At 38.9% G+C, this 72,089-nt stretch overlaps 2 non-coding genes across 2 annotated transcripts; both read left to right on the top strand.

The window, feature by feature from the left end:
- The first annotated feature begins 12,746 nt into the window (after window positions 1-12,746).
- LOC112773443 (small nucleolar RNA R71) lies at window positions 12,747-12,849 on the top strand. Its single transcript, XR_003187993.1, has one exon. It is a non-coding gene; the product is annotated as a small nucleolar RNA R71 (small nucleolar RNA).
- A 27,111-nt stretch (window positions 12,850-39,960) lies between these two features.
- LOC112774307 (small nucleolar RNA R71) lies at window positions 39,961-40,068 on the top strand. The gene has a single exon (XR_003188802.1). It is a non-coding gene; the product is annotated as a small nucleolar RNA R71 (small nucleolar RNA).
- Window positions 40,069-72,089: the final 32,021 nt, after the last annotated feature.

Genomic DNA, 72,089 nt, shown 5'->3' with positions numbered 1-72,089 from the left:
TGTTTTCCTTTTCTTTCTTTTTCTTTTAATTGGTGTTGGATGTTTATTAGGGTCATTATTATTCATTATGGTTTGCTTGTGGATTATTCAGGAATTGTTTGACAATTATATTTTACTTTTTAAAAGGGTTACTTACATGTTCAATTTAATATTTTCAATAGCTTATTTACCATGCATGCTATGTGTTTGTGAAAACGCCCGTATGGCATTGTGCACTATTTTTGGATTTCTTTTAATCTACCACTCTATATGCCTGTTTTTCACAAAACCCTTGTTAATATTTTATTATTTAAATATAATTGTCATTACAAACAAATTATCAGTTTGAAAGGTTTGGTAATCTAACTTGGACATTAAATGCTTGATCTATGCTACTCATGCCTTTACCTGCATGCCAATAAACACCTAGCATTTAATTGTCCCCATATGGACTTGCTATATTTCCATTGATGATTTTCCACATGTAGTCATGACCATGTGTTAACATCATTCATCTTTTAATGTGCATTGATTACCACTTTTTTCGCCCTCTTCCTTGCTCCAACCCTTGACATTTTAACATACTTTTCCTTTCTTTTTTTAGGATGGCCACCAAGAAAGGCAAAGAGAAAGCTGCTCCCAAATCAATAGCAAGGAGAGGAACAAAAAGAGCATTAGTGGCAGAGCCATATTCAACTGCAGTTAAACCCTCAACAAAAAGAATTAAGAAGATTATAAAGGTTGATGATAAAGAGAAAGCCATCCCAGCAAAGGACACTGCGCGATTTACCAATCGCTACTGTGAGCAGATGTTCTCCATCCTGGCAGAAAGGAGTTACAACAACGAATACCTTCTTATCCTCCCAAACCATATTTCTGAATATGTTGAGCCGCAAATTGCACAAAGACAATGGGGTTTCCTATAGAGACAGTCACGACAGGTTAATCTTTCCTGGGTAGTCGAGTTCTACTCCAACTTCCACCCGCCAACCCTGCAGTCAGTCTATGTCCACCAGAAGCAAGTTCCTATTACAGAAGACGCCATTCAACGAGCTTTAGATCTCCCCTCTACTCTAGAAGGACTGGACGCATTTCAAGAAGTCGCACTCAAGCGCCAGATGTACCAATTCGACTGGGACGCTGTTCTCAGAGTTATCGTACTACCTGGCAGCAGATGGATCTACGGGTACCGTCATTCCCGTCTTAAGGGAATATTGGCTTCCGCACTTACCTTGGAGGCTCGAGTATGGGCACAGATTATGCCCCATTACGTCTTTCTGAGCACCCATGAATCCTCCTTCACTGTAGACATGGCCGTTCTACTATGGTGCATCCTTGCAGACCAGCCTCTGAACCTACCAAGACACATCTGGAATGCCATGGGACACGTACAAAATGCAAACAACTTACCTTTTCCCGCCTTGGTCTCAGATCTTGTCTCAGCAGTCGGAGTCTCCTACAGAGCTGGGGACACCAAAGCCATGTGACACAAAAATTGTTGTGGGTAAGGAATTTCACAAAATATTTGCATTGCAAGTATAGCTCCAACCTAACAAACAACTCTCGTATCAAATTAAATTTTCAGGTTGTTACAAAGAACAATCCCCAGATAAGAAATAACCGGAGTATTTAGACTCCGGGTCGTCTCACGAGGAATTGCAATGAAGTGAATGATTATTGGCTATGAGGGGACAAGGGGGTTTTGATTTATAAAGGGGCAAGAATTTAAATGACAAGAAGAGTAAATCATTCAAGTATTTAAAGAAGACAAGTAAGGAAGAGAGACATTCTTGGCAAGTGTTGAGATCATAGGTTTTCTATCCTAGTCATGCAATGATTAATTCATCTTATTTAGTCAACTCCAACAAATAGGGAGAAAGTCAAACAAGATTAATCAATCATACCACAATAATAACAAGAATTTATCTTATTACATCATCCCCGAAGATAGAGGAAGGTATCATGTTATCCTCATACTCAGAGAAAGTCTAACAAGACTAGCTAATCTCAATCCAAAAGTCCTGATCAACTCACTAATTTAATTAGCAAAAGATTAGCGTCAATGGAAATAATATTAGCTAACAACTCTAGATCACCAACTTTGAGTTGGGTTTTCATGACTCAAGATTGCCTAATCACTCTCTCCAAGCCAAGAATGCTCAAAATCTACACTAAAATCCAACCAAGCATTTTATCAAACACTTGGAAGGAATAAAAGGAAAGCATAGTAAAATTACAAGGAATATAAATCTACACTACTCAAATGCAAGGATTTAAACAACAATAAAGCAAATCAATGATAAAAGAACATGAATCATAAATTGCATTAAAGGAAAATGGAAGAACAAAAGTGCATCAACAACAAAGTAAGCAATTACTAAAATGAAATACAAAATTAGAGAGAAGAAGAGTAGAGGAACAAGAAATTGTAGAGGAAAAGTAAATCAAAGTATGAATTAAACCTAAATCTAGAAGAGATTAACCCAACCTAATTCTAGAGAGAAGAGGGAGCTTCTCTCTCTAGAAACTAACCTACATGATGCTACCCTACCAAACAATTGCTCCCTCCTTGCCCAAGCTTGAATTCTGCATGAAATAGCTTCAGAAATGAGTTGGACTGGGCCAAAGTGCTTCAGAAATCGCTGGGGGCGATTTCACCTTAGTGGGCCACAGCAGAATCGGCGCGCACGCGTACATGGCGCATGCGCGCCCCTGAGCGTGAAGTAACATATAGTAAAATTTATATCATTTTGAAGCCCCGAATGTTAGCTTTCCAACGCAACTAGAACCGCCTCATTTGGATCTCTGTAGCTCAAGTTATGATCGATTGAGTGCGAAGAGGTCGGGCTTGACAGCTTTCCGGTTCCTTCATTTCTTCATGTGTTCTCCCGCTTTGCATGCTTTTCTCATCACTCCTTCCATCCGATACTTGCCTTATGAACCTGAAATCACTCAACAAACACATTAAGGCATCAAATGGAATTAAAGTGAATTAAAATCACCAATTTTAGGGCCTAAAAAACATGTTTTCACATTTAAGCACAATTCAAGGGAGAATTACAAAACCATGCTATTTCATTGAATAAATGTGGGAAAAGGTGATAAAATCCCCCAAATTAAGCACAAGATAAACCATAAAATTGTGGTTTATCAGCATGCTTCCATGGGATGATCAGTATGTCCCTAACGGGAAATATATCAGACCTCCAGCAGCCACTACAAGCCAGACTACTGAACCGGCTGAAGACATTCCTCCTTCAACACCACAAGCACCTACAACCAATCAACTGCTTCATCAGATACTTAAAAGGTTGGATCGGCAGGAACACAAAGCAAAGCTAAGAGAGCGCCATAACAAGTGCCGATTCACATACCTCAAGGAGCTACTTAAAGGAAAATACAAAGACTAAGACACCCCGGACTCCACTTCCTTTACTAGCACAGGGAGCCATGACGGTCCCGACTGTGGAGATACTGCTACCAGCCCACCTTTGTTCCTGACAGATGGCACCGAGGACGGTGCAAAGCCTTAAGTGTGGGGAGGTCGGTTAGTACCTGACTTTCGGAGGTAATTTCTCTTCCCTAACACCAACAAAATAGGTTATTTAGTTAGTTTCTTCTTTTGTAAAATAGGATAAATTGCATAGTAATAGATTAGTTGCATGCATGTTCTACTTGATTGAAAAGACAATAAGTTTCTTCTAAGACCCTATTTTTAGAACAAAATTTCACTAATTTTAATTAAAACTTTAATGTTAAATTTGCTTGAAGTTGTATTTGGAACATGGTTTTTGAGCTAAAGAACACACAACCTGTGAGATTTGAGCCTTTATACAAGGTTACATTATCTATCCATAATTATTTTATTCTTATGTGTTTACTTCTCTATGATTGTAATTTATATTTTGTTTCATCCTATATGTCCAATGTTTAATATATCTATATGCTTGCATATGATTGAAGCCATTATTTGTTTAGCTCACTTATCCAAATTAAGCCTACCCCTTAATTTACCTTTGTTAGCCATTTTGAGCTTTTAAATCCCATTTGTTCTTTATTTTACCACATTACTAGCCTGAAGCGGAAAAACAATTATATATCCAAATTGAATCTTTGGTTAGCTTAAGATAAGATTGTGAGTCAATTAAGTATGGGAAAATTGTGGGAACAAAAGATAATAAGGGAATATGTCATGATAATATAATGGAAATTTGGGTACCTACTCATGTAAAACTATAGGAATTAAAAATCTATGTGCATTGATAAGCTGCATTTAAAAAAATCCAAAAATATTCAATTATTAAATAAGGGGACAAAATTACCCCAATGTTAAGTTAAGAATTCAAAGATCAATGCATGTATGATAAAATTAAAATGAAAGTTGATACATGAGTATGGAATGTGAAAGAAAAATTTTGGGTAGCTAGGTATGAAATTTAAGTTATATAGAATTTATATATGTGTGTTAGGTGAAAGCTTGGGTTAATTAAAGTTTCAATTTATAAGCTTACTTAGCCATATATATACCTGTACCCTTACCTTGGCCCCATTACAACCTTGAAAAGACCTCATGATGTTTGCATTGGTATATTAAATGTTGTTGATTGGTTAGGTGAAAAACAAAAACTAGAAAGCATGATTAGAGAAGGATAGAGTGATTACCCTATACACCAGAGAGATTAGAGCGTACATACATCATCAGTAAGGGTTCAATACTTAAATTCTATGTTCCCTGCTTTCATGAGCTACCTTCTTGCATTTTTATCTGTTCTTACTGTATAAGAATTAAATTAGTGGAATTTGATCTGTAACTGTCTTGAAGAGCTTATTTACTTTTGACCAAGTAGACAAAAATCATGTAGTTGCATTCACATATATAGGTTGCATTGCATTGCATGAGTTTTACATGTTCCTACTCATTTATTTTATCTCCTTCAACTAAGCATGAGGACATGCTAATGACTAAGTATGGGGAGGTTGATAAACCACTATTTTATGGTTTATATTGTGCTTAATTGTGCGGTTTTATCAAATCTTTACCCACTTATTCATATGATAAGCATGCATTTATAATTCCTTCCTAAAAATACTTCATTGTTGAAAACTTGCTTCCTAGAGACTTTTAATTTTGTATTTTTAATTCTCCTTTATTCCATTCGATGCCGTGATCTGTGTGTTAAGTGTTTCAGGCTTTATAGGGCATGAATGACTTGTAGATTAGAAAGGAAGCTTGCAAAAATGGAAGGAACACAAGAAATTGAGGAGATGACCAGCGAGAAGTGACGCGGACGCATGGCTCACGCGACCGCGCGACATAGAGGAAATTGCAGTGACGCGGACGCATGGCTCACGCGACTGCGCGGATTGGAAACTGCATAAGTGACGCGAAGGCATGGACGACATGCACGTGTGGCAAGGCAAAACGCTGGATGACGCGATCGCGTGACGTGCGCGATCTGCAGAATCTGCAGAATTCGCTGGGGGCAATTTTGGGCCCTGTTTTGACCCAGTTTTCGGCCCAGAAAAGCAGATTAGAGCCAGGGAACATGCAGAGACCACAGACAACATTCATTCTATCTAGTTTTAGTTTTAGATCTGATTTTACTCATCCTCTAGGTTTTCTCTCTACACATCCATAGTTCTTAGGATTTTGATTTTATTGCTTTTTGGATTGGGATATTGAGAAGAGTTATTTCCTCCGTCAGAACTTCATCATTCTAGTTTGTTTCCTTACTTGTCTCTTACTCTTCCATGTCTTCAATTTATTCAAAATTACTATTGGATTATTTTTAGAATTTATTAATACAAGAACTACTTTTATTTTTAATTGATCTTTTTGATTATTATTTATCATGTCTTTCTTTATTTTCCTTTCTTATGTTGTGAAGTTTACATTCATAATGAGTGAGTAGTTCCATAACTTGATTGGGAGTTGATTGAAAGGAGGACCTTGAGTTGGAATGCTCAAGAGAAAAATTGTAATTGGGTTTATTGTTGGATTGTCCTCTAGTCACTGACACTAATCCTTTCCAAGAGGGAGGATTGGAACTTGTGAATAGAAATAGCTTTCCAACTTGCTTGACTTTCCTCTACCTAGTAAGGGATAACTAAGCAGAACAACCTTCAATTATCAATTAATCTTGAGAGTACTCCAACAAGAATAGGGCTTCAACTAATCTACTCCCAGCAAAGGTTTTTATTAAAATTACATAATTTCTCTGATTTAATTTCCTATTTATCAACTCAAACCATTTTAGAAAATATCTGATTAATAAAATAGCACACCTTTCTGCAACTCGTTGGGAGACGACCTAGGATTCATACTCCCAGTATTTTAATTCTAATTTTTGTGACAACCCTTCTAGATTGATAAACAAAATTTCGGTTGGTTAAGGACTGTACTTGCAACGTATCTCTTATAATAATTTCTTAACTCGCCAATTTCCGCTACGTCATGCATCGTTTGGCGAACTTCTTTGTCACGCATACGCGTCAGGCACGCATACGCATCACCGTGCAAAAATCCAATTCACGCGTGAGCCATGCGTGCGCGTCGATGCTCGCTGGTTGTCTCCTTTATTTCTTATGTTCCTTCCATTTATGCAAGCTTCCTCTCCATCCTCTAAGCCATTCCTACCCTATAAAGCTTGAAAACACTGAACACACAGATCACGGCATCGAATGGTATAAAGGGGAATAAAAAATATGCAATTTAAAGGTCTAGGAATCATGTTTTCAATCATAGAATAAAATCTGGGAAGGAATTGTAAAACCATGCAAATAGTATGAATAAGTGTGCAACGACTTGATAATAACCCCTCAAATTAGCACAAGATAAACCATAAAATAGTGGTTTATCACGGACTCTAAGTCACTCTCGGTTCCCTCTAGTGATTCTGTATGCTCCTCAAGAGAGGCCGAAGTACTAGCCGTATAGTCCAACCGCCGTCTAGCTTGCCAAGTGTGTAACAAAGTTCTTTTAATCTCAAGGTCAAGCTCAGCTAAGCTAGAGTCCGGTTAAGACCGAGTCATCAAACTTGGGAGTCATAGCACATGTATAAAAGAAATCTAAACTATAACTAAGTACTGAAAGCAAGTAAACTATCTACACTATTCACATATTCACATAACCAATATCAAGGCATACGTTTCAACCATTCCCCAGCAACGGTGCCAAAAATTTAATAACTAAGGGTTATCGTCAGTCTAGAATTTCATAAAATATTCACGTTGCAAGTATAGCTCTCAACAGACAAATAATCCTCGAATCAAATTTTAAAGAATTGGTTGTCACAAGTTCAACCCCAATAAAAGTAAACCGAAGTATTCAAACCTCGGGTCGTCTCACAAGGAATGGGTAAATATGTGCATCAACATTGGTTAGAAATCCAGGGTTGGAAGTCATGATCAAGAAATTAAACTAATAAACTTAACAAGCAAGAAATCTTAAAGTGCAAGAAACTAAATCAAGTAACTAAAGCAAGGTATGAGCAATTTCAAACTAATAAGAGATCATCCAATATAATTCTACTCTAAAACTAAACAAGTAACTATAACTAGAATTAAGCAATTGAAATTTTTGGGTTTCAAATATGAATAATAAAAGCAACTCTTGGCTAGGCATAAGTATTGGGGTAACCATCCTTGTCTAATAACCATGTCTTGATAATTGTGAAGAACCAAGCTCATTATGTTTACTTCTATACTTGAAGTATTTCAACTGGATTGATGTTAACCTAGCTACTAATTGACTTAGTAGTAGGCTAGTGTCAATGGTTATCAAGTTGACCACTAAGAGTTCTCAAATCAACAAATCCATTAGACCCAATGACTTAAGTTTACCCAATTTTCTTAGCCTAGGCCAAGAGTGAAGGAAACTACTACATAATCAAGGAAAACATTTCATCAAACACATGGTAAGCATTAGTAAAAGACATGTTCAAATTGAAATTAAATTGGAAATTGAAAGTACCCACTAACAATTATCAATGGAAAGTCACTCAAACAACACTATTAATCATGGGAAACATTAATGTATCATTAGAAACTCAAGATCTACAAAGTTCATAATATGGATAGAAAATGGGAAATAACAAGAAACATAAATCTAACACAAGATCTCAACAAAATTATATTAGAAAATTCAAATTAAGTAATCAAAACTAGAAATCAACAAAACCCAATTCAGAATTCAACAAGGGAAGGTCAAATCAAACTAGATCTAGAGAGGAATAAGGGTTTCTCTCTCTAGAAGAACCAAAAACCAAAACTAGCCAAAATTATGTCTAAGAGTATAATGAATGATCCTCCTTTTTCCCCTAGAGTTCCTGGCTCTTTTCCATGCAGAATTAACTTGAATTTGGGCCTGCTGAGCCTCATAAATCGCCAGCCAATCTTTCTTTAATGAAGTCACGTGCTGCTCGTCATGCGTATGCGTCACTCACGCGTGCACGTCGCCTGAATTTCGCGATCCACTTGTACGCGGCAAGCATGCGTGCGCGTCGATGGGAATTTTGCCAATCCACGTGGATGCGTCACTTTTTGCGTGCCATGCCCAGCTCCTTGCACCCACGCGTGCACGTGGAGTGCGCATGCGCGTCGCAGTTGATTTCCCAAAGCCCAATTCTTCATGTTCCTTCCACTTGTGCATGCTTTCTTTCTCTCTTCTAAGCCATTCCTGCCCTACAAACTCTGAAATCACTCAACAAACATATCACGGCATCGAATGGTAATAAAAGAGGATCAACTTATGGCATTTTAAGGCAAAAGAAGTATGTTTTCCATCATGCAAAAATATTAGGAAGAGAACACAAAACCATACAATTTCTGTGAATAAGTGTGGAAAATATTGACAAAACTCCCCAAATTCTACACAATATAAACCACAAAATTGGGGTTTATCAGTTTATAGTGCCCAAAATTGATCTTCTTATAAGTTCATACCACCCTTTTGCTTCAAGGGCGAGATCCTTCCTTCTCAGGTGTTTGTGCTTTCTATAAGCATCCCTCTTCCAATCAGTATCAATCACAAAGATATCATTAGAAATTTCATCATAATCTGGATTACCATTTATTTTCTCCTAATAACCAAACTCATCAAAATGTGCTGCCCTTAGGCCCAGAATCCTCATGATGCTCTTCGGGCTAAAATCAACCTCCACACCCCTTACATAGCTTTTGTAAGTAGTGGGAATAGATGTGTCCAACCTCGTTGTATTAGCATAAAACTCTCTTGTGATGTTGGCATTGATTCTGGTGATCGGGCTAGTGAGTGCCTCCTATTTCCTTTTTCTTATTTTCTCTCTTACTTCTGGGTATTCACCTTCGAGCAGCTGAAAAGGGATTTCTGGCAAGATTCTCTTGTAGTTCATCCATATATATTATATTTCATGAAATGCTGATTTGAACTTCTATTGATCAAATCCAGTTCTTTCCTCTTCAACAGCAGGCTCTTTTCTTTTTCTTCTTTTGTGGCCTGATGATGCCATGGTTATTTTTGTATTTGGCAGAGTAAAGGTAGAGAAGTAGTGATGAAAATCGCTAGTGTAGTGCAATTTGGGGTGAAAAGGTGGCTAAAAAGTGAAGCAAAGTCTATGAAAACAAATAGAACAAGAGTGACTTGCAGCACAAAAGGACACAATTATAAATTTGAGCTTTTAGGAACACAAGACCGAGTTTATGAGTGAAAAAGGGTGGAAACTTGAGTTGTGAGGTCTGGTCTACTTAGGGCTATATATAGTAACCATTGATGGAGAGTGGATGGTTAGGATTCTTTGTGAAAGGTTGAGAATGAAGGGTGTGCATGTAAAGTTGAATGAGGACAAAAGTTGCCTCTTCATTTGGGGGGGGGGGTAGGTTCGGTCATTAAAGGAGGCACACTTATCCAACCAATGTGCAAAATTTTTCTTCCCAAGGAGCTCTTCCAAGGACATGTGACTTCCATTTTCACCACTAGGATGACCGTGCCCTAGCTTGTCTTGTCCTTTTCTTCAATCTCTTCTCCCATGTACCTATTAATCACAACGAAACAAAAACATCACACTCCACTCTTGGCGGCAGAAGCAATGAAGGTGGCAACAATAAAATTGAAAATAAAGAAAATTGGTTAAATAACTTCTTACGAAATGATGTTGGCCGTGCTTAACATTTTTATCATTAAATCATCATAAGAACACTTAATTCTCTATCTTTAAACATGAACTAAAAGAATGTAAAATGTAAAACATGGTTATACTTTCATGAAATTCAAGACTTAAATCAAATTTGACTCTCATCACTTATGTTCTTGGTATATATAGAACACCAAACTTAATGTTTGGCTATATATTCCAAGAAAATATTTAGGCATATATTAAGATGGCTACATGATCATTACTGTTTGAAAAACATTTTAGGGTGCCTGTAGGCACACCAAACTTAAAGATGGATCATATGCTTCAAACTATCATATGTAAGTGTTCACTCTGTCTCTGAAAGCTTGAATTCAAGTTAGTACACCAGTGATTATTCATATCAAAGCAATGAAAGTAATAAACTAAAGCATGGGTTACCTCCCATGGAGTACTTCTTTAGGGTCATTAGCTTGACGGTTGGTCTCTGTCATAGTGGATTGTAATGCCTCATGTCCTCTCCTCGCACAGTGAAGCTTTCTCCACTTGATTCCTTGATGATTTCTGCATGTTCCAAGGAAAAGACCTTTCTGATTGTGAAAACTTGAGGTAACTAGGATAGAATGGTTGGAATAGGGGTGGGATTGGTGGATGGTGGGCTGATATCACCTTGTCTCCAGGGGAAAAACCTTATGTAGGAATCTTCTTGTTTCTCCATCCCCTTGGAAATTTCTTCACAACTCTTTTCGCTTCTTCTTGCTGTTCTCCAGTAACTCTTGTATTAGGGAGGTCCTTGTTAGCTGCTTTTCCTGATTCTTGTGGCTTCAGCTATTTCTTGAACTCCCTTGGTTGCTGTATCTCTTGAAATTCTTGCTTGTTCACTAAGGATTATTTCAGGGGCTCTGCTTCCGGTTCACTGTTGCTTTCCTCCAGACACATTTTGCTGTGATCATTCTTCAGCTCTTTAGGTTCTGGCTCAAATTCAGGTGTAGGTTTGAAAACATGGAAGGTGAGATTTCATAATGTATTCTCAGTATTAACTCTCCTTGTTTCACATCTATGAGCGCTCTAGCAGTAGCTAGAAACAGTATCCCCAAAATGATGGGATGGAGGTAACTTTCTTCCATGTCCAAAACAACAAAGTCAGTGGGGAGGAAGTAATTTCCCACTTTGACCAATACATTCTCGACCACTCCTTCAGCTTGCTTCTGAGTCTTATCAGCCAATTGGATGATTACATCCGTGGATCTCAACTCATTGATTTGCAACCTCTTCATGAGAGACAAAGGCATCACATTTATGCTAGCTCCTAGATCACAGAATCCTCTGTCAATCCTTATATCTCCTATGGCACATGGGATATGAAAGCTCCTCGGATCTTTTTTCTTCAGAGGTAAGTCCTTATTGATGAGGGCACTACATTCCATGTTCATTATCACTGTTTGTCCCCCTTTCAAGGTTCCTTTCTTGGTCAGCAACTCTTTCATACACTTGATGTATGTAGGCATCTATTGGAGAGTTTTGATGAAGAGAATGTTGACACTGAGGGATGTAAACATGTCTAGGAATCTTGAGTATGAATTTTCTTTCTCACCTCCCCTGAGTCTCTGGGGAAATGGTGCCCTTGACACATAAGGTTTCAACATTTCCTTCCTTGTTGGTTCTTTCCCCTATACAGGTCCATTTCCTTGTTCTTTTTCCTCTAAATTCCTTTGGGAACTTCCTTGGCTATGCTCTGTTGACTTTCTGGTATCTTCTTCCTGGATTTCTTCATTTTCAAGAGTGATTGCCTTACATTCTTCCCGTCTCACCTTCTTCATTTCCCCTCTTGGATTTTTCTTAGTGTCACTAGGGAAACTATCAGTGGACTTAGGAATCTGCTGAGAGAGATGCCCTACTTAAGATTCAAGCTTCTTAATGGTCTCTCCTCGGCTTTTCATACTATTTCTCACTTCTTCCTTGAAATTCCTGTTATCCTGGACATCCTTGCAAAGGTTTGCGAACATAGCTTCAATTTTGGACATTCTGTCATCGTCATGTGGTGACGGTTGACTGAGATTGGGATGTTGAGAGTGGTTATTTTGGATTTGGTATGGTGGCTAGGAAGAATTGTTATACGGATGTTGATATGATCTTGGATTAGATTATTGGTAGGTGTACTTGTTGGGATTGTGAGGTTTGTGGTCTTGACCTTGGTTTTGTTGGTTTTCCCACCCAAAGTTTGGGTGGTTCCTCCAACTAGGGTTATAGGTTTTAGAATATGGATCATGAGCTTGCTTAGATGAATTTCCAAGGTAATTGGCTTCCTCCTAGTTAACTCCTTCCTCTGTGTCCAACTCTCCTTGAGGTGATGGTTGAGTATGAATTGCTGTAGCCTGATTCTTCTCCATTTGCTTGGTCAATTTAGCTAATTTCTTGGTGATCATCTTATTCTGGGCCAAGATTGCATCCATATGGTTTAATTCCATGACTCCCATGTTGTTGCTTTTGTCTGAAGCATAAAAATACTCATTGTCAACCATTGTCTCTATAACATCAATGGCTTCTTCAATGGTCTTCTTCTTGTTAAGGGATCCTCCAGATGAGTGGTCTACAGCTTTCTTTGATTCATAGGAAAGCCCTTCATAAAAGATCTGCAATTGCACTAACTCATTAAACATATCAGTTGGCATTTCCTTGTCAGATCATTGAATCTCTCCCAGGCTTCATATAAGATTTCACCATCCTGCTGTTTGAGTGTTTGCACTTTAGTTTTAAGTCTATTTACTTTTTGTGGAGGGGTAGAACCTTGCTAAGAATCTGTTCACTACATCTTCCCAGGTTGTCAAGCTTTCTTTGGGAAATGATTCTAGCCATTTGGATGCTTTGTCTTTCAAAGAAAATGGAAACAGTAACAATCTATAGGTGTCAGGATGAACACCATTAGATTTAACTGTATCACAGATCCTTAGGAATGTAGTAAGATGCTGATTAGGGTCCTCTTGGGCACTTCTTCCAAAAGAACAATTGTTTTGCACGAGAGTGATGAGCTGAGGCTTCAATTCAAAATTATTAGCATGGATAGTTGGATTTTAAATGATGCTGCCACAGTTTCCTGGGTTTCGATTGATGTAAGAGCCTAGAACTCTCCTCTCTTGTCTAGCAGGGTTGGCTCCACCTCCTCTGGAATGATTATTCACCTCTCCTTCGTGATGGTTTTCCATATCATCCTCCATGTTTATATCCAAGTCTTCCTCCTCTTCCTCTGCACCAATAGCCCTCTTTCCTCTTGCTTCCTTCCTTAATCTCAGAAAGGTTCTTTTTGGTTCGCTGTCAAAAGAGGTTGAAACCCCTCTTCTACCTGTAATACAAGTAGCAAAACAAGCAGCGACCAGCAAGTGAAGATTTCACAATTAATGAAAAAGTGTGGTTAGAGCAATTGAGGCAATTAATCAAACAGTTAATGAGTCAGTGGATTAGTTTTGCTGGAAATTAAAGAAATAAAGAAAAATAAAGAGAAACAACTAAAATTGCAGAAAGTAAATGTAACAGCAGAAATTGAAATTCAATTAACAAAAGAAAAGAAAAATGCTCAATCTAGTTCTCCTCCGATTTAGTAATTGTCAATACAAAACCAATCCCCGGCAACGGCGCCATAAACGTGATGTCCCGAAAACTGTCTCTCAACAATTTTCTACCGGCAAGTACACTGAACTTGTCGTCAAGTAAAAACTCACTGTAGAGTGAGGTCGAATCCCACAGGGATTGGTTGGTTGATCAATGTTAATTGGAGAATTGTTCTAGTTGAGCTAAATCAGATTGAAATTGTAATTGCAGAATGTAAATTGGCAGGAAACTTAAATTGTAAGAAATTAAAGGAACAGAAATTAAAATGCAGAATATAAAGAACAGAAACTTAAATTGCAAGTAATTAAAGGATAGAAGCTTAAACTACAAGAAGGTAAATGGGAATGGGGAAACTGCGCATCAAATTAAAGACAAAATATAAAAGAATGGGTAGATCAAATAACAGTCTGCAACATGGAAGAATTCTTAGATCCAATTATAAGGGTAAATAGCCAACTCAGATACTGAAATAAATAAATAAAGTGAAAGGGAAGTTTAAAACAAAGAAATATAAAACCTGGATTGAGAGTCACTCTTAAAACAAGAAGAAATCCTAAATCGTAAGAGAGAAAGAGAGAAGATCTCCCTCTCAACTAAATCTAAATCATTGAAAGTAACAAAAATTGCGAGCTCTCTTTGAATGGATGCATTCCCACACTTTATAACCTCTGGTCTATGCTGTCTGTACTTGGATCTGGGCCAAAAAGGGCTTCAGAATTTGCTGGGGGCGTATTCTGTAAAATCTGATATGTGGCCTCTGTCACGCGTCCACGTGGGTCACGCGGTCACGTCATTCGGAGCTTTTCCTTGCCACGCGGTCGCGTCAGTCATGCGGCCGCGTCGCTACTGATTCGTGCTTGGCACGCGATCGCGTCATCCATGCGATCGCGTTGATATCAGTTTCCTTAAAGCTCCATTTTGCTTTCTCCTTCCATTTTAGTATGTTTTCTTTTCCATCCTTTAAGTCATTCTGCCTTAGAAAATCTGAAACTACTCAACACACTAATCACGGCAATGAATGGAAATAAAGGTAATTAAATTAATTAATTTTAAAGCTTAGGAAACATGTTTTTCATTTACATCACATAATAAGGAAGGGAAAGTAAAACCATACAATTAATGTGAATAAGTAGGTGAAGGATTGTATAAATCACTCAAATTAGGCACAAAAGAACTCATGAAATATGGGTTTATCACCCTACTACTTAATTCTCTTAGTTTTCATGTTAATTTCTCTTTTATGTTCATGGATGCTCTTGTTAGATTTGATTTACTTTTAATGCAATTTAATGTTTGATGTTCTTTTAATTGTTGATTTGAGGAGTGATTTACTTTCCTTGCAATTGATAGTTGGTAGATTTTACTATTTCTTGTCATTTATTATGCTTTCCTTTTATGCCTTCTAAGTGTTTAGCAAAATGCTTGGAAGGATCTTAGAGTAGATTTTGAGCATTCTTGACTTGGAGAGAGTAATTAGGCAATCTTGAGTCATGAAAACCCAACTTATGTTGGTGATCTAGAGTTGTTAGTTAATATGATTTCCATTGATTCTAATCTTTTGCTAATTCTATTAGTAAGTTGATTAGGACTTTTGGATTGAGATTAACTAGTCTTGTTTGACTTTCTCTCATGGAAGATAACCTATATCTTCTTCCAATGTTGGAGATGACGAAATAAGATAAATTCTTGTTTATTATTGTGATATGATTGATTAATCTTGTTTGACTTTCTCCCTATGTGTTGGAGTTGACTAAATAAGATGAACTAATCATTGCATGACTAGGATAGAAAGCCTATGATCTCAATTCTTGCCATGAATGTTTCTCTTTATTACTTGCTTTCTTCAGTTATTTGCTTGATTTACTTTCCTTGTCATTTAATTTCTTGCCCTCTTATCAATCAAAACCCCCCATTGTTCCTTCATATCCAATAATCATACACTTCATTGCAATTCCTTGTGAGACGACCCGGAGTCTAAATACTTCGGTTAATTCTTATTTGGGGTTTGTTACTTGTGACAACCAAAAATTTAATTTGATGTGAGAGTTGTTTGTTGGTTTGGAGCTATGCTTACAACAAAGTTCTAATTTCTACAAGAGAAATTCTAGACCAACAAAAATTTTTGCCATCAAATTAATGGCGCCGTTGCTGGGGAGTTGCATTGGTGTTATATTATTGGCTATTGTATATATGTTAATATGATTTTTTGCTAGTTTTTGCTTGTTTTAGGAGTTTGTTTTTATTAGTTCTTACTAGTTTTGTTTTTATTTTCTCTTGCTATTATGAATTCTCATCACTTTGGGTATGAGTTTGGCTCAAATTATGTTGTAGGAAATGGGAGCTACAATGACAATATGCATCAAGGATAGAACAATCAAAGGTGGGAGGAGCCTCAAGGGATTGATCAACCTTCTTGGAAACCACAACCTCCGGTCTCTTATGGGTATAATTCTAATCCTAATCAATATCAATCTAATGGATGTGGTGACCCTTATTGTAATTGTCAACAACCACCACTACATGCCTATGAACCACCCCCTCGACATGACTTTGAACCACCATACTCACAAGCTCCATACCACCAAACACCTCTATATGACCATAATTCTTATCCACCATACCAACCACCTTATTAACCATATGAACCACAACCATTCTAACACAATTACTCTCAAGAACCACCTCAATATACACCACCTCCATACCCTTACCAAGATGAACCAACTTCCAATTATGAAACTTTCCTCCCAAACAATGAACCTTCTTCTTTCACACCACCTCCAATGGATGATCCACTCCAAGAATGTATTAGTTCTTACATTCGAAGGCAAGAAGAGAACCAAAAGGAGTTTAAGGAGCTAGAAGCTAAGATGGCTATCCTAGCGGAAGCCGTTCGCAATATGGTCTCCTCCCGACTAAGCCTAAGCAACCAAGGCACTCCCATTGACAAATGTGGAGAGGAAATTAAGGAGCATAGTGAGGGAGTGAGTTTAGAGCTTCAAGGTGAAGAAGAGGAGTTGAAGCAAGAATTGTCACAGGGGGAAGAAGTTGAGATGAATGCGCCAGAAGAAGTGGTTGAAAACATAATAGATGTTGGAAGTCCATGGAAATGTAGCATTAGAGAGCCCTCTTCCAAGATACTTAACGTTGATGTTGAGGAGGGTGTACAACCTCCAAAGCATATCATGATTGAAAACTTTGAAGAGGTTGATCAAGAGATGGATTCAATCATTGAGGAGTTCCTATCTACAATTGAATCCTCTCCCATTGGTCTTGAAATTGAGGTCAAAGAAGAAGATGAACAACCTTTCATGCCCTTGGTGAGTAATAAAGAAGAAATTGAATTGGAAGCAAGCCACCAAGAGGAAGAGGTTAAAGTTGAGGAAAGTTGCAAGGAGGTGGAAGATGCAAAGGAAGAGCACAAGGGCGTAGACCTCGCATCGGCTAAGTGTGGGAAGGTTCCCCTTCCTAAGTCACCATCATCCAACACAACATTCAAGTGGGTAAAATTATTATCCCTAAGCTTTGCTTTCTCACTTGAATATGGTTTGATTGAAAATTATGATCAACTTAGAGCTCTTTGTGGATTTAAGAGTAGGAGAGAGTTGTGTAGTGGTTGGACACATCAATCAAGGTTCCTTATGGTTGGAAACTCAAAGTCTAAGTGCAATGGTTGGTATAGTTCTGATGCCAGGGCATTTTGGCCAGTTTCACTGACCTTTTCTTTACTGTTTTAGGGTAGTTTCATGCATTTTCTTAGGAAATAAGCAAGTTTTGGGTAGAATTTCACTTACATCTTGATTCAAGCAAACATTGTGCACTTTACATGATTTCATGAGAATTACACAAGAATTGAATGACAAATTGGATGATGCATGTCTCATGATTTTGGATTAGAACTTTGATGCACTCTATTGATTGATTTCAAGACAAAGGAAGCAAGGAAGTACCACGTTATCAGCCATGTTAGTCTAACTAACGTAACCACTAACGTGGAATGGGAGCTAGCTTGCAACGTTAATGAGAAAAGTAATCGCCAATAACGTCTTCGAAGCCATCGTAGCCCACGTTAAGAGTCACGTTAACTAAGTTAATGTGAACTCTAACGTGGAAGAAGAAAATGAAGCCAACGTTAATGACACTCACCTTTGTCACTAACATTGGACCAAGCTCATATTAGCCACGTTAAGATCCACGTTAACTCAGTTAACATGGACTCTAACGTGGGGAAGCAAAAGAATGGCCAACGTTAGTGACACTCACCTTTGTCACTAACGTTGGACTAAGCCACTTTGAGCCACGTTAGTTGCCATGTTAACTTAGTTAACGTGGAAGATAACGTGGAGGGAGCAAGAATCGCCAACGTTAGTGACACTCACCTTTGTCACTAACGTTGGAATGAGCCACTATGAGCAACGTTAACTCCCACGTTAATTTAGTTAACGTGGAAGCAAACGTGGATGAAAGAATGATGAGCCAACGTTAGTGACACTCACCTTTGTCACTAACGTTGGAGATGGCTATCACCACAACGTTAGAAGCCACGTTAACCTAGTTAACGTGAACTCTAATGTGGGAAGTAAGGGTGTTTTGAAACGTTAGTGACAAAGGTAAGTGTCACTAACGTTTTCGAAGAATTGGCAAGCCTACGTTAAAGGTCACGTTGGCCACACTAACGTGAACTCTAACGTAGGGGGAATGGAGGAGTCTCAACGTTATTGGAAAAGGTAAGCCCCAATAACGTGTGCGAAGGACCAAGAGGCAACGTTAGTGGTCACGTTGGTGCCACTAACATTGAAGTTAACGTGGATCATCCTTGGGTTAGGAACGTTAGTGAAAAAGGTGACTGCCACTAACGTTCTCGAACCCACACTTTCACTTAACGTTAACGCCACTAACGTCCTAAGCTAAAAGTCCCTGCCTACATCACACTTTCTCTCTGCAAGTAAAGCTAAGCCCACTGAAGAGGATAACTGCTTCAAACTCAAGATCCAAAGGCCCATATCCAAGATTTGAAGAACCAACTAAAAGATCAGAAGAGTAGTATATATAGGGTTAGTTTTGAATCAAGAAGGGGGTTGGAAATTGGAGAACTACTCTCTGTATAATTTTACTTTCTCTGCACTTCTAGTTTACTTTTTATAATGTATTTTCCATCTTTGTTTTCTATTTCCAGAGCTATGAACAACTAAACCCCTTTCATTGGGTTAGGGAGCTCTGTTATAATTTGATGGATCAATATTAGTTTTCATTATTCTTCTTCTATCTTTTCTCTTGATTTTACTAGAAAGCTTTCAATCTTCATTCAATTGGGTAGTTATCTTGGAAAAGAAGCTATTCATACTTGGATCTCTTCGGAACTTTGGAAGAGGAATGAAGAGATCATGCTAGAAATGCTTTCTCATGTTGGACCAAATTGGGGTTTGGATGGATATAGTGACATATAATCCTACCAACACTTTGATTTAGAAATACATGTGGTATAATCAGTGACCATACTTCATCTCTTCTCATGAGCAATTGACCAAGAAATTGGCTATTGATCAAGATTTGAGAGATTGAATTACCAAGAAATTGGAATTCGATCACTTAAAATTGCCAAGGAGATCAATGAATGCATTGATTGAGGAAGAGATGAAAATGAACTTGATCTGGAGAATGCAACATCTCCTAAGCCCAATGAATTTCCCATTTCTGGTCTTACCCATTCTCTTTAAATTCTACAATCTACTTTTATGAGCATCTTCCCTATTCCCATTTAAGATTCTACAATTTACTTTCTGCTATTTACATTCAGCTCTTTATTTCCGGCATTTACGTTTTCTGCTATTTACTTTCCCGCCATTTAATTTTCTGCAAATTTCAAATCCAATTCTGCTTAGTTCAACTAGAACATTCCTCTAATTAAAGTTTCTTGACCAATCAATCCCTGTGGGATTCGACCTCACTTTATTGTGAGTTTTTACTTGACGACAATTCGATATACTTGCCGAAGGAAAATTGTTAAGAGACAAGTTTCCGTGCATCAAGTTCTCAACTAAAGGGGTCTAGAAAGATGCTTTGGTGTTTACTTGAGAATTCGGATCACCTCTCACCCAATTGGAATCATGATGATCAATTTGAAGATGGGTGTCAAAACAAAGTGTGGGATCCCAGATCGCACAAGGAGAATCAAATTTGGGAGCCCATGGCTTGTGTGGAACTCCATCAAGGCTTAGAGTTATCATCTTTGAAGACTAAAGCTTATTGGAGATTCAAGCATTGGTGGATGTTCAAGGATAGTTTCAAGCACAAGCCACCTTAAGAGGAGCTCCCTGATGAGACACAGAAGTTGGTGAATTAAAAATTATTAAAATAGTTACGTTGCAAGCCGAAAATATGCCTATCAATTTAGAAATATGTCCCAGAGAGTTTAAATTAAAAATTACTGGGAGTTGGAGTCCCAGTCATCTCCCAACGAGTTGCAGATGGAAAATTAAATTGAGAAAATTTAAATAATATGAATAAAAGCCTTGACTGGGAGTTGATTAGTTGGAATCTCTATTATTGATGGAATGATTTCAAGATTAATTTATAATTAATAGTTATTTTGTTTAGTTATCCTTTACTAGGTAAAGGAAAGTCAAACAAGTTGGAATGCTAGATCTATTCATGAGTTGCAACCCACTTAGTTCAAAGGGATTGGTGTTAGTGACTGGATAGCAATCCAACAGTTAACCCAATTACAAATTCTCTTTCAATCCTTCCAACTCAAGAGTTCCTTTCAATCAACTCCCCATCAAGTGAAGAAACTACTCGCTCATTGTAAATAATAAATCCATAACATATGAAAGAGAATTAAAAGAAGACATGATTATTGGAATGGAAAATAAATTAAAATGAAAGGAATAATCCTTGTATTAAATACTCATGAAAGTATTCAAATGACAAAATTGAACAAAGCAAAGAACATGGAAGAACAAAACCAAGTTAAGAGAACGAACTAGAATGACGAAGTCTTGATAAGGAAATAACTCTTCTCAATGTTCCAATGCTAAGACCAATTAAAAATTAAAATTCTGAAACCTAGAGAGAAAAACCTAAAGGAGTAAAACTAGATTTAAAACTGAAAACTGTGTAGAATGAATGTTGTGTTTTGTTTTTGCATATTCTCTGGCTCTAGTCTGCTGTTCCGGGCCGAAAACTGGGTCGAAATAAGGTCCAAAATTGCCCGCAGTGAATTCTGCAGATTATGCAGATCGCACATGTCACGCGATCGCGTCATCCATGCGGACGCGTCATTCACGCTTTTCCTTGCCACGCGTTCGCATCGTCCACGCTACTGCGTCGCTTGACCTTTTCCAATCCGCGCGGCCGCGTGAGCGATGCGACCGCGTCACTGCGATTTGCTCTCCTTCGCGCGGTCGCATGAGCCAGGCGACCGCGTCACTTCTCGCTGGTTATCTCCTCAAATTCTTGTGTTCCTTCCATTTTTGCTAGCTTTCTTTCCAATCTCCAACTCATTCATACCCTATAAAGTCTGAAACACTCAACACACAGATCACAGCATCGAATGGAATAAAGGAGAATTAAAAATACACAATTAAAGTCTGTAGGAAGCAGTTTTCAAACATGTAATAAATTCAGGAAGGAATTATAATTTCATGCTAATTTAATGAATAAGTGGGTAAGGATCATGATAAAACCACACAATTAAACACAATATAAACCATAAAATAGTGGTTTATCAACCTCCCCACACTTAAACATTAGCATGTCCTCATGCTTAATTGAAGGAGACAAGTAAATAAGTATGAACATGTAGAAACTCATGAAATGCAACGCAATCCTATATATATAAATAAATGCAACTATATGATTCTTGCCCACTTGATCAAAAGTAAATAAGCTCTTCAAAACAATTACAAATCAAATTCCACTAATTCTATCATTATACAATAAAATAGATAAAAGTGCAAGAAGATAGCTCATGAAAGCAGGGAGCATGAAAATTCAAGCATTGAACCCTCACTGATAATGTATGTACGCTCTAATCTCTAGTGTATAGGGTAATCACTCTATCCTTCTCTAATCATGCTTTCTAACTTTTGTTCCTCTCCTAACCAATCAACAACAATTAATATACCAATGCAAACATCATGAGGTCTTTTCAAGGTTGTAATGGGGCCAAGGTACAGGTAGGGGTATACATATGGTTAAGTGAGCTAATAAATTGAATCTTTAATTAACCCAAGTTTCAACCCAACCTATATATTTTTAATGTAATCTTAAAGTTCATGCCTAGCTACCCATAATTCCCTTTTTCAATCCATACTCATGTATCAACTTTGTATTTGATTCTATCATATGTGCATTGATCTTTGAGTTCTGAATTTAACATTGGGGTAATTTTTGTCCCCTTATTTATTTTTATTTTTATTTTTATTTTTTTATTTTATTTTTTTAAATTGAAAGAAATATAGCTTATCAATGCACATAGATTTTTAATTCTTATAGTTTCACATGAGTAGGTATCCAAATTCCCATTAAATTCTCATGACACATTCCGTTAACAACTTTTGTTCCCACGATTTCCCACACTTAACTAGCACACACAATTCTATCTTAAGCTAACCAAAGATTCAATTTGGGATATAAAATTATTTTTCAGCTTAAGGTTAGTAATGTGGTAAAATATAGAACAAATGGGATTTAAAGGCTCAAAGTGGTTAACAAAGGTAATTGAAAAGGGTAGGCTTAATTTGGATAAGTGAGTTGGTGCACAAAATTGTGATGTCCAAGCTCAAATAATCCCTGGCAACGTGAGCAACTTGGTACGCGCAATCGTGATTACACTTTGATTATGTAAAATTCATGGCTCTTTCTTTTCCTGGCAATGGCGCCAAGAACATGGTGCCAATACCATGGTTCACAACTTCGATACAACTAACCAGCAAGTGCACTGGGTCATCCAAGTAATACCTTACGTGAGTAAGGGTCGAATCCCACGGAGATTGTTGGTATGAAGCAAGCTATGGTCACCTTGGAAATCTCAGTTAGGCAGATATAAAACAGTTATGGAGTTTTCGAATTTAACTAATAAAATAGGGATAGAAATACTTATGTAATTCACTGGTGAGAATTTCAGATAAGCGTAAGGAGATGCAATCGTTCCTCTGAACCTCTGCTTTCCTGCTATCTTCATCCAATCAGTCTTATTCCTTTCCATGGCTGGCTTTATGCAAGGGCATCACCGTTGTCAGTGGCTACATCCCCTCCTCTCAGTGAAAAATATGCTCACATGCTCTGTCACAGCACGGCTAATCATCTGTCGGTTCTCGATCATGCTGGAATAGGATTCACCCTCCTTTTGCGTCTGTCACTAACGCCCAGCACTCGCGAGTTTGAAGCTCGTCACAGTCATTCAATCATTGAATCCTACTCGGAATACCACAGACAAGGTTTAGACTTTCCGGATTCTCTTGAATGCCGCCATCATTCTAGCTTACACCACGAAGATTCCGATTAAGAGATCTAAGAGATATTCATTCTAGCTTGTTGCATGTAGAACGGAAGTGTTTGTCAGGCACGCGTTCATAAGGGATAATGATGATGAGCGTCACATAATGATCACCTTCATCATGTTCTTGGGTACGAATGGATATCTTAGAAGCGAAATAAGATGAATTGAATAGAGAACAGTAGTACTTTGCATTAATCTTTGAGGAACAGCAGAGCTCCACACCTTAATCTATGGAGTGTAGAAATTGTACCGTTGAAAATACATAAGTGAAAGGTCCAGGCATGGCCGAGATGGCCAGCCCCCAAAACGTGATCACAGGATCAAAATACAATCCAGGATGTCTGATACAATAGTAAGAGGTCCTATTTATAATAAACTAGCTACTAGGTTTTACAGAAGTAAGTAATTGATGCATAAATCCACTTTCGGGGCCCACTTGGTGTGTGCTTGGGCTGAGCTTGAGTGTTGCACGTGTAGAGGTCCTTCTTGGAGTTGAACGTAAGTTTTTGTGCCAGTTTGGGCGTTCAACTCTGGTTTTGGATCCTTTTCTGGCGCTGGACGCCAGATTTGGGCAGAAAGCTGGCGTTGAACGCCAGTTTACGTCATCTATTCGTGGAAAAAGAATGGAATATTATATATTGCTGGAAAGCCCTGGATGTTTACTTTCCAACGCAATTGGAAGCGCGCCATTTCAAGTTCTGTAGCTCTAGAAAATCTACTTTGAGTGCAGGGAGGTCAAAATCCAACAGCATCAGCAGTCCTTCTTCAACCTCTGAATCTGATTTCTGCTCAAGTCCCTCAATTTCAGCCAGAAAATAAGTGAAATGATAGAAAAACACACAAACTCATAGTAAAGTCCAGAAATGTGAATTTAACATAAAAACTAATGAAAACATCCCTAAAAGTAACTAGATCCTACTAAAAACAATGTCAAAAAGCGTATAAATTATCCGCTCATCATAACACCAAACTTAAATTGTTGCTTGTCCCCAAGCAACTGAAAATCAAATAGGATAAAAAGAAGAGAATATACTATAAATTCCAAACTATCAATGAAACATAGCTTCAATCAAATGAGCGGGACTTATAGCTTTTTGCCTCTTGAATAGTTTTGGCATCTCACTTTATCCGTTGAGGTTCAGAATGATTGGCATCTATAGGAACTCAGAGTTCAGATAGTGTTATTGATTCTCCTAGTTCAGTATGATGATTCTTGAACACAGCTTCTTTATGAGTCTTGGCCGTGGCCCTAAGCACTTTGTTTTCCAGGATTACCACCGGATACATAAATGCCACAGACACATAATTGGGTGAACCTTTTCAGATTGTGACTCAGCTTTGCTAAAGTCCCCAATTAGAGGTGTCCAGGGTTCTTAAGCACACTCTTTTTTTGCTTTGGACCTTGACTTTAACCGCTCAGTCTCAAGTTTTCACTTGACAACTTCACGCCACAAGCACATGGTTAGGGACAGCTTGGTTTAGCCGCTTAGACCAGGATTTTATTCCTTTAGGCCCTCCTATCCACTGATGCTCAAAGCCTTGGGATCCTTTTTATTTGTCCTTGCCTTTTGGTTTTAAGGGTTATTGGCTTTTTGCTCTTGCCTCTTGGTTTTAAGAGCTTTGGCTTTTTCTGCTTGCTTTTTCTTTTTTTTTTTCTTTTTTTCTTCGCCTATTTTTTTTTCTGCAAGCTTTGTTCTTTGCTGCTTTTTCTTGCTTCAAGAATCATTTTTATGATTTTTCAGATTATCAAATAACATTTCTCCTAGTCATCATTCTTTCAAGAGCCAACATATTTAACAATTTTAAACAACAACTTCAAAAGACATATGCACTGTTCAAGCATACATTCAAAAAACAAGAAGCATTGTCACCACATCAATATAATTAAACTAAGTTCAAGGATAAATTCGAAACTCATGTACTTCTTGTTCTTTTGAATTAAAACATTTTTCATTTAAGAGAGGTGATGGATTCATAGGACATTTATAACTTTAAGACAAAGTTACTAACTACTAATGATCATGTAATGAAGACACAAACATGGATAAGCACATAACATAGAAAACGAAAAACAGAAGAAATAAGAACAAGGAATGAATCCACCTTAGTGATGGTGGCGTTTCCTTCTTGAGGAACCAATGATGTCCTTGAGCTCTTCTATGTCTCTTCCTTGTCTTTGTTGCTCCTCCTTCATTGCTTTTAGATCTTCTCTGATTTCATGAAGGATGATGGAGTGCTCTTGATGTTCCACCCTTAGTTGCTTCCAATAATTGTGTGGAAGAAAATGTATCCCCTGAGGTATCTCAGGGATCTCTTGATTTGCAGTCAAATGTTCTACCACTGAGCTATAGACCCTTGATGGAAGCTTTTGTCTTCCCTTTCCTCTTTCTAGAGGTTTCTCTGGCCTTAGGTGCCATCAATGGTTATGGAAAAAACAAAAAAGCTATGCTTTTACCACACCAAACTTAGAATGTTGCTCGCCCTCGAGCAAAAGAAGAAGGAATGAAGAAGATATGAAGGAGATGGATGGGAGTGTGTATTCGGCCATATGGGTGGTATTGGGTGGGAGAGAGATGTTGAATTTTGAAGGTAGTGGGTGTATGGATGTGAGTGGTAAATGGAAAACAGAAGGGATGATCATGAATGGAAAGAGAGATGATGAGGTAGGTGGGGATCCTGTGGGGTCCACAGATCCTGAGGTGTCAAGGCATTTACATCCCTGCACCAATTTAGGCATGTAAAATGCCCTTGCACACAATTCTGGGCGTTCAGCGCCAGGTTGGTGCCCATTTTGGGCGTTCAACGCCCATTTGTTGCCATTTCTGGCGTTGAACGCCAGAACCATGCTTGTTCTGGGCGTTCAGCACCAGAGTGCTGCCCATTTTGGGCGTTCAGCGCCAGAACCATGCTCTGCTCTGGCGTTGAACGCCAGGCAGATGCTCCTCCAGGGTGTGATTTTTCTTCTGCTGTTTTTGATTCCGTTTTCAATTTTTATATTTATTTTGTGACTCCTCATGATCATGAACCTATAAAGACATATAACTAAGAAAAATATAGTTAGATAAATAAAAATTGGGTTGCCTCTCAACAAGCGCTTCTTTAATGTCAATAGCTTGACAGTGGGCTCTCATGGAGCCTCACAGATATGCAGAGCTTTGTTGAGACTCCCCAACACCAAACTTAGAGCTTGGATATGGGAGTTCAACACCAAACTTAGAATTTGGTTGTGGCCTCCCAACACCAAACTTAGAGTCTGACTGTGGGGGCTTGGGTTGACTCTGCTTTGAGAGAAGCTTTTTCTGCTTCCTCTCCATGGTTGCAGAGGGAGATCCTTGAGTTTTAAACACAAGGGAGTCCTCATTCCATTGAAGGACTAGTTCACCTCTGTCAACATCAATCACAGCTCTTGCTGTGGCCAGGAAAGGTCTTCCTAGGATGATGGATTCATCCTCTTCCTTTCCAGTATCCAGGACTATGAAATCAGCAGGGATGTAAAGGCCTTCAACCTTAACTAACACGTCCTCTACTTGTCCATATGCCTGTTTTCTTGAATTGTCTGCCATCTCTAATGAGATTTTAGCAGCTTGCACCCCATAGATTCCCAGTTTCTCTATTACAGAGAGGGGCATGAGGTTTATTCCTGAACCAAGGTCACACAGAGCCTTAAAGATCATGGTGCCTATGGTACAAGGTATTATGAACTTTCCAGGATCCTGTCTCTTCTGAGGCAATGTCAGTTGATCCAGATCACTTAGTTCATTGATAAACAAGGGAGGTTCAACTTCCCAAGTATCAATGCCAAATAATTTGGCATTCAGCTTCATGATTGCAAAAAGAAACTTGGCAGTTTGCTCTTCAGTAACTTCCTCATTCTCTTCAGAAGATGAATACTCATCAGAGCTCATGAAGGGCAAAAAGAGGTTCAATGGAATCTCTACGGTCTCTAGATGAGCCTCAGAGTCCTTTGGTTCCTCAGAGGGAAGCTCCTTATTGACCACTGGACGTCCCAGGAGGTCTTCCTCCTTGGGATTCACGTCCTCTCCTTCCCTTACAGGTTCGGCCATGGTGCTTATGTCAATGGCCTTGCACTCTCCTTTTGGATTCTCTTCTGTATTGCTTGGAAGAGTACTAGGAGGGATTTCAGTGATCCTTTTACTTAGCTAGCCCACTTGTGCTTCCAGATTTCTAATGGAAGATCTTGTTTCATTCATGAAACTCACAGTGGCCTTAGATAGATCAGAGACTAAGTTTGCTAAATTAGAAGTATTTTGTTCATAATTCTCTGTCTGTTGCTGAGTGGATGATGGAAAAGGCTTGCTATTGTTAAACCTGTTTCTTCCACCATTATTAAAGCCTTGTTGAGGCTTTTGATCCTTCCATGAGAAATTTGGATGATTTCTCCATGATGAGTTATAGGTGTTTCCATAAGGTTCACCTAAGTAATTCACCTCTGCCATTGCAGGGTTCTCAGGATCATAAGCTTCTTCTTCAGAAGATGCCTCTTGAGTACTGTTGGATGCAGCTTGCATTCCATTCAGACTCTGAGAAATCATATTGACTTGCTGAGTCAATATTTTTTTCTAAGCCAATATGGCATTCAGAGTATCAATTTCAAGAACTCCCTTCTTTATAGGCGTCCCATTACTCACAGGATTCCTCTCAGAAGTGTACATAAACTGGTTATTAGCAACCATGTCAATGAGTTCTTGAGCTTCTGCAGGCGTTTTCTTTAGGTGAATGGATCCACCTGCAGAAGTATCTAATGACATCTTTGATAACTCAGACAAACCATCATAGAATATATCTAGGATGGTCCATTCTAAAAGCATGTCAGAAGGACACTTTTTGGTCAGCTGCTTGTATCTTTCCCAAGCTTCATAGAGCGATTCACCATCTTTTTGTTTGAAGGTTTGAACATCCACTCTAAGCTTGCTCAGCTTTTGAGGAGAAAAGAACTTGGCTAAGAAAGCCGTGACCAGCTTATCCCAAGAGTTCAGGCTATCTTTAGGTTGAGAGTCCAACCATATTCTAGCTCTGTCTCTTACAGCAAATGGGAAAAGCACGAGCCTGTAGACTTCAGGATCTACTCCATTAGTCTTAACAGTATCACAGATCTGCAAGAATTCAGTTAAGAACTGAAAAGGATCTTCAGATGGAAGTCCATGAAACTTGCAGTTCTGCTGCATCAGAGAAACTAGCTGAGGTTTCAGCTCAAAGTTGTTTGCTCTAATGGCAGGAATGGAGATGCTTCTTCCATGTAAATTGGAATTAGGTACAGTAAAGTCACCAAGCATTCTCCTTGCATTATTATTATTTTCGGCTGCCATCTCCTTTTCCTGTTCGAAAATTTCTGAAAGGTTATCTTTGGATTGTTGTAATTTAGCTTCTCTTAATTTTCTCTTCAGAGTCCTTTCAGGTTCTGGATCTGCTTCAACAAGAATGTTCTTGTCCTTGCTCCTGCTCATATGACAAAGAAGAAGGCACAGAAAAAAAAATAATACTAATATGGATCCTTTATACCACAGTATAGAGGTCCTTGTGTTAGTAGAAAAAAAGAAGAAAAGAAAATCTGAACTCAGAGAGAGAGGGGGTTCGGATTTTTGGTGAGTTGAAGGAAAGATGTTAGTATATCAATAAACAAATAGAAGAAGATGAGAGGGGGAAGTGAATTTTCGAAAACAATTTTTGAAAAAGAGTTAGTGATTTTTGAAAATAGTTTTTGAAAAAGGTTAGTAGTTTTTTTTTTTTTGAAAATTCAAAATAAAAATAAAATAATTAGTTGATTAAAAAGAAATTTTTGAAAAAGAGGGAAGATATTTTCGAAAATAGAGAGAGAGAGAGAGTTAGTTAGGTGGTTTTGAAAAAGGTAAGAAACAAACAAAAAGTTAGTTAGTTAGTTGAAACAAAAATCAATTTTGAAAAGATAAGGAGTTGGGAAGTTAGAGAAGATATTTTGAAAATCAAATTTTTGAAAAAGATAAGATGAGAAGATATTTTTGAAAATATATGATAGAAATTAGTTTTTGAAAAAGATTTGATTTCTAAAAAAGATTTTGAAAAAGATAAGATTTTCAAATTGAAAATTTGATTTGACTCATGAGAAACAATTTGATTTTAAAAATTTTTGAAAAGGTCAATCCAAATTTTCGAATTTGATGAGAGAAAAAGGGAAAGATATTTTTTTTATTTTTTTTGAATTTTTATGATGAGAGAGAAAAAAAGTAAAATAATGCAATGCATGAAATTTTTAGATCAAAACAATGAATGTATGCAAGAATGCTATGAATGTCAAGATGAACACCAAGAACACCGTGAATATCATGATGAACATCAAGAACATATTTTTTGAAAAATTTTATATGCAAAGAAAACATGCAAGACACCAAACTTAGAAATCTTTCATGTTTAGACTCTAATAAACGAAAGATGCACATGTAAAACAAGAAAAAACACAAAACAAGAAAACATCAAGATCAAACAAGAAGACTGACCAAGAACAACTTGAAGATCATAAAGAACACTATGAATGCATGATATTTTCGAAAAATGCAAGATGCATATGCAAGTGACACCAAACTTATGATATGACTTAAGACTCAAACAAGAAACACAAAAGTATTTTTGATTTTTATGATTTTTTAAATTTTTTTTTTGTTTTTTTTTTCGAAAATTATTTGAAAAACAAAGATAAGGATTTCAAAATCCTTAATATGAATTCCAGGAATCTTGTCATATTAGTCTTAAAGCTCCAATCAAAGGGTCAGGCATGGCTTAATAGCCAGCCAAGCTTTAATAAAAATATGAGTGTAATTCAGACATGACAAGCCTGACATACCCTATCCAGAAGGATTGGCATGACTCCACTGAGGTGATTAGCCAATCCCAAAGCAGTTTGGGTATGGCTTTACAGCCAGATAGGCTTCAACATGCTTCATGAAACACTAGAATTCATTCTTAAAAATTTTTGAAGCCATAGAATAATTTATTTTTGAAAACATTATTTTTAGTAAATTTTTTTTTTCGAAAACAGGTGAGAAAATTTTGAAAGATTTTTGAAAAATTTTTGAAAAGAAAACAAAAAGAAAATTACCTAATCTGAGCAACAAGATGAACCGTCAGTTGTCCAAACTCGAACAATCCCCAGCAACGGCGCCAAAAACATGGTGCCAATACCATGGTTCACAACTTCGATACAACTAACCAGCAAGTGCACTGGGTCATCCAAGTAATACCTTATGTGAGTAAGGGTCGAATCCCACGGAGATTGTTGGTATGAAGCAAGCTATGGTCACCTTGCAAATCTCAGTTAGGCAGATATAAAATAGTTATGGAGTTTTCAAATTTAACTAATAAAATAGGGATAAAAATACTTATGTAATTCACTGGTGAGAATTTCAGATAAGCGTATGGAGATGCAATCGTTCCTTTGAACCTCTGCTTTCCTGCTATCTTCATCCAATCAGTCTTACTCCTTTCCATGGCTGGCTTTATGCAAGGGCATCACCGTTGTCAGTGGCTACATCCCCTCCTCTCAGTGAAAAATATGCTCACATGCTTTGTCACAGCACGGCTAATCATCTTTCGGTTCTTGATCATGCTGGAATAGGATTCACCCTCCTTTTGCTTTTGTCACTAACGCCCAGCACTCACGAGTTTGAAGCTCGTCACAGTCATTCAATCATTGAATCCTACTTGGAATACCACAGACAAGGTTTAGACTTTCCGGATTCTCTTGAATGCCGCCATCATTCTAGCTTACACCACGAAGATTCCAATTAAGAGATCTAAGAGATATTCATTCTAGCTTGTTGCATGTAGAACGGAAGTGTTTGTCAGGCACACATTCATAAGGGATAATGATGATGAGCGTCACATAATCATCATCTTCATCATGTTCTTGGGTACGAATGGATATCTTAGAAGCGAAATAAGATGAATTGAATAGAGAACAGTAGTACTTTGCATTAATCTTTGAGGAACAGCAGAGCTCCACACCTTAATCTATGGAGTGTAGAAACTCTACCGTTGAAAATACATAAGTGAAAGGTCCAGGCATGGCCGAGATGGCCAGTCCTCAAAACGTGATCACAGGATCAAAATACAATCCAGGATGTCTGATACAATAGTAAGAGGTCCTATTTATAATAAACTAGCTACTAGGTTTTATAGAAGTAAGTAATTGATGCATAAATCCACTTCCGGGGCCCACTTGGTGTGTGCTTGGGCTGAGCTTGAGTGTTGCACGTGTAGAGGTCCTTCTTGGAGTTGAACGCCAGTTTTTGTGCCAGTTTGGGCGTTCAACTCTGGTTTTTGGATCCTTTTCTGGCGCTGGACGCCAGATTTGGGCAGAAAGCTGGCGTTGAACGCCAGTTTACGTCATCTATTCTTGGCGAAAGTATGGACTATTATATATTGCTGGAAAGCCCTGGATATCTACTTTCCAACGCAATTAGAAGCGCGCCATTTCAAATTCTGTAGCTCCAGAAAATCCACTTTGAGTGCAGGAAGGTCAGAATCCAACAGCATCAGCAGTCCTTCTTCAACCTCTGAATCTGATTTCTGCTCAAGTCCCTCAATTTCAGCCAGAAAATACCTGAAATCACAGAAAAACACACAAACTCATAGTAAAGTCCAGAAATATGAATTTAACATAAAAACTAATGAAAACATCCATAAAAGTAACTAGATCCTACTAAAAACATACTAAAAACAATGTCAAAAAGCGTATAAATTATCCGCTCATCATGAGTTTAAACAAATAATGGCCTCAATCATGTGCAAGCATGCAAATATAATAAATATTGGACATATAAGATAAAACAAAATATAGATTGCATTCATAGAGAAGTAAATACACAAGAATGAAATCATTATGGTTAAATAATGTAACCATACATAAAGGCTCAAATCTTTCACAGGTTGTGTGTTCTTTAGCTCAAATGTCATGTTCCAAATACAACTCAAGCAAATTTATCATAAAAATTTTGAAAAATTAGTGAAATTTTGTTCCAAAGATAGAGTCTTAAAAGAAACTTATTGTCTTTTCAATCAAGTAGAACATGCATGCAACTATCATAACCTATGCAATTTATTCTATTCTATAAAAGAAAGAAAATCTAACTAAAATATCCTAATTATTGGTGCTAGAGAAGAGAAATTACCTCCGGAAGTCAGGTACTGACCGACCTCCCCACACTTAAGGCTTTGCACCATCCTCAGTGCCGTCTGTCAGGAACAGGGGTGGGCTGGTAGCAGTATCTCCATAATCGGGACCATCATGGCTCCCTGTGCTAGTAAAAGAAGTGAATTCTGGGGGTGTCTGAGTCTTTGCAATCTCCTCTAAGTAGCTCCCTGAGGTGTTTGAATCTTCAGTTGTTACGGCGCTCTCTCAACTTAGCTTTGTGTTCTTGCCGATCCAACCTCTTGATTATCTGCTGGAGCAATTCATCAGTTGTAGGTGCTTGTGGTGGTGAAGAAGGATTATCTTCAACTGGAGCAGTAGGAAGACTTGTAGTGGCTGCTGGAAGTCTGAGGTATTTTCCGTTAGGGACATACTGATCATCCCGTGGAAGCACGACTTTGGTGTCCCCAGCTCTGTAGGAGACTCCGGCGGCTGAGACAAGATCTGAGACTAGAGCGGGAAAAGGTAAATTGCCCGCAATTTGTACGTGTCCCATAGCATTCTGGATATGTCGTGAGAGATTCAGAGGTTGGTCTGTAAGGATGCACCATAGTAGAACAGCCATGTCTGGAGTGAAGGAGGACTCATGAGTGCTCGGAAAGACGTAATGGGACATGATCTGTGCCCATATGCGAGCCTCCAAGGTAAGTGATGAAGCTAAGATTCCTTTAGGGCGGGTACAGTGGTATCCATAGATCCAACGGCTGCCAGGTAATGCAATAACTCCGAGAACGGAGTCCCAGTCAAATTGGTACCTTTGGCGCTTAAGTGCGGCTTCTTGGAAGGCGTCCATTCCTTCTGGAATAGGGGGAAGACTCAGAGCTTGCTGAATGGTCGTTTCTGTAATGGGGACTTACTTCTGCCGGACATAAACAGACTACAGGGTTGGCATGTAGAAGTTAGAGTAGAACTCAACTACCCAAGAAAGATTGACCTGCCTAGGCTGTCACCGTAGGAAACCCCATTGTCTTCGTTCAATTTTCGGCTCAACAAAGGTAGCAATATTGGACGGGAGGACAAGAAGGTATTCATTGTTATAGTTCCTTTCTGCCAGGATAGGGAACATCTGCTCACAGTAGCGATTGGGAAATCGCGCAGTTTCCTTTGCTGGAAAGGCTTTCTCTTTGTCATCAACCTTTATTAACCTCTTAACTCTTTTTGTTGAGGGCTTGACCGCGGTTGAAGACGGCTCTGCCACTGATGCTCTTTTAGTGCCTCTTATTGCTGGGGGTTTAGGAGTTGCTTTCTCCTTTCCTTTCTTGGTGGCCATCCTAAAAAGAGAGGAGAAAGGAAATTAAATTCAAATAGATATATAGCAAGGAAGAGAATGGAAGAGTGGTGATGGATACACATTAGGATGTAGTTGACATTAGCACGGGCTCTCGAGTACATGTGAAAAGCCAACAATGAAAAATAGTCAGTGCACCGAAAGATAAGTAGATGCAAGGTGGTTATTGGCATGCCGGAAAAGGGCATGAGTAGCATAGACCAAGCATCAGTTGTAACAAGCCAAAATATTTGTATTGACAATTAAATTCAATTAAAACAATAGTAAAGAAAATTTGTGAAAAGCAAGCATTGAATAGTAGAGTAAAGTAATGTAGAAAAGTGCATAATGCTATATAGGCTTTTTCACAAACACATGGCATGCATGGTAAATAAGATATAGAAAGTATGAAGGTGAACATGCAAGCAATCCCTTAAAAATAATAATTTTCAAACAAATTGCAACAATCCACAAGCACATAATGAGGAATAATGACTCAAATAAATTTTTAACACCATGTAAAAAGGAAAAGAAGAAGAAGGAAAATATGAATAATGAAAAGAAAAAGAAAAAGAAAAAGAAAATAATATATAAAATAATAGGAATGATAGAAAAGAGAAGAAGGAAGAAGAAAATAGAACCTTGGTAATAGAGGTGAGAGAGAGAGAGAGAGTGATAGGTGAGATAGAAGGAAGAAGGGAGAAGGAAGAAAGAAGGAGGGAAAAGAAAAATTAGGATTTGGAGGAGAGAAAGACAAGATATGTAGCAATTTTAGGTTGAGCTGTGAGGCGCATACATCGTGGCCGCGTGGGGCACGCGTTCGCGTGGATGCGTTTCAAGTATGGTGACGCAATTGCGTCGGTCACGCGGTCGCGTGGCCCATGTTATGCTTCTGGCGCGAGTGCAGCCTCGCACCAGCACAACTCTCTGTTCAAATTAATTTATTTGCCAAAATTGGGACAGCGCGATCACGTGGGTCACGCGATCGCGTGATTGTGCGTCAGAAAATGTATGACGCGGCCACGTCGGCGACGCGGTCGCGTGATAAGGATTGTACTTCCAGCACCAATCCAGCATCACTCTCGCACAATATTTCATTGTGCACCCTTTTACGTCGAAACTCAGGGCACGCGGCCGCGTGGGGCACGCAGTCGCGTGGGAGGCCATAATTCCCATGTGACGCGAACGCGTCAGCGACGCGGTCGCATGGGTTTATTTGTGCCATTGGCACGCCTCCAGCCACGCTCCAGCATGACTTTCTGTTCATCTTTATATTTTCTTTACTCTCCTTACGACGCGGACGCGTCGCTGATGCGATCGCGTCGCGTAGCGAAATTTTTTTTTTTTTTGGAAATAAAAACATGTAAATGCAGATGCACGAAAGTACTAAGAAAGAGAAGAATTATTGAATAGGAAAACTAAAAATAAAGAAAAGAACGATCATACCATGGTGGGTTGTCTCCCACCTAGCACTTTGCTTTAACGTCCATAAGTTGGACGCTCCACTAGCTCAATCTTCTGCTATGTGGGGATCCTCCAAGAGGAAGATCTCAAGCTCCTTGTTTCTCTGCATCTTCTCGCCATGGTATAGCTTCAGGCGTTGTCCATTAAACTTAATAAGTTCAGAGCTTGAAGGATGGCTTAGGTGATAAACTCTGTACGGTTCGGCCTTCTATACTCTGTATGGACCTTCCCATCTTGATCTCAACTTACCTGGCATGAGCCTTAGTCGAGATTTGTAAAGGAAGACTAAATCCCCAGGTTGGAACTCTTTCTTCTTGATGTTTTGATCATGTACAGCCTTCATCTTTTCCTTGTATATTCTGGTGTTTTCATAAGCTTCTAGGCGAAGGCTCTCCAGTTCCTGCAGTTGTAACTTCCTTTCAGCTCCGGCTTTCTCAATTCCCATGTTGCTCTCCTTAACTGCCCAAAAGGCTCTATGTTCTACTTCAACTGGGAGATGAAAAGCTTTTCCATAAACCAAGCGGAAAGGACTCATCCCAATGGGTGTCTTGTATGCTGTTCTATATGCCCAGAGTGCATCTTGTAGCCTGGTGCTCCAGTCTTTTCTATGAGGCTTTACTATCTTTTGCAAGATACGCTTAATTTCTCTGTTTGACACCTCGGCTTGCCCATTAGTTTGGGGATGGTAAACTATTGCAACTTTATGAATTATCCCATGCTTCTTCATTAATCCTGTCAGTCTCCTATTATAAAAATGGGTGCCTTGATCGCTCACGATTGCTCGTGGTGATCCGAAGCGACATATAATATGGTTTCTCACAAAGGAAACAACAGTGTTAGCATCATCAGTGTGGGTAGGAATTGCTTCCACCCATTTGGAAACATAATCCACAGCTAACAATATATAAAAATGTCTATTAGAATTTGGAAATGGACCCATGAAGTCAATGCATCAAACATCAAAAATTTCACAGAAAAGCATAATTTGTTGAGGCATCTCATCTCTCCTGGATATATTACCAAATTTCTGGCATGGGAGACAAGATTTACAAAACTCAGCAGCGTCTCTAAAAAGAGTAAGCCACCAGAATCTACAGTTTAAGATCTTTCTAGCTGTTCTTTGAGGGCCAAAATGTCCTCCACTCTCAGATGAGTGACAGGCTTCTAAAATGGACTGGAATTCTGATTGAGGCACACAACATCTAATTACCTGGTCAACACCACATCTCCATAAATATGGGTCATCCCATATATAATATTTAGACTCGCTTTTCAGCTTGTCTCTTTGATGCTTGGAAAAATTTGGAGTAAATGTGCGGCTAACGAAATAATTAGTAACAGGTGCATACCAAGGGACTACCTCAGATACTGCTTGCAAGTTATCAAAAGGAAAATTATCATCCATAGGAGTAGAATCATCCTTAATATGCTCAAGGCGACTCAAGTGGTCTGCCACTAAATTTTGATTACCACTCCTGTCCTTTATTTCTAAATCAAATTCTTACATCAGCAGTATCCAACGTATAAGTCTTGGTTTGGACTCCTTTTTAGCTAATAGATAATTTAAGGCTGCATGGTCCGAATACACTACTACTCTAGCACCAAGTAAATAAGCTCAGAATTTATCCAGAGCAAAAACAATAGCAAGAAGCTCTTTCTCAGTAGTAGTATAGTTGGACTGGGCATTGTCTAAAGTCTTAGACGCATAAGCAATAACGAAAGGATCCTTACCTTCACGCTGAGCCAGCGCTGCTCCTACTGCATGATTGGAAGCATCGCACATGATTTCAAATGGCTGGTTCCAGTCTGGTCCTCTCCCAATTGGAGCTTGAGTCAGAGCAGTCTTCAGCTTATCAAACGCTTGTTTGCAATCCGCACTGAACTCGAACTCAATATCCTTCTGCAGTAATCTGGATAAGGGAAGTGCGACCTTACTAAAATCCTTAATGAATCTCCTGTAAAAACTTGCATGGCCAAGGAACGAACGGACTTCCCTCACAGAAGAGGGGTAAGGTAAACTAGAAATAACATTCATGTTTGCTGGGTCTACAGAAATGCCATTATTAGATACCACATGTCCTAATACAATTCCTTGTTTTAACAAAAAGTGACATTTTTCGAAATTTAATACAAGGTTTGTATTAACACATTTATCTAATACTCTAGATAATTCATCTAAGAAAAGGCTAAAAGAATCACCATAAATGCTAAAATCGTCCATAAAAACTTCCATACAGTCCTCAATAAGATCAGAGAAAAGACTCATCATGCACCTTTGGAAAGTAGCTGGTGCATTGCACAAGCCAAAGGGCATTCTCTTGTAAGCATAAGTCCCAAAAGGACATGTAAAAGTAGTCTTTTCCTGATCCTCAGGAGCTATATGAATCTGGAAATAACCATCTAAAAAAGCAATAATGTGATTTACCTGACAGGCGATCCAGCATTTGATCAAGGAATGGAAGTGGAAGTGATCCTTACGGGTAGCTTGGTTGAGACGCCTGTAATCAATGCAGACTCTCCAAGCATTCTGAACTCTAGTTGCTATGAGCTCTCCATGCTCATTCTTTACTGTAGTGACTCCAGACTTCTTGGGCACCACTTGTACTGGGCTTACCCATTCACTGTCTGAAATGGGATATATGATACCTGCTTCCAATAGTCTGGTCACTTCCTTTTTGACAACTTCCAAGATGGTGGGATTCAATCTTCTTTGGGGTTGACGGACAGGTCTTGCTCCCTCTTCTAAAAATATTCTGTGCTCACATACTTGAGGGTTGATGCCTACTATGTCTGCCAAGCTCCACCCAATTGCCTTCTTATGCTTCCTCAGCACATCAAGTAACTGCTCTTCTTGTTGAGAAGTAAGTTCCCTTGCAATGATAACTGGAAACCTCTGCTCATCTTTTAGATAAGCATATTTGAGATGCGGAGGGAGGGGTTTCAATTCTAACTTCTGATCATGAGCAGGCTCTGGATTATCTCGGGCTTGTGAAAATGGCAAAGTGCCCTCATTGTCAGTTAAAAGGGGCCCCACACTTGGACCTTGTCCAGTGTGCCTCTCTTCAAACTCTTCCTTGTGAACTTCAGCTACACTTTCATCTATGACATCACACTGGAAGATAGAACGATCTTCTGGGGGGTTGTCAATGACTCCATTCAGATTGAAGATTACTATGCGGCCATCTATTTCAAAGGAGTATGTTCTTGAAAAAGCATCCAATTTGAATTTTGATGTCTTCAGGAATGGTCTTCCAAGTAGGAGTGATGATGGGTTATCTGAATCATTATGGGGCATTTCCAAGATATAAAAATCAGTGGGAAATGTAAGCCCTTTAATGTTCACCAAAACATCTTCAGCAACTCCAGCCACTGAATAATGCTTTTATCAGCTAACACAAAACGAGCTGCCGACCATTTTAAGGGAGGGAGCCTCAAAATATCATATATAGACAAAGGCATTATACTGACACGTGCTCCTAAATCACACATGCAATCATAAATTACTACACCACCAATAGTACAGCTAACTATACAAGGACCTGGATCACTACATTTTTCAGGTAATCCTCCCATTAAAGCAGATATAGAACTACCTAAAGGAATAGTTTCTAATTCATTAATTTTGTCTTTATGGATACATAAGTCTTTTAGAAACTTTGCATATTTAGGTACCTGCTGAATAACATCAAAAAGAGGAACAGTTACCTTAACCTTTTTGAATATTTCTACCATTTTGGGGTCGGGTTCTAGCTGCTTCCTGGGCTTCCTTGCAAGTTGTGGAAATGGAATAGGAGTAGTGTTTTCTATGGTGTTTGCGCCTTTTGGTGCTTCCTCCTGTGGTTGAGCTATTTCTTCTTCAGCTATGTCCTGTATGTTCTCTTCCTCTTCAACATCTTCTATTTGTACTACCTCTTCAGCTGAGGTGTGTTTTGGTGGGCTTGGTTCCTCCTGATTCCTCTCTTGCAGTGTGGTTCCAGACCTTAGGGTGATGGCATTAATGCCTCCCTTTGGATTGGGTAATGGTTGAGAGGGGATTTCAGTGGAGCTTGAAGGTTAGTTACTGGAATTTTATGTTGATCCAATCTGTGACATAAGAGCTTGCAAAGTAGAGGTGAGACCATTCAGACTGGCATTAATACTATTCATGATGTTATTTTCCATGGTCTGTTGTCTTCGCTCAAAAGATTGTAGTAGCTCTTCATTAGGAGATAAAGAAGAATGAGTAAATTGAGAGGTCTGCTGTTGATTGTTCTGTGGTCCTTGGTTTTGCCTCAGGTGAGGTGCTCTGTAAGGTTGATTCTGCTGCCTGTTGTTGTTATTATTCCACCTCTGATTTCCCTGATTATCTCAGCCTCCTCTGTTATTGTTGTCCCTCCAATTCTGGTTAGAATTGTCCTGCCATCCATGGTTATTATTTCCACTTTGATTGTACCCTTGGTTGGGGCAGTCATAGAAGTTATGAGTGGATGGCACCATGTTGTCTTCTTGTTGGAGCTGCAGGCATTCATCAGTGTAATGGCTATAATCAGCACAGATTCTGTAAATTCTTTGCGGGACTAGCTTGTTGAGCTTGTTGTTGATTCAATTGCATCTGCTTCAGCAAGTTGGTCATCTCACATATACTCTGAGCTAGAGCCGCAGTCTCTCTGTTAGAGGATACTTCTGCAACGGCTTTTGAACAGCCTTGCTTTTGCCTGTGGTTCCTAGTAGATTCAGCTAAATCACTGATCAATTGCCAAGCCTCATCAGTGGTCTTGTACTTCTTCATAGACCCATTGCTAGCACTTTCCAATGTGGTCTTATCTTGGGGCCTCATGCCCTGTGTGATATAGCTAAGCAACACTATCTTGTCAATCATATGGTGGGGGCATGCTTCCAGAAGATTGTTGAAGCGCTCCCAGTATTCAAAGAGAGTCTCATTGTCATCCTGAACAATTGTGGAAATATCCTTGCTCAGTTTATCAGTAACTTTAGATGGAAAGAATTTCTCCAAAAACTCCTTTCTGAGTGTATCCCTGTTGGATACATTTGCTAGCAGTTGAGTGTAGTACCACTCTCTTGCTTTTCCCTCGAGAGAAAACGGGAAAGCTTTCAGCAAAATTGAAGTTTCATCAGTACCATCACGCTTGACAGTAGAACAGGCTGCCTGGAAATATCTCAAGTGCTTGATAGGCTCTTGAGCAGGTAGGCCATGAAACTTGGGCATCAAATTTAGCAGTGCGGTCTTTATTTCAAAATCTGTAGCTACCGCTGGATGATGCGCTTGAAACGGTTGCATTGTAAAATCAGGGGCTCCTTCCTCCTGGATGGTAACTCTCCTAGCTGCCATGTCTTCTACACGTAAAACAACCGAATCAGTAGAATGGGGGCTGGTTTCTTCCTCAAGTTCACTTTCAGATCCGCCCTCAGAGCGGACTAACCGACGCTGTTCTCGCCTTATTCGTGAAATAGTCCTTTCAATTTCAGGATCGAATATTAGCAAGCTCAGATCAGGAAGTGAACGCATCATTTGACAAAAGAAACATGCAGCTCATAGTAGCAAAATAAAATAAAATGCAAATAAATAAATTCTAATTAATAACTTTAGCACTCTATTGCAACTCCCCGGCAACGGCGCCAAAAATTGATGAGACACAGAAGTTGGTGAATTAAAAATTATTAAAATAGTTACGTTGCAAGTATAGTTCTTAACTCACCGAAAATCTGCCTATCAATTTAGAAATATGTCACAGAGAGTTTAGATTAAAAATTACTGGGAGTTGGAGTCCCAGGTCGTCTCCCAACGAGTTGCAGAAAAGTGTGCTATTTTATTAATCAGATGTTCCAAAAGGTTGAGTTAAGTAGATGGAAAATTAAATTGAGAAAATATAAATAATATGAATAAAAGCCTTGACTGGGAGTTGATTAGTTGGAATCTCTATTATTGATGGAATGATTTAAAGATTAATTTATAATTAATAGTTGTTTTGTTTAGTTATCCTTTACTAGGTACGGAAAGTCAAACAAGTTGGAATGCTAGATCTATTCACGAGTCGCAACCCACTTAGTTCAAAGGGATTGGTGTTAGTGACTGGATAGCAATCCAACAGTTAACCCAATTACAAATTCTCTTTCAATCCTTCCAACTGAAGAGTTCCTTTCAATCAACTCCCCATCAAGTGAAGAAACTACTCGCTCATTGTAAATAATAAATCCATAACATATGAAAGAGAATTAAAAGAAGACATGATTATTGGAATGAAAAATAAATTAAAATGGAAGGAATAATCCTTGTATTAAATACACATGAAAGTATTCAAATGACAAAATTGAACAAAGCAAAGAACATAGAAGAACAAAACCAAGTTAAGAGAACGAACTAGAATGATGAAGTCTTGATGAGGAAATAACTCTTCTCAATGTTCCAATGCTAAGACCAATTAAAAATTAAAATTCTGAAACCTAGAGAGAAAAACCTAAAAGAGTAAAACTAGATCTAAAACTAAAAACTGTGTAGAATGAATGTTGTGTTTTGTTTCTACATATTCTCAGGCTCTAGTATGCTGTTCCGGGCCAAAAACTGGGTCGAAATAAGGTCCAAAATCGCCCCCAGCGAATTCTGTAGATTATGCAGATCGCACATGTCACGCGATCGCGTCATCCATGCGGACGCGTCATTCGCGCTGTTCCTTGCCACGCGTTCACGTCGTCCACGCTACCGCGTCGCTTGAGCTTTTCCAATCCACGCGGCCGCGTGAGCCATGCGGCCGCGTCACTGCGATTTGCTCTCCTTCGCGCGGTCGCGTGAGCCATGCGACCGCGTCACTTCTCGCTGGTTATCTCCTCAAATTCTTGTGTTCCTTCTATTTTTGCTAGCTTCCTTTCCAATCTCCAACTCATTCATGCCCTATAAAGTCTGAAACACTCAACACACAGATCACGGCATCGAATGGAATAAAGGAGAATTAAAAATACACAATTAAAGTCTCTAGGAAGCAGTTTTCAAACATGTAATAAATTCAGGAAGGAATTATAATTTCATGCTAATTTAATGAATAAGTGGGTAAGGATCATGATAAAATCACACAATTAAACACAATATAAACCTTAAAATAGTAGTTTATCACTCCCCATAAGTCCAACTTAAGGACAATAAACAAAAGTGCTAGGTGGGAGACACCCCACCATGGTAATATCTTTTCATTTTCTCTTTTGTAAATATTGGTAGAATTAATTTAAATTCATGTTTAAAGTAGTTTGTTGAGTTTATTTGGTAGTTTAGTATGTCAAATAAGGTTTTATAGTGTTTGGGTAGCTGTTTGGAGGTTTGAAATGCTTAGATTGGTTCAATAACATGGAAAAATTAAAAAAAAAAAACATAGCACCAACCCGCGCGTGCGCGCACCTAGTGCGTACGCGTGCCTCAAGCATTCTCGACCATCCACGCGGGCGCGCCATGTGCGCGGAGGCGTGGATTGAAAAATCTCACCCCTCCATACATTGACTCGAGAGTTGCGCCTACACTGCGCCAGCACCATGCCTGAAGCACAAACCAACCGTGCGTGCACGCACCTGGCGCATACGTGTCCTTGAAGCTAGTTGCACAATGCGCGTGCACGCATGCTGTGCGCGTGCGCGCCGATAGCGCCACCTGCCCTCCTGATACATGTTCCATAGAGTCATGCCCAGTTTGTGCCTATTCTATGCCTGCAACCCACGCGTGCGCGCATTTGGCGCGTACGCGTCCTTTGGCCAAACTGCGCATCGGCGCAAAAGCGTGCATGACGTGTCCGCGCCGGTGAAAAAATAAATAAATAAATAAATAAAATAAAAAAAATTTAAATTTTCTTTTCTTCCATTTTCTTTTATCGCATTTGCTTATTTTTATTTATTGCATTTTAATTTTGTTTTTATAGCTTGCTCTTATGCTCTTTTCTAAGTTTCTTATTTTAATATTCGTGTTGAATTCTTTTACTCAATTGTTGAGAATTTTTGGTTAATCTTGGTGCTTCGTGACTTGTTTGGCATTAATTGTAATATTTGCTCTACATACAAGATTAGTGCTTTAGTCCTTCCTGACTCATAACCCCTTATTTTTATTCCTCATCATTAGTGAGTTAGGATGGGACCAAATGCTCTCATGCTTATCACTAATCTTGTTTGTGTCAATTATTGATTAAACTTGATGCAACATGCTCTTCATGTCATGTACCCATGCTTTGACTTTACTCTTGCATCAAGTATTAGTTAATATGCCTTTGCTTGAATTGCTTTCTCACTCACATGTTGTAGCTACCATGTATTTGAGAACCATACTTTTAATTGGCATTAGCCCCCGCCTATGTTCTATTTGCTTTGATATCTTTGTTATAGGCTTAATTATCCTTCTTTCTCTTTCCTTTTAAGTTGGTCACCAAGAAGGAAAGGAATGGAAAAGCTTTTAAATGGGAAAACAAACAAGTTCACCCGTACAACCCTTTTGAAGAAGCTCAACAAGTTGTAACAACCCGTCCACCTTGCTCTTCTTTGCATGCACCGAGGACGATGCAAATTTTTAAGTGTGGGGAGGTCGTCTGACCGATCTCCATGGGTAACAATTTCTTTCTTTCAACACCAAATCTTAATTCCCTTTGTAGTTAGTTGTTTCATTGCATAATAGATTGCATGTTAGTTAGAATTTGTACATATTTTTACCACTTCCTTTTTATGTTAGGACTACTTGGTTAGGGTGACTATTTCTTTTCCAAGAAACTGTTTTTAGGGCACCCTACCAATTTGAAAAAAAATAAATTTTTTTTTGTGTTGAACTTGCTTGAAGAATGTATTTTGGAACATGATTTTTGAGCTAAGAACACAAGCATGTGAGTTTTGAGCCCAATTGTGTGGTTACATCATATAACCACTTATTTCCATTCTTGTGTGTATTGTTCTCTTTCTATGATTGTAATCTTTGATTTGTTTGATTCTTTATGTCCATTATTCCATGTATACATGCATTTATATTATTGAGGCCATCATTTCATCTAGCTCATTTACCCAAATAGCCTACCTTTCGTCAACCATTGTTAGCCAAATTTGAGCCTATTTAATCCCTTTTGTTCTTAATTTTAGCACATCACTACCCCTAAGCAAAAAATAATAAATGTCCTTAATTTGGATCTTTGATTAGTTTAGGCAAGTGAGCGTGTGTATCATTTTGGTATGGGAAAATTGGGACATTGGTTGCGGTAAAAGTGTAATTTTTATTTTTGTTAAAAATATTGAGAAATGGGTACATATTCATGCACTATATGTAAAACCATATGCATTGATACATTTGTAAATACTTTAAAAAAATGATAAAGAAAAAAAAAAAGAAAAAGAACATATATATATATATATATATAGAAAAAAAGAGAGAAAAAGCAATAAAAAGGGACAAAAATGCCCCAAAGTAAAGTTTAATAAAAAAATCAATGCATATGGAATGTGAATTAAAAATAATGCATGAGTATGTGAAAAAGTGGGAATCATGGGTAGCTAGGTATTGTATTAGAATTATATAGGTTGTTATATGTGTTTGGTGAGAGCTTAGGCTAATCAAAGATACAAATTTCAAGCTCACTTGACCATATGCATCCTTACCTTGACCCTAGCCCCATTACAACCTATGAATAAGTCCTCATGATGAATGTATGCATGCATTGAATAATTGTTGGTTATTAGATGAAAAACAAATCATGGAAAGCATGATTAGAATAGAATTGAGTGATCGACCCTATACACTTAAGCGACTAGAGTGGATACACTTCCGGTGAGGGTTCGATGCTCAATTCCTTGTTCCTGGCTTTCATGAGCTTTCTTCTTGCAAGTCTATTTGTGCTTTATTTTGATATTCAAATTGGTAGGATTCATGAATCATCATACTACTAAGCCCTACTTTTTCATATGTGTTCTTAGAGATTGATTTGCTTTTGACCAAGCAAGTAGAGTCATATTGGATTTAGTTGCATACATATAGATAGGTGCATATAGTTTATTTGTATTGAATAAATGTTCATACCCCTTTTCTTGTCCTTCTTTATTCTTAGCATGAGGACATGCTTGGTTTAAGTGTGGGGAGATTTGATAAACCCCGATTTTGTGGTTTATCTTGTGCTTAATTTGGGTGGTTTTATCAACTTTTCTCACATTTATTCAATGAAATAACATGGTTCTGCAATTCTCCCTTGATTTGTGCTTAAATGTGAAAATATGCTTTTTAGAACTTAAAATAGCTAAATTCAATTCACTTTAATTCCATTCGATGCCTTGATATATTTGTTGAGTGATTTCAGGTCCATAAGGCAAGTATTGGATTGAAGAAGTGAGGAGAGAAGTATGCAAAGTGGGAGAACTCATGAAGAAATGAAGGAACCGTAAAGTTGTCAAGCCTGACCTCTTCACACTCAATCGACCATAACTTGAGCTACAGATGTCCAAATGAGGCAATTTTAGTTGCATTGGAAAGCTAACATCCGGAGCTTCGAGATGATATAAAATATGCCATATGTTACTTTGCGCTCAGGGGCGCGCACGCGCCATGTACGCGTTCGCGCCGATGCTGTTTGTGGCCCACTAAAGTGAAATCGCCCCCAGCGATTTTGCAGCTCATTTTGGGCCCAATCCAACCCATTTCTGATGCTATTTCACGCAGAATTCAAGCTTGGACAAGGGGAGAGCAATTGTTTGTAGCATTAGCATCATGTAGGTTAGTTTCTAGAGAGAGAAGCTCCCTCTTCTCTCTAGAATTAGGTTAGGTTAATTCTCTTAGATCTAGGTTCAATTTCTTAATTTCATCTTGTTTCTTTTATGATCTCTTGTCCCTACTACTTAATTCTCTTAGTTTTCATGTTAATTTCTCTTTTATGTTCATGGATGCTCTTGTTAGATTTGGTTTACTTTTAATGCAATTTAATGTTTGATATTCTTTTAATTGTTGATTTGAGTAGTGATTTACTTTCCTTGCAATTGATAGTTGGTAGATTTTACTATTTCTTGTCATTTATTATGCTTTCCTTTTATGCCTTCCAAGTGTTTGACAAATGCTTGGAAGGATGTTAGAGTAGATTTTGAGCATTATTGGCTTGGAAAGAGTAATTAGGCAATCTTGAGTCATGAAAACCCAACTTATGTTGGTGATCTAGAGTTGTTAGTTAATATGATTTCCATTGACTCTAATCTTTTGCTAATTCTATTAGTAAGTTGATTAGGACTTTTGGATTGAGATTAACTAGTCTTGTTTGACTTTTTATCATGGAAGATAACCTATATCTTCTTCCAATGTTTGAAATAACGAAATAAGATAAATTCTTGTTTATTATTGTGATATGATTGATTAATCTTGTTTGACTTTCTCCCTACGTGTTGGAGTTGACTAAATAAGATGAACTAATCATTGCATGACTAGGATAGAAAGTCTATGATCTCAATTCTTGCCATGAATGTTTCTCTTTATTACTTGCTTTCTTTAGTTATTTGCTTGATTTACTTTCCTTGTCATTTAATTTCTTGCCCTCTTATCAATCAAAACCCCCCTTGTTCCTTCATAGCCAATAATCATACACTTCATTGCAATTCCTTTTGAAACAATCCGGAGTCTAAATACTTCGGTTAATTCTTATTTGGGGTTTATTACTTGTGACAACCAAAAATTTAATTTGATGTGAGAGTTGTTTGTTGGTTTGGAGCTATGCTTACAACGAAGTTCTAATTTCTACAAGAGAAATTCTAGACCGACAACAATTTTTGCCATCATGTGTCTCGATGGATTAATGCAATTACTTCTATTTTCTATTCAATCACGCTTGTTTCTGTTCTAAGATACTCGCTCGTACTTAACCATGATGAATGTGATGATCCGTGACACTCATCACCATTCTCAACCTATGAACGTGTGCCTGACAACCACTTTCGTTCTACCTTAGATTGAGTGTGTATCTCTTTGATTCCTGGTTCACGTGTTTGATTGCATCTCCTGACAAGAGAGCATTCGAATCCGTGAGATCAGAGTCTTCGTGGTATAGGCTAGAATTATTGGCAGCCATTCCTGAGATCCGGAAAGTCTATACCTTGTCTGTGGTATTCCGAGTAGGATCTAAGATGGAATGACTGTGACGAGCTTCAAACTCACGAGTGCTGGGCGTAGTGACAGACACAAAAGGATCAATGGATCCTATTCCAACTTGAGTGAGAACTGACAGATGATTAGCCATGCGGTGACAGCGCATTTGGACCATTTTCACTGAGAGGACGGATGGTAGCCATTGACAACGGTGATCCACCAACATACAGCTTGCCATGGAAGGAGACCTGCGTGCGTGAAGAAGAAGACAGTAGGAAAGCAGAGATTCAGAAGACAGAGCATCTCCAAAACCTCAATCTATTCTCCATTACTGCATAACAAGTATTATTTATTTTATGTTAATTACTTTTCATAAACCCAACCATTTTTATTATTAATTTCCTGATTAAGAATTACAGAATAACCATAGCTTGCTTTAAGCCAACAATCTCCGTGGGATCGACCCTTACTCACGTAAGGTATTACTTGGACGACCCAGTGCACTTGCTGGTTAGTAGTACGAGTTGTGAAAAGTGTGATTTACAATTCGTGCATCAAGTTTTTGGTGCCGTTGCCGGGGATTGTTCGAGTTTGCATCTTCTATTATTGTTTTTGGTTGAAACTTTTTTTTTCAGAATCCTTATTTTCTTTTTCATTTTTATCGAAAATTTTTATAAACTAATAATTGAGTTTTTCTGTTTGAGTTTCGTTTCATATTTTAAGATTGGTGTCAATTGCATGATTTTATTTTTTTCTCATTTTTCGAATTATTAGTGCTCAAAATATAAAAATTTTTATGTTTGGTGTCCTTTGTGTTTCTGTTTTCTTAAAAATTTTTCAAAAGTTGTTCTTAGCATTCATCGTGATATTCAAAGTTTTCCTGTTTGTTTCCTTTGTTTTGATCTAAAAATTTAAGTTTGGTGTCATTTTTACTATTTTTCTCTTTCTTCATTAAATTCAAAAATATCTTTTCTCTTTATTTTAATTAATTTTCGAATTTTCCTTTAAAAATTCAGATTTTTATTTTAAAACTTTTTATTTTATCTTATCTTAGTTTTGAAATTTCAAAATTCAAAATCTTTTTCAAAAGTCATATCCAAAGTTTTTCAAATCTTCTTAATTAAGTAATTATTTTAGTTTTCAAATTTATTTTTCTCTTAGTTTTTGAAATTTATATCTTAATTCCTAATTATTTTTTTCTTATTATTTTTATTTATTTTTAATTATTCAGTTTGTTTCCACTTAAATAAAATAAAAATAAAAATATATTTTATTTGCAATTCATATCAATTCCCTTTTATCCATCATGGACCTAAATGGAAATGAACAGTCCAGAAGGACTCTAAGGTCATATGCTAACCCCATTACTGCTGCATATGGGAGTAGCATCTGTATACCTCCCATGAAAACAAGCAGTTTTGAGCTAAATCCTCAGCTCATTGTCATGGTGCAGCAAAATTGTCAGTATTCCGGTCTTCCACAGGAAGAACCTACTGAGTTTCTGGCACAGTTTTTGTAAATTGCTGACACAGTACGTGACAAAAAAGTAGATCAGGATGTCTACAGATTATTACTGTTTCCATTTGCTGTAAAAGATCAAGCTAAGAGGTGGTTAAATAACCAACCTACAGCAAGCATAAGAACATGGAAACAGTTATCAAACAAATTCCTGAATCAATATTTCCCTCCAAAAAGGATGACACAGCTAAGGCTGGACATCCAAGGCTTTAAACAAGAGGATGATGAATCCCTTTATAACGCCTGGGAGAGGTACAGAGGGATGCTAAGGAAATGCCCCTCTGAAATGTTTTCTGAATGGGTGAAGTTAGACATCTTCTACTACCGTCTTACAGAAAAAGCTCAGGTATCTCTAGACCACTTGATGACTTGCATAATCTACCCTTCTTTCTTGCATAAAGAAGACCATAAAAGAGCATAAATATCATTTGATCAGTACAATTCATGCATTATTTGATGAATATTATGGTACACTACTTTGAGAAGAGTTGTGCTGAATTTCATGTGAAAAAGGCATCAAAAAATGGGTAGAAGACAAACAAGAAGCTGGGCGTGTAAAACTGAAGTGCCACTTGGAGCAAACGCCACAAAAATTCACTGGCGTGGCACGCCAGGAGCTAGGCGTGGCACGCCAGTACTAAATTCTAGAGGGGAAATCCAAGCATGCATGTGGGCGGGGCATGCCAGGGACTGGGCGTGGCACGCTAGTACAAAGTTCCAGAGAGCAACAATGGAGGACACAAAAGGGGCGTGGCACACCAGGTTGGGCGTGGCACGCCTAATCCAGCAACTACTATGGGCGTGCCACTTGAGCAAAGGGGCATGGCACGCCAACTCACCATTCCAAGAAGAACCTCCACTATGGCGTGCCAGTTGGTATCGAAGGCGTGGCATGCCAGCTCCAAGAAGTCACTTGGGCGTGCCACTTAAGAACCTCGGCGTGGCACGCCAAGCTTGAAGAGTTCACAAATCCATGGGCGTGCCACTTGAACAGCATGGCGTGGCACGCAGGTACAATAATCCAGAGAAGGGGCTGAAGGCAATTGAAGACTGGGCGTGCCACTTAAAGTCGAAGGCGTGGCACGCCAACCTCTCAACCTCACTTAGGCGTGCCACTTGGTATCGAAGGCGTGGCAAGCCAACCCAAGCATGTCACTATGGCATGCCACTTGAAGGCTGAGGCGTGGCACGCCAACTACTGGAACTAAGGCAAGATCATGGGCGCGGCATTCCAGCCTTTAAGCGTGGCACGCTGGTGTAAGTTTCCAGAGAGGATGAATGAGGGCAATTACATGGGGCGTGCCACTTGGTGTCGAAGGCGTGGCACGCCAATCACTATTCTTCACTTAGGCGTGCCACTTGAAACCCAGGTGTGGCACGCCAGTGCCATTCAGAGAGCAGAGAAGCATTGGGGCATGCCACTTGAGTTTGTGGCATCGTACACCAAACAGAGGAACCACTCACTCACAAAGGGGCGTTGCACGCCAGACCCTGGGCGTGCCACGCTAGTGCAACTTTCCAGAGAAGCTTAGCCAAGCATAGAGCAAGCGCGTGGCACGCTAGACCCTGGGCATGCCACACTAGTTCAACTTTCCAGAGGAAGAGAGAAAGGAAAAAAAGGCTAGGGCGTGCCACTTGAGCTCGAAGGTGTGGCACGCCAAGGTTGTTAGAGAGACGAGCGTGCCACTTGAAGGGCTGGGCGTGGCACGCCAAGCTAAAATTGAAGAGCACGTGACACGCCACTAGAGCGCCAATCACAAGCCAGCTAGGGATGTCACACTTATTCAGCTTCTTTTCCCTCCAAAATGTAATTTTCCTTTTTCACTTTTGTAATTCTTTTATTTTACTAGGAGTAGTATAAATACCCCCAAGGAGTACTGAAAGGGTGTTAAGCAGTTAGTTTTAGATCCACTTTTACACTTCTCTTTTGAATACTTCTGAGCTATGAGTAGCTAACTTCCCTCTCATTGAGAGAGGGAGCTCTATTGTACTTGATGCATTGATAATAGTGAAATTCTTCTTCTCTTCATCTTCTCTTTGATTTGTTAGAAGGAATTTCGTTCTTAATGCTTAGTGTTCAATTATCTTGGAAAAGAGATTGAATGCAATTGGGTTTCATGGGAACCTTGGGGAAGGAAACATGAAACCATGCTTGAAATCCCTTCTCACACTTGAGTAGAATCTGGGTTTTGGTATTTGGATATGTGACATATAATACTCCCTCTACTTGGACCTATAATGGTGTATCGTATAATCAGGGACCAAGCATATCTCTCTTCATGATCAATTAGACCAAGGAATTGGCTATTAATCAAGATCTAAGAGATTTAGTCACCAAGGGATTGGGGCTCAATCAATCATGATTGCCAAGAGGTCAATGAGTTGCATGATTGAAGAGGATATAAGCTAGATTTGATCCAAAGAGACAACCTCTCCCAATCTTAATGAATTCCCCCATTCTCATCTATCCATTTCTTTATAGCTTAATTTTACATTCAGCAATTCTCCATTCCCATTTACATTCAAGTCATTTATGATTCTGCACTTTACATTCTGCCATTTTTATTTCTGCACTTTATTGCTTTTCTTTATATTCCAGTTATTTACATTTATGTCATTTACAATTCTGCACTTCACAATCTTATTGACCCGCTTGACTAATTCATCAATTAATTAAAACAGCTTGAATTTGCCAATCTCTGTGGATACGATCCCACTCCACTATGGGTTATTACTTGACGATAATTTTGGTGCGCTTGCCAAAGGAACTAATTCACCAATTTTTGAATGGGGTGTGAATTGGACTCATCAATTTTTATGGCGCTATTGCCGGGAATTGGCTTAAATTTGATAGTGATTAAATTGATTGGAGAGCTAGATTAAGTAATTTAAATTCCTTGTTATTTTATTTTCATTTATTTAGAGCCTTTTTATTTTTATTTTGAGTTCTATTTCTTTCTTCTTTGATTATTTTTATTCGTTATCCATATTCCTACTCTTCTAACTGTTCGATTAATTGAATCAACAAAGCTAACCACTAATCTCAACAAGGTTTTCCTTACTACACTTGTTCTTTGCCGGTTATTTGCCAATTGTATGACAAGTAGAAGAGGAGAGACTTTATCTCCCTTCGATAGTGAAATTGAGAGGACCCTCCTTAGGCGAATGAGGGAAGCGAGAGGCAAAGGCATAATTAGAGAGGAACTAGTGGAGGAAAATCTAAAAACCACCATGGAAGAAGAAGCACATAAGCATGTTGAAGAGGAGGCTGGCAATCATGCTGGGCAAGAAAGGAGAGTCTTAGGCTCTTACATCAACCCAAACCCAGGGAATTGTGGCAGTAGCATCCTAAAGCCAATAATTCATGCCAATAATTTTGAACTGAAGCCTCAGCTCATCACACTTATTCAAAATAATTTTTCATATGCAGGAAGTGCCCAAGAAGACCCTAATTAACATCTCAACACATTCTTGAGGATATCTGATACTGTAAAGTCCAATGGGGTACACCCTGACATCTACAAACTACTTTTGTTCCCTTTCTCACTCAGAGATAAGGCAGCAAAGTGGTTGGAATCATTCCCCAAGGATAGCCTAACTACATGGGAGGAGGTCGTGAACAGATTCCTTGCAAGCTTTTACCCTCCACAAAGAATCAACAGGCTGAGAGCTGAGGTACAAACCTTCAGACAACAGGACGGAGAAACACTCTATGAGGCATGGGAGAGATTCAAAGATCTGACAAGAAAATGTCCACCAGAAATGTTCAATGAGTGGATACAACTACATATCTTTTATGAGGGGCTGTCCTATGAAGCAAAGAAGGTCGTGGATCATTCTTTAGGAGGCTCACTCAACAAGAAGAAAACCATCAAAGAAGCCATAGATGTCATTGAGACTGTAGCTGAAAATGAGTATTTCTATGCTTCAGAAAGGACTCAGAAGAAAGGAGTGTTAGAACTCAACTCTGTCGATGCTTTGTTAGCTCAGAACAAGGCAATTGCAGCACAAATAGCAGCCTTAACCAAGAGGATGGAGGCCAATCAAGCCTCAGTCATTCAAGACCAAACTCCTCAACAAGAAGGGAATGCAACAGGATCTGAAGGTGACTGGGAACAAGCTAATTATGTAAACAATTCATCCAGACATATGACCCACACTCTAAGACATACAACCCAGGTTGGAAGAACTACCCAAATTTTGGGTGGGGAAATCAACAAAACCACAACCAGGACCACAACAAATCTTATTCATCAAATCAGCATTCCAACCACAACCCCAACCATCAAACAGGGAACCATAGACCCTACCATAACTCACAAAACACATCATACCATAGTAACAAACCCATACACAACAACCTCAATCATGATGCACCATCCTCAACTATGCAACCATGTGAAATCAAGAGCAACTTTGAGAGGATGGAGGCTGCAATAGCACAGCTGTCATCACAGATTACAGGAGCAGTCTCCACCCTCATGGACAGACAAGCGCAAACTGAAAGAAGGATAGATGCTAATCAAGAGGAATAATGGTCAAATCTAAAAAATCAAGGCCCAGCGATCTCAAAGTTGGAAGCACAAGTGGGGATTTTATCAAAGAAAATCCTACTCCCCACACACACATTTCCCAGTGATACCATGGCTAACCCAAGAGGGGAATGCAAGGCCATTACACTAAGAAGTGGGAAGGTTGTGGAGGAAGGAACCCCAAGCAAAGACGACCATAAAGAAGTTGTAAAAAAGTATGGGAATAAGGATGAAGAAGAGATCCCTGCTCCACCCCCAACCAAAACTAGTCTTGAAGCCTTATGTGCCAAAAGCACCATACCCACAAAGACTGGGAAAGGGTGGGAAGGATGGCCAATTCTCTAAGTTCCTAGAAATCTTCAAGAAGCTCCAAATCAACATACTATTTGCAGAGGCATTAGAACAAATGCCACTCTATGCCAAATTTTTGAAGGAGCTTATAACCAAAAAGAGGAACTGGGAAGCAAAAGAGACCATAGTATTGACTGAGGAGTGCAGCGCCATCATACAGAAGAAGCTACCTCAAAAGTTGAAAGACCCAGGGAGTTTCCAAATCCCCTGCATCATAGGGGATATCACTATTGAGAAAGCCTTGTGTGACATGGGAGCTAGCATAAATCTCATGTCCCTCACCATGATGAAAAGGATGAAGATTGAGGAAGCCAAGCCAACAAGAATGGCACTCCAATTGGCTGACAGAACATTTAAGTTTCCACATGGTGTGGTGGAAGACTTGCTAGCAAGTGGGGGAATTCATTTTCCCTGATGATTTCGTTGTGCTAGACATGGAAGAAGAGGCCAACACGTCAATTATCCTAGGAAGACCATTCCTAGCTACTACTGGGGCCATCATTGATGGGCAAAAAGTGGAACTAGTGTTGAGGTTGCATAAAGAGAAAATGGTCTTCAACATTTTTAAAGCAATGAGTTACCCCAAAGAATCCATAGGAGAATGCATGCTGGTAGACACCATGGAACAGATAGTTCAAGAAGTCTTGGAAGAAGAACAATATGGAGGAACCATTGAGCTGGAACAAGCACCAGATAGAGAACCACCACAAGCAACCATGAGAAACTCAATCATGCCAACCACTACAGACAACAAAGATATAGAGTCACCAAAACTAGAGCTGAAAATCTTATCACCTAGCTTGAAATATGCATATTTGGGTGCCAACAACACTCACCCAATGATCATAAATTCAAGTCTGAGTAAGGAACAAGAAGAGGAACTTATCCAAATGCTGAGACAACACAAGGATGCCATAGGCTGGACACTTACAGATTTAAAAGAGATCAGTCCTTCAATGTGTATGCATAAGATCCTGCTTGAAGAAGATGCCAAACCTTCAAGGCAACAACAAAGGAGGCTGAACCCAACTATGAATGAAGTGGTTCAGAAAGACGTGTTGAAATTGTGGCAAGCAGGGGTGATCTACCCCATCTTAGACAGCCCTTGGGTAAGCCCGATGCAAGTAGTCCCTAAGAAGGGAGGGATCACTGTTGTGGCAAATGAGAAGAATGAATTGATACCCACAAGGACAGTGACCGGATGGCGTATGTGCATTGACTACCGGAAACTTAACGAAGCCACCTGAAAGGATCACTTTCCCCTACCTTTCATGGACCAGATGCTTGAAAGATTGGCAGGACATGAGTATTATTGCTTCTTGGATGGGTATTCGGGCTACAATCAAATTATTGTAGACCCCAAGGATTAGGAAAAAACTTTATTTACTTGTCCATATGGTGTCTTTGCTTATAGGAGAATGCCCTTTGGATTGTGCAATGCTCTCCATTTTTTCAGACATGATTGAGAAGTTCATAGAAGTATTCATGGACGACTTCTCTGTGTTTGGGAACTCGTATTTTAATTGCCTATACCATCTTGCTATTGTGCTAAAAAGGTGTCAAGAAACCAACCTGGTTTTAAACTGGGAGAAGTGCCATTTTATAGAAACTGAAGGGGTGATTCTTGGTAACAAGATTTTAAAAGATGGCATAGAAGTGGACAAGGCAAAAGTGGAAGTAATTGAAAAATTACCTCCACCATGCAATGTCAAAGCAATCAGAAGTTTTTTGGGACACGCTGGGTTCTGTAGGAGGTTTATCAAAGACTTTTCTAAGATTGCAAAACCCTTTAGCAACCTACTTGTCTTAAATACTCCCTTTGTTTTTTATAGAGAGTGCTTGGTAGCCTTTGATGAACTTAAGAAGAAACTCTCCTCTGCACCTATTATAGCACCACCAAGCTGGGATCTTCCCTTTGAACTAATGTGCGATGCATCTGATTTTGCTGTTGGTGCTATTCTAGGACAGAGGAAAGACAAGCTAGTACATGTTATTTACTATGCTAGCAAGGTCCTCAATGAGAATCAAAGGAACTATACCACTACGGAGAAAGAACTTTTAGCCATAGTTTTTGCTTTTGATAAGTTGATGCGGGTGGAAACTGTCTCTCAACAAATTCCCATTCGGCAAGTGTACCGAATTGTCGTCAAGTAAAACTCACAATAGAGTGAGGTCGAATCCCATAGAGATTAACGGATTAAGCAATCAATGGTTAATTGATTATCCTAGTTAGACGATTTAGATTTGGATGATGAGCAACAAGAAAATGTAAATTGACAGAAAAGTAAAGAAAGCAATAAAGTGCAGAAAAGTAAAATGGCAAGAAAAGTAAATGTAAGAACTAAAAATAAAATGAACATTGGGATCAAGAGATATTGCAATCCTCCGGATCAAGTTCATTCTCATCTCTTCCTCAATCAATGCACTCATTGATCTCCTTGGCAATCTCAAATCTTGATCAATAGCCAATTCCTTGGTCAATTGCTCATGAGAAGAGATGAAGTATGGTCACTGATTATACCACATGCATTTCCCAAATCAAGTGTTGGAAGGATTATAGTCACATATCCATCCACATCCAATTTGGTCCAGCATGAGAAAGCATTTCTAGCATGATCTCTTCATTCTTCTTCCAAGGTTCAGAAGAGATCCAAGTATGAATAGTGTCTTTTCCAAGATAACTACCCAATTGGATGAAGATTGAAAGCTTTCAAGTAAAATCAAGAGAAAAGAAAGAAGAAGAAGGATAAAAACTACACTTAATCCATTGAATCACAATAGAGCTCTCTAACCCAATGAAAAGAGTTAGTTGATCATTGCTCTACCAAAAATAGAAAAGAAAGAAAGTGCAGAAAAGTAAAGATGAAGATAAAAATTGAAAATTGAAACTTTAAAATTCATAAATGAAAATTACAACTAAAAGAAAAACTACTACTAAGAAAAGAAAAGAAGAGAAAAGGAAGAAGAGTGGTTGAGGGGAGGGGTCCGAAGACCCACTCCCCTTGGAGTGTGCCAATTCACAGAAGTTTGAATTGGTCTTCACTCTCTCCCACTTCCTTCAATTTCCAGAATTCCCAAATTACTTGAATGTAAAAACTAAGGCCTTTATATAGGCTCTCCTAAATTACCAAATGAAATTAAAAACAAATTACAATTAAATGAAAATTCCTATTCTAGATGCTTCTTGTGGTCTTGATTGGTTGACAATTGTGGGCTTACTTTCTTGAGCTTTGAAGTGGACTTGAGAGAAGAGAAGTGGGTCAAGTTGAGGTCCAGGTGCTAAAGTTAGTGCTAAAGTTAGCCACACTAACGCTACAAGTGTGGCGTTAATGCTAAAGTTATTGTGGCTAACGTTGCACTTGCTGTCCAGTTGGTGTTTTTGGGGCTTAAAAGATGCCTCTTGTTTGTGCTCAAATTTCATTTCCCAATTGAATGTAAAAACTAAGGCCTTTATATAGGCTCTCCTAAATTACCAAATGAAATTAAAAGCAAATTACGCTTAAATGAAAATTCCTATTCTAGATGCTTCTTGTGGCCTTGGTTGACAATTGTGGGCTTGCTTGCTTGAGCTTTGAAGTGGACTTGAGAGAAAAGTGAGTTAAGTTGAGGTCCAGGTGCTAAAGTTAGTGCTAAAGTTAGCCACACTAACGCTACAAGTGTGGCGTTAATGCTAAAGTTATTGTGGCTAACGTTGCACTTGCTGCCCAGTTGGTGTTTTTGGGGCTTAAAAGATGCCTCTTGTTTGTGCTCAAATTTCATTCCCACTATAGAGTATTATATATTGTTGGAAAGCTCTGAATGTCAGCTTTCTAACGCAACTGAAATCACCTCAATTGGACCTCTGTAGCTCAAGTTATGCTCCTTTGAAGTGGACATGGTTGCTGGCATATATGCCAACATTACTGGAAATATTGATTGCCAATAACGCTAGCGATCAGGGCTTCATTATTGCCAGTTTTTGAAGCTCAAACTTAGTGTCCACCCCATACTATTATACATTATTGGAAAGCCCTGGATGTCTACTTTCCAATGCCTTTAGAAGCGCATCATTTGGAGCTCTACAACTCGAGTTATACTTCTTGGAAGGTGAAGAGGTCAGTTGACCTTAATACAGGTTGATACCATGTTCATCATTGCACTTTCGGGGTAGGTTTTCTCCCTCAAATTTAGTGTCAACCATGTAGTGCCATATATTCTTGGAAATCTCTAGAATCCTACTTTCCAATGCCACTGGAATCACCTTTTTTGGAGCTTTGTGGCTCAAGTTATGCGTGTTTGATGAAGGCATGGTCAGGCTGCCAGGTGCCACGTTAACTTCCACGTTAACTAAGTTAACGTGGGAGTTAACGTGGCTCATGGTGGCATGTGTGGCTCCTTCCAACGTTAGTGACAATGTTGGGTGTCACTAACGTTGGCGATCACCTTCTTGTTTCACACATTAGCCTCCACATTAACTAAGTTAACATGGAAGTTAACGTGGCTCCTTGGGGGGTTGTGTGGTTGCTTCCAACGTTAGTGACAATGTTGGGTGTCACTAACGTTGTCGACCACTTTGTTCCGTCACGTTAGCTTCCACGTTAACTAGGTTAACGTAGGAGTTAACGTGGCTTAATGTGCGTGCTTTGGCCAACGTTAGTGACAATGTTGAGTGTCACTAACGTTGGCTTGCCCCCTTCCTTCTTAACGTTAGAGGCCACGTTAACTAGGTTAACATGGACTCTAACGTGGCCACTCATGAGGTTGGTCCAACGTTAGTGATAATGTTAAGTGTCACTAACGTTGGCTCCATTTCCTTTCTTCAAAGTTAATGCCACTAACTTTTCTCACTAACGTTGTGGCTTTCCTTCCTTCCACGTTAGTGCCCACATTAGTGTAACTAACGTAGCCACTAACGTGGCTCTTTTCTTCTTCTTTTGGCCTGAAATCAATCAAACAAAGTGCATCAAAGTCTTGCTCTTAATCATGGGATTATGCATCATTCAATTTATCATATAATTCATGAAAAAAATCCTCATGAAATCATGTAAAGTGCACAATGTATGCTTGAATCAAGATGTAAGTGAATATCTACCCAAAACTAGCTTATTGGTGCACGAAATTGTGATGTCCAGGCTCAAACAATCCCTGGCAACGTGAGCAACTTAGTACGCGTAATCGTGATTACACATTCATAATTTGTCACAACTTCGATACAACTAACCAGCAAGTGCACTGGGTCGTCCAAGTAATACCTTACGTGAGTAAGGGTCGAATCCCACGGAGATTGTTGGTATGAAGCAAGCTATGGTCACCTTGTAAATCTCAGTCAGGCAGATATAAAGTGATAATGGTGTTTTCGAATATTATATAATAAAATAGGGATAGAGATACTTATGTAAATCATTGGTAGGAATTTCAGATAAGTGAATGGAGATGCTTTTCGTTCCTCTGAACTTCTGCTTTCCTGCTATCTTCATCCAATCAGTCTTACTCCTTTCCATGGCTGGCTTTATGCAAGGGCATCACCGTTGTCAGTGGCTACATCCCCTCCTCTTAGTGAATAATATGCTCACGCACCCTGTCACGGCACGGCTATTCATCTGTCGGTTCTCGATCATGCTGGAATAGGATTCACCCTCCTTTTGCGTCTGTCACTAACGCCCAACAATCGCGAGTTTGAAGCTCGTCACAGTCATTCAATCATTGAATCCTACTCAGAATACCACAGACAAGGTTTAGACCTTCCGGATTCTCTTGAATGCCGCCATCATTCTAGCTTACGCCACGAAGATTCCTGTTAGGAGATCTAAGAGATACTCATTCTAGCTTAATTCATGTAGAACAGAAGTGTTTGTCAGGCACGCGTTCATAAGGGGGAAGGATGATGAGCGTCACACATAATCATCACCTTCATCACGTTCTTGGGTGTGAATGGATATCTTAGAAGCGAAATAAGAAGAATTGAATAGAAAACAGTAGTACTTTGCATTAATCTTTGAGGAACAGCAGAGCTCCACACCTTAATCTATGGAGTGTAGAAACTCTACCGTATGAAAATACATAAGTGAAGGTCCAGGCATAGCCGAGATGGCCAGCCCCCTAAACGAGATCAATAGTCTCCTAAGATGAACAATAGATTAAAACTGAGACCAAAGATGGTCAAAAAGACGCCTAATACAATAGTAAAAGGTCCTATTTATAATAAACTAGCTACTAGGGTTTACATGAGTAAGTAATTGATGCATAAATCCACTTCCTGGGCCCACTTGGTGTGTGTTTGGGCTGAGCTTAAGTGTAGCACGTGCAGAGGCCATTTATGGAGTTGAACGCCAGTTTCTGTGCCAGTTTGGGCGTTCAACTCTGGTTTTGGATCCTTTTCTGGCGCTGGACGCCAGATTTGGGCAGAAGGCTGGCGTTGAACGCCAGTTTACGTCATCAATTCTTGGCCAAAGTATGGACTATTATATATTGCTGGAAATCCCTGGATGTCTACTTTCCAACGCAATTGGAAGCACACCATTTCGAGTTCTGTAGCTCCAGAAAATCTACTTTGAGTGTAGGGAGGTCAGAATCCAACAGCATCAGTAGTCCTTTTTCAACCTCTGAATCTGATTTCTGCTTAAGTCCCTCAATTTCAGTCAGAAAATACCTGAAATCACAGAAAAACACACAAACTCATAGTAAAGTCCAGAAATGTGAATTTAACATAAAAACTAATGAAAACATCCCTAAAAGTAACTAGATCCTTCTAAAAACATACTAAAAACAATGCCAAAAAGCGTATAAATTATCCGCTCATCACAACACCAAACTTAAATTGTTGCTTGTCCCCAAGCAACTGAAAATCAAATAGGATAAAAAGAAGAGAATATACTATAAATTCCAAACTATCAATGAAACATAGCTTCAATCAAATGAGCGGGACTTATAGCTTTTTGCCTCTTGAATAGTTTTGGCATCTCACTTTATCCATTGAGGTTCAGAATGATTGGCATCTATAGGAACTCAGAGTTCAGATAGTGTTATTGATTCTCCTAGTTCAGTATGATGATTCTTGAACACAGCTTCTTTATGAGTTTTGGCCGTGGCCCTAAGCACTTTGTTTTCCAATGTTACCACCGGATACATAAATGCCACAGACACAAAATTGGGTGAACCTTTTCAGATTGTGACTCAGCATTGCTAAAGTCCCCAATTAGAGGTGTCCAGGGTTCTTAAGCACACTCTTCTTTTGCTTTGGACCTTGACTTTAACCGCTCAGTCTCAAGTTTTCACTTGACACTTACACGCCACAAGCACATGGTTAGGGACAGCTTGGTTTAGCCGCTTAGACCAGGATTTTATTCCTTTAGGCCCTCCTATCCACTGATGCTCAAAGCCTTGGGATCCTTTTTATTTGCCCTTGCCTTTTGGTTTTAAGGGTTATTGGCTTTTTCTGCTTGCTTTTTCTTTTCTTTCTATTTTTTTTCGCCCCTTTTTTTTTTTCTGCAAGCTTTGTTCTTTGCTGCTTTTTCTTGCTTCAAGAATCATTTTTATGATTTTTCAGATTATCAAATAACATGTCTCCTAGTCATCATTCTTTCAAGAGCCAACATATTTAACATTCTTATACAACAACTTCAAAAGACATATGCACTGTTCAAGCATACATTCAGAAAATAGGAAGCATTGTCACCACATCAATATAATTAAGTTAAGTTCAAGGATAAATTCGAAACTCATGTACTTCTTGTTCTTTTGAATTAAAACAGTTTTTTTATTTAAGAGAGGTGATGGATTCATAGGACATTCATAACTTTAAGACAAAGTTACTAACTACTAATGATCATGTAATGAAGACACAAACATAGATAAGCACATAATATAGAAAAGGAAAAACAGAAGAAAGAAGAACAAGGAATGAATCCACCTTAGTGATGGTGGCGTTTCCTTCTTGAGGAACCAATGATGTCCTTGAGCTCTTCTATGTCTCTTCCTTGTCTTTGTTGCTCCTCCCTCATTGCTTTTTGATCTTCTCTTATTTCATGGAGCATGATGGAGTGCTCTTGATGTTCCACCCTTAGTTGTCCCATATTGGAACTCAATTCTCCTAGGGAGGTGTTGATTTGCTCCCAGTAGTTTTGTGGAGGAAAGTGCAGTTGAGGCATCTCCGGAATCTCATGGAAATGAGCTTCTTGCGCCTCTTGAGCTCCATGATTGGGCTTTCTTGCTTGCTCCATCTTTTTCTTAGTGATGGGCTTGTCCTCTTTGATGAGGATATCTCCCTCTATGTCAATCCCAGCCGAATTGCATAGGTGGCAAATGAGGTGAGGAAAGGCTAACCTTGCCATAGTGGAGGACTTGTCAGCCACCTTGTAGAGTTCTTGAGGTATAATCTCATGAACTTCCACCTCTTCTCCAATCATGATGCTATGGATCATGATGGCCCGGTCTATAGTAACTTCAGACCGGTTGCTAGTGGGAATGATTGAGCATTGAATAAACTCCAACCATCCTCTAGCTATAGGCTTGAGGTCCAATCTTCTTAGTTGAACTGGCTTGCCTTTGGAGTCAATCTTCCATTGAGCTCCTTCTACACATATGTCCATAAGGACTTGGTCCAACCTTTGATCAAAGTTGACTCTCCTTGTGTAGGGGCGTGCGTTCTCTTCCATGTATGGCAAGTTGAACGCCAACCTCACATTCTTCGGACTAAAATCTAAGTATTTCCCCCGAACCATTGTAACATAGTTCTTTGGATCCGGGTTCTTACTTTGATCATGGTTATTGGTGATCCATGCATTGGCATAGAACTCTTGAACCATTAGGATGCCGACTTGTTGGATGGGATTTGTTAGAACTTCCCAACCTCTTCTTTGAATTTCATGTCGGATCTCCGGATACTCATTTCTTTTGAGTTTAAAAGGGACCTCAGGGATCACCTTTTTCTTGGCCACAACATCATAGAAGTGGTCTTGATGGGCTTTGGAGATGAACCTTTCCATCTCCTATGACTCGGATGTGGAAGCTTTTGTCTTCCCTTTCCCTCTTCTAGAGGATTCTCCGGTCTTAGATGCCATCAATGGTAATGGAAAAACAAAAAAGCTATGCTTTTACCACACCAAACTTAGAATATTGCTCGCCCTCGAGCAATAAACAAAAGAAATAGAAGAAGAAGAAGAAGAAATATGGAGAGGGAGAGGGAAGAGTGGGTGGGTTTGGGTGGGAAATTGGTTTTGAATTTTGATGGTAGGTGGAGTTTATGAGGTAGGTTTATTGGGAAGAGTGGGTGGATGTGAGTGGTGAAGAGGTGATGGGGAAGAGAGTTTGAGGTGATTGGTGAAGGGTTTTTGGGTAAGAGTGTTTATGGGGTTGTGTGAAAGAGAGTGGTGAGAAGAAGTGAGTGGAGGTAGGTGGGGATCCTATGGGGTCCACAGATCCTGAGTGGGTCCTGTGGGGTCCACAGATCCTGAGTGGATCCTGTGGGGTCCACAGATCCTGAGGTGTTCAAGGATTTACATCCCTGCACCCATTAGGCATGTAAAAATGCCTTTGTACCCAACTCTGGGCGTTCAGCGCCAGGTTGGTGGCCATTTTGGGCGTTCAACGCCCATCTGTGTGCCATTTCTGGCGTTGAACGCCAGAACCATGCCTGTTCTGGCGTTCAGCGCCCAGAAGCTGCCCATTTTGGGCGTTCAGTGCCAGAACCATGCTCTGTTCTGGCGCTGAACGCCAGACAGATGCTCCTCCAGGGTGTGATTTTTCTTCTGCTGTTTTTGATTCCGTTTTCAATTTTTATATTTATTTTGTGACTCCACATGATCATGAACCTAAGAAAACATGAAAAACAATAAAAATAAGAATTAGATAAACATTGGGTTGCCTCCCAACAAGCGCTTCTTTAATGTCAATAGCTTGACAGTGGGCTCTCATGGAGCCTCACAGATGTGCAGAGCTTTGTTGAGACTCTCCAACACCAAACTTATAGTTTGGATATGGGAGTTCAACACCAAACTTAGAGTTTGGTTGTGGCCTCCCAACACCAAACTTAGAGTTTGACTGTGGGGGCTCTGGTTGACTCTGCTTTGAGAGAAGCTTTTCAAGCTTCCTCTCCATGGTTGCAGAGGGAGATCCTTGAGTTTTGAATACAAGGGAGTTCTCATTCCATTGAAGGAATATTTCACCTCTGTCAACATCAATCACAGCTCTTGCTGTGGCCAGGAAAGGTCTTCCTAGGATGATGGATTCATCCTCTTTCTTTCCAGTATCCAGGACTATGAAATCAGTAGGTATGTAAAGGCCCTCAACCTTTACTAATACATCTTCTACTTGTCCATAAACCTGTTTTCTTGAGCTGTCTACCATCTCTAGTGAGATTTTAGCAGCTTGCACCCCATAGATTCCCAGTTTCTCTATTACAGAGAGGGGCATGAGGTTTATCCCTGAACCAAGGTCACACAGAGCCTTAAAGATCATGGTGCCTATGGTACAAGGGATTATGAACTTTCCAGGATCCTGTCTCTTCTGAGGCAATGTCAGTTGATCCAGATCACTTAGTTTATTGATGAACAAGGGAGGTTCAACTTCCCAAGTATCAATGCCAAACAATTTGGCATTCAGCTTCATGATTGCACCAAGAAACTTGGCAGTTTGCTCTTCAGTAACATCCTCATTCTCTTCAAAAGAGGAATACTCATCAGAGCTCATGAAGGGCATAAGGAGGTTCAATGGAATCTCTATGGTCTCTAGATGAGTCTCAGATTCCTTTGGTTCCTCAGAGGGAAGCTCCTTATTGACCACTGGACGTCCTAGGAGGTCTTCCTCCTTGGGATTCACGTCCTCTCCTCTCCTCAGAGGTTCGGCCATGGCGCTTATGTCAATGGCCTTGCACTCTCCTTTTGGGTTCTCTTCTATATTGCTTGGGAGAGTACTAGGAGGGATTTCAGTGATCCTTTTACTCAGCTGGCCCACTTGTGCTTCCAGATTTCTAATGGAAGACCTTGTTTCATTCATGAAACTTACAGTGGCTTTAGATAGATCAGAGACTAGATTTGCTAAATTAGAACCATTTTGTTCAGAGTTCTCTGTCTGTTGCTGAGTTGATGATGGAAAAGGCTTGCTATTGCTAAACCTGTTTCTTCCACCATTATTAAAGCCTTGTTGGGGCTTTTGATCCTTCCATGAGAAATTTGGATGATTTCTCCATGTTGAGTTATAGGTGTTTTCATAAGGTTCACCTAAGTAATTAACCTCTGCTATTGCAGGGTTCTCAGGATCATAAGCTTCTTCTTCAGAAGATGCCTCTTGAGTACTGTTGGATGCAGCTTGCATTCCATGCAGACTCTGAGAAATCATATTGACTTGCTGAGTCAATATTTTATTCTGAGCCAATATGGCATTCAGAGTATCAACCTCAAGAACTCCCTTCTTCATAGGCGTCCCATTACTCACAGGATTCCTTTCAGAAGTGTACATGAACTGGTTATTAGCAACCATGTCAATGAGTTCTTGACCTTCTGCAGGCTTTTTCTTTAGGTGAATGGATCCACCTGCAGAAGTGTCCAGTGACATCTTTGATAGCTTAGATAAACCATCATAGAATATATCCAGGATGGTCCATTCTGAAGGCATGTCAGAAGGACACTTTTTGGTCAACTGTTTGTATCTTTCCCAAGCTTCATAGAGGGATTCACCTTCTTTCTATCCGAAGGTTTGAACATCAGCTCTAAGCTTGCTCAGATTTTGAGGAGGAAAGTACTTGGCTAAGAAAGCCATGACCAGCTTATCCCAAGAGTTCAGGCTGTCTTTGGGTTGAGAATCCAACCATAATCTAGCTCTGTCTCTTACAGCAAAAGGGAAAAGCATGAGCCTGTAGACTTCAGGATCTACTCCTTTAGTCTTAACAGTATCACATATCTGCAAGAATTCAGTTAAGAACTAAAAAGGATCTTCAGATGGAAGTCCATGAGACTTGCAGTTCTGCTGCATCAGAGAAACTAATTGAGGTTTCAGCTCAAAGTTGTTTGCTCCAATGGCAGGAATAGAGATGCTTCTTCCATGTAAATTGGAATTAGGTGCAGTGAAGTCCCCAAGCATTCTCCTTGCATTGTTGTTGGGTTCGGCTGCCATCTCCTTTACTTGTTCGAAATTTTCAATCAAGTTGTCTCTGGATTGTTGTAATTTAGCTTCTCTTAATTTTCTCTTCAGAGTCCTTTCAGGTTCTGGATCAGCTTCAACAAGAATGTCTTTTTCTCTGTCCCTGCTCATAAGAAAGAGGAGAGAAAAAGAAAAGAAGAGGAATCCTCTATGTCACAGTAAAGAGGATCCTTATTGTTAGTAGAAGAAAAGAAGAAGAAATTCGAACACAGATAGAAGAGGGGGTTCGAATTTGGTGATGATGTGAGGAAGAGATGTTAGTTAATGAATGAATAAATAGAATAAAATGGGAGAGGGAGAATTTTCGAAAAATATTTTTGAAAAAGAGTTAGTGATTTTCGAAAATGATTTTTGAAAAAAGTTAGTATTTTTCGAAAATTTTTAAAATCAAAAATAAAAATAAGAATAATTAGTTAATTAAAAAGAAATTTTTGAAAAAGAGGGAAGATATTTTCGAAAATTAGAGAGAGAGAGTTAGTTAGGTAGTTTTGAAAAAGTTAAGAAACAAACAAAAAGTTAGTTAGTTAGTTGAAACAAATTTTGAAAAGATAAGAAGTTAGGAGGTTAAAAAAAATATTTTGAAACCAACTTTTTGAAAAAGGTAAGATAAGAAGATATTTTAGAAATTAGTTTTGAAAAATATTTGATTTTTAAAATCACAATTAATGACTTGATTCATAAGAAATCACAAGATATGATTCTAGAACTTAAAGTTTGAATCTTTCTTAACAAGCAAGTAACAAACTTCAAATTTTTGAATCAAAACATTAATTGATCATGTTATTTTCGAAAATTTGGTATAAAAATAAGAAAAAGATTTTTGAAAAATATTTTTGGAATTTTCGAAAATAACTAAGAATTTTGAAAAAGATTTGATTTTTGAAAAAGATTTTGAAAAAGATAAGATTTTCAAATTAAAAATTTGATTTGACTCATAAGAAACAACTTGATTTTTAAAAATTTTTGAAAAATTCAACCCAAATTTTCGAATTTGATGAGAGAAAAAGGGAAAGATATTTTTTTTATTTTTGAATTTTTATGATGCAAGAGAAAAACACTAAAATGATGCAATGCATGAAATTTTTAGATCAAAACATGTGATGCATGCAAGAATGCTATGAATGTCAAGATGAACACCAAGAACACTATGAATGTCAAGATGAACATCATAGACACAATTTTGAAAAATTTTTAATGCAAAGAAAACATGCAAGACACCAAACTTAGAATTCTTTAATGCTTAGACACTAAGAATTCAAGAATGCATATGATAAACATGAAAAGACAGAAAACAAAAAATCATCAAGATCAAACAAGAAGACTTACCAAGAACAACTTGAAGATCATGAAGAACACTATGAATGCATGAGATTTTCAAAAAATGCAAGATGCACATGCAATTGACACCAAACTTATAACATGACTCAAGACTCAAACAAGAAACAGAAAAATATTTTTGATTTTTATGGTTTTCTAATTTTTTTTGGATTTTTTTTTTCAAAAAATTAATTGAAAAAGAAAAAATAAGGATTCTAAAATTTTTAACATGAATTCCTGGAATCTTGCATTCTTAGTCTAAAGCTTCAGTCCAGGAATTAGACATGGCTCACTAGCTAGCCAAGCTTTCAATGAAAGCTCCGGTCCAAAACACTAGACATGGCCAATGGCCAGCCAAGCTTCAGCATGTAATTCAGACATGACACGCCTGACATACTCATTCCCAAAGGAATTAGACATGGCTTTACAGCCAGCCAGGCTTCAACATGCTTCATGAAATACTAGAATTCATTCTTAAAAATTTTGAATAAAATTTTTGAAAACATTTTTATTATTTTTGAAAACAAAGGAAAAATTTTTGAAAGATTTTTGAAAAATTTTTGAAAAGAAAACAAAAAGAAAGTTACCTAATCTGAGCAATAAGATGAACCGTCAGTTGTCCAAACTCGAACAATCCCCGGCAACGGCGCCAAAAACTTGGTGCACGAAATTGTGATGTCCAGGCTCAAACAATCCCTGGCAACGTGAGCAACTTGGTACGCGTAATCGTGATTACACATTCATAATTTGTCACAACTTCGATACAACTAACCAGCAAGTGCACTGGGTCGTCCAAGTAATACCTTACGTGAGTAAGGGTCGAATCCCACGGAGATTGTTGGTATGAAGCAAGCTATGGTCACCTTGTAAATCTCAGTCAGGCAGATATAAAGTGATAATGGTGTTTTCGAATATTATATAATAAAATAGGGATAGAGATACTTATGTAAATCATTGGTAGGAATTTCAGATAAGCGAATGGAGATGCTTTTCGTTCCTCTGAACCTCTGCTTTCCTGCTATCTTCATCCAATCAGTCTTACTCCTTTCCATGGCTGGCTTTATGCAAGGGCATCACCGTTGTCAGTGGCTACATCCCCTCCTCTCAGTGAATAATATGCTCACGCACCCTGTCACGGCGCGGCTATTCATCTGTCGGTTCTCGATCATGCTGGAATAGGATTCACCCTCCTTTTGCGTCTGTCACTAACGCCCAACAATCGCGAGTTTGAAGCTCGTCACAGTCATTCAATCATTGAATCCTACTCAGAATACCACAGACAAGGTTTAGACCTTCCGGATTCTCTTGAATGCCGCCATCATTCTAGCTTACGCCACGAAGATTCCTGTTAGGAGATCTAAGAGATACTCATTCTAGCTTAATTCATGTAGAACAGAAGTGTTTGTCAGGCACGCGTTCATAAGGGGGAAGGATGATGAGCGTCACACATAATCATCACCTTCATCACGTTCTTGGGTGTGAATGGATATCTTAGAAGCGAAATAAGAAGAATTGAATAGAAAACAGTAGTACTTTGCATTAATCTTTGAGGAACAGCAGAGCTCCACACCTTAATCTATGGAGTGTAGAAACTCTACCGTATGAAAATACATAAGTGAAGGTCCAGGCATGGCCGAGATGGCCAGCCCCCTAAACGAGATCAATAGTCTCCTAAGATGAACAATAGATTAAAACTGAGACCAAAGATGGTCAAAAAGACGCCTAATACAATAGTAAAAGGTCCTATTTATAATAAACTAGCTACTAGGGTTTACATGAGTAAGTAATTGATGCATAAATCCACTTCCTGGGCCCACTTGGTGTGTGTTTGGGCTGAGCTTAAGTGTAGCACGTGCAGAGGCCATTTGTGGAGTTGAACGCCAGTTTCTGTGCCAGTTTGGGCGTTCAACTCTGGTTTTGGATCCTTTTCTGGCGCTGGACGCCAGATTTGGGCAGAAGGCTGGCGTTGAACGCCAGTTTACGTCATCAATTCTTGGCCAAAGTATGGACTATTATATATTTCTGGAAATCCCTAGATGTCTACTTTCCAACGCAATTAGAAGCACGCCATTTCAAGTTCTGTAGCTCCAGAAAATCCACTTTGAGTGCAGGGAGGTCAGAATCCAACAGCATCAGTAGTCCTTTTTCAACCTCTGAATCTGATTTCTGCTCAAGTCCCTCAATTTCAGTCAGAAAATACCTGAAATCACAGAAAAACACACAAACTCATAGTAAAGTCCAGAAATGTGAATTTAACATAAAAACTAATGAAAACATCCCTAAAAGTAACTAGATCTTTCTAAAAACATACTAAAAACAATGCCAAAAAGCGTATAAATTATCCGCTCATCACTTATTTCCTAAGAAAATGCATGAAACTACCTTAAAAACAGCAAAGAAAAGGTCAGTGAAATTGGCCAAAATGCCCTGGCATCATAAGTTTAGATCATATCTTATTGGCTCAAAAATAATTGTGTTCACTGATCATGCAGCACTCAAATACTTTCTTACCAGACAAGAATCTAAGCCCAGACTAATAAGGTGGATTCTGCTGCTCCAAGAATTTGATATTGAGATTAAAGATAGGAGCGGAGCAGAGAACAAGGTAGCTGACCACCTCTCAAGGATCCCACAAGAAGAAAAAATGCAGCAAGTAGCAGTAAATGAAAGCTTTCCTGACGAACAGTTGATGATGATTCGAGTAGCCCCTTGGTTTGCAGACAAAGCTAACTTTAAGGCTATTGGGGAAATACCCACTAACATCAATAAGCACATGAGAAGGAAGCTAATTAAGGATGCCAAGCACTACATTTGAGATGACCCCTATTTGTTCAAAAAGTGTGCTGATGGAATCCTAAGAAAGTGTATATCCCATGAAGAAGGGGAGGAAGTGTTATGGCAGTGCCATGGATCCGCATATGGAGGTCACTTCAGAGGAGAAAGAATAGCAGCAAAAGTGCTTCAATCCAGATTTTACTGGCCAACAATGTTTAAGGATGCCAAAGAAATGGTGTCAAGGTGTGATGAATGCCAAAGAGCTGGTAAACTAACCAAGAAAAATGAGATGCCACAGGAATTCATACTAGAGCTGGAGCTATTTGATGTATGGGGGATTGACTTCATGGGACCCTTCTCAACCTCCTACTCAAATAGCTACATATTGGTGGCTGTTGATTATGTTTTAAGGTGGGTAGAAGCCATAGCCACTGCAATAAATGACAACAAAGTTGTGATAAGCTTGTTAAGAAGGAATATCTTCAGCAGATTTGGAGTTCCCAGAGCTCTCATTAGCGATGGAGGGATACACTTCTGCAACAAACAACTTGAGACACTCCTTCTCAGATATGGAGTCAAGCACAAAGTGGCAACTCCATACCACCCACAGACCAACAAGCAAGCTGAAATTTCCAACAGAGAGCTAAAACGAATCCTTGAAAAAACTGTTAGAAGCTCAAGAAAGGATTGGTCTAAGAAGCTGGATGATGCACTATGGGCCTACAGAACAGCCTATAAGACTCCCATTGGGATGTCTCCATACCAACTGGTATATGGCAAGGCTTGTCACTTACCAGTTGAACTTGAGCATAGAGCATTTTGGGCTCTAAAAATGTTAAACTATGATGAGCAAGCTACTGGAGAAAAGAGATTAATGCAACTCAATGAGTTGGAGAAGTTTAGAAATCAAGCATATGAGAATGCAAAAATCTACAAAGAGAACACAAAAAGGTGGCATGACCAAAAGATAGCAAGAAGGGAGTTTACTGAAGGACAGAAGGTGTTACTCTTCAACTTAAGACTCAAGTTCTTTCCTGGGAAACTAAAGTCTCGATGGTCAGGACCTTTCACCATACTCAAGGTGTTTTCCTATGGTCATGTGGAACTCATGGAAGACAAGACTCAAGGAACCTTTACTGTCAATGGCCATAGACTCAAACACTACTTGGGATGCTCTTTAGAGGAGCAGAGAGTGAGCTACAAACTCAGCTAAAGATGAAGGAATGTCAAGCTAATGACAATAAAGAAGCGCTAGTTGGGAGGCACCCCAACACTTTATCCTTTTTTATTTATTGCTTTTCTTAGAAATAGTTTAAAATATATTTCTTTAGATAGTTTAATTTTCAGTCTCAAATTAATGTTACATTATCAAATTAGGATTAGTTTACAATTGTAGATTAGAAAGTTTGATATTAGCTTTGGTAGCTAGATTTTCTTTACACTCTTGTATTTCTTTCTATTCTGGAATTGCAACTTGATGAAGGCATAACTAATGATAGATGAATGGGCTGAGAACTAGCTAAATTGCTAAGTTTGGTGTGGCCTGTCACTCACTTAATCTAGGCTTACAAACAATTAGTAACTTGATTTTGAAGAGTAAGCCCAGAGATTAAGTTTGGTGTGGCCACCACCGATGATCACCTAGCAAGCCCATGTCACCCAATTTGAAAGCACTTAATGTTTTGGGTAAGAACATGAACGTGGTTTAATGAGTTCAGAGGATTTGGAATCAAAAGAAAATGAAAAGATTGGTGTTACTCCATTCATATGAACACATTAAATACACAATGATGGAACCAATTTATTAAGATGCCAAAGGATTAAGTTTGGTGTCCCAAGGGACACCCATCAGTTGCAATCCAAATCACTCTTGATGGGAAGGAATGTGAAGGGGTTCTTTTTGTCATTACTAATGGGTTCAGTTTTATTTCAGGAGAGAAGATGGGGCCCACATGGTAAACAACTCACAAAGCAAGGAAGTCAAAGTGTACTTGCACTTTGGAACTCAACACATACAGAAGACACTGTGAGAAAAGAGTTGGCGCCTCTTCCCACGCTAGGTGCCACTCCCCAAGTGGGAAAATTTTTAACCCTTTTTATTTCCCACCTTTCGACCACACCGTTCAACCCTTATAAAAGCCTCACCTCCCCAACTCCTCTCCCACTTCAACAATCCCCAATCACACACGAAAAGCATACACCCCTCATCTTCCTTTCTCTTTTCATCTTTTACTATCTCTTTCCCTACTTTCTTTTTTTTTCTTGATTGGGACAATCAAGTTCTAAGTTTGGTGTTGGAGCAAAACCTTGTTT

This window comes from Arachis hypogaea, chromosome 18, assembly GCF_003086295.3.
Source record: "Arachis hypogaea cultivar Tifrunner chromosome 18, arahy.Tifrunner.gnm2.J5K5, whole genome shotgun sequence".
In the NCBI taxonomy this organism is placed as follows: domain Eukaryota; kingdom Viridiplantae; phylum Streptophyta; class Magnoliopsida; order Fabales; family Fabaceae; genus Arachis; species Arachis hypogaea.
The sequence above is the reverse complement of the archived record's forward strand: the minus strand, read 5'-3'. Positions and strand labels throughout refer to the sequence as shown.